The sequence below is a fragment of the Camelina sativa genome, chromosome 17 (genome assembly GCF_030686135.1).
Source record: "Camelina sativa cultivar CO46 ecotype springtype chromosome 17, ASM3068613v1".
In the NCBI taxonomy this organism is placed as follows: Eukaryota; Viridiplantae; Streptophyta; class Magnoliopsida; order Brassicales; family Brassicaceae; genus Camelina; species Camelina sativa.
The window spans coordinates 37250034-37322122 of NC_141896.1; the positions used below are offsets into that span (position 1 = coordinate 37250034).

General features: G+C 39.5%; 2 protein-coding genes, 3 non-coding genes and 1 pseudogene across 5 annotated transcripts; 3 read left to right on the forward strand and 3 right to left on the reverse strand.

The window, feature by feature from the left end:
• Window positions 1–3927: 3927 nt before the first annotated feature.
• Window positions 3928–4034, reverse strand: LOC147924825 (small nucleolar RNA R71). Its single transcript, XR_015587869.1, has one exon. It is a non-coding gene; the product is annotated as a small nucleolar RNA R71 (small nucleolar RNA).
• A 20411-nt stretch (window positions 4035–24445) lies between these two features.
• Window positions 24446–25108, forward strand: LOC104759959 (ubiquitin-conjugating enzyme E2-16 kDa pseudogene; annotated as a pseudogene).
• Window positions 25109–35648: 10540 nt separating this feature from the next.
• On the reverse strand, window positions 35649–37128 carry LOC147924826 (uncharacterized). Its single transcript, XM_087496979.1, has one exon. It carries the CDS (start codon window positions 36978–36980, stop codon window positions 35649–35651), a length of 1332 nt encoding a protein of 443 aa, XP_087353105.1. The 5' UTR covers window positions 36981–37128.
• A 2861-nt stretch (window positions 37129–39989) lies between these two features.
• Window positions 39990–43976, reverse strand: LOC147924827 (uncharacterized). Its single transcript, XM_087496980.1, has 2 exons — window positions 40179–43976; window positions 39990–40094 (listed from the first exon to the last, which is right to left on the reverse strand). The coding sequence occupies exons 1-2, from the start codon at window positions 43974–43976 to the stop codon at window positions 39990–39992; spliced, it is 3903 nt and encodes a 1300-aa protein (XP_087353106.1).
• LOC147924828 (small nucleolar RNA R71) lies at window positions 43324–43427 on the forward strand. Its single transcript, XR_015587903.1, has one exon. It is a non-coding gene; the product is annotated as a small nucleolar RNA R71 (small nucleolar RNA).
• Window positions 43977–64221: 20245 nt separating the features above from the next.
• Window positions 64222–64328, forward strand: LOC147924829 (small nucleolar RNA R71). The gene has a single exon (XR_015587855.1). It is a non-coding gene; the product is annotated as a small nucleolar RNA R71 (small nucleolar RNA).
• Window positions 64329–72089: the final 7761 nt, after the last annotated feature.

Below are 72089 nucleotides of genomic sequence, written 5' to 3' on the forward strand. Positions count from 1 at the left end.
ACATGTAAATTAGAGAGTTATCAGTGACCATACATCGTCTTGAAAGTTGTCTTCCTGACGTCCAGGTCATCTATCGAAATCTGATTGTAACGCAACGCCAAGTAAATCTTGGAGAACCAAGTAGCACCTCTAAACAACAACTCATCAATCCGAGGAAGATGATACTTGTTCTTCATAGTGACTCGGTTTAGACCCCGATAATCTATACATAAACGGAAACTTCTGTCCTTCTTCTTAACAGCAACACTGGCACTTCCCACACTGACGTGCTAGAACTAATGAATCCCTTGTCAACCAAATCCTCTAGTTGCTTCTTCAAATTTACTGGACAGATAATCAAGTACGCCGGCATGAACTCACCAGGCTTCTGAATATCAACACCCCTTGAGCAACCAAGAACCTCTACTAACTTGCCTCTATGGGAACTTCCACAAGATAACTTGTTTTGAAATAGCTTTACCGCTCGACAATTTTCCATAATAAATCATCAATATGAGTGTAATAAAATAAACAAGTACCATATGTTGGAATAATCTGATTCACCGCATCAACCGCTATGCAAGCCGCCAACTCAAGACACTTGACTTACTTCTCCCAAGCAAGCTTACCAAATCCATGAACCTATCAACTCTGTCCATCTCCAATGAAATTAACCCACCATCGTCACAACGATTATTTTATCCCGCCATGAACGCTTCTCGTAACTTTGTACCTAAAATTCAAGCTAGTTTCCCTTCCCGACTCATACCTATTGCAGTTCTCTTTCCTGGGACTCCAACACCACCGGCCACACAATCTTGGTGCATCAGCCATACATTCACGACTGCACCGGTCATAAAATCTTGGCCCCACAAGCCAACACAACCGAAACCCGAGATTAAACCACCATCAATCTTCCGAGATCTACATTTAGTCGTTATGCTTATACTCACGTTCTAGACATTACTTCCTCCTAACTCATCCACTCTTAGGTTGCAACCTTCGAGGCATACCGATCTCATTCTCAGACCACCATCTTTGAATCATACCAATGTTATTTAAACCCAGACTGGACCAGTCCAACTCGACCCAGTAGGTATTTTGGTCCGAGTTACCTCTAAAACGGAAAAAATAAAAACCCACAAAGAACCAGAAAAACCTACTAAAAACCCGTGAACCACTGGGTCGGACGAGTGGGTCGGTCTCAAATTAAAATATTTTATTCTCCGCACACTTCAAACTCAAACCAAATTAAAATATATATATATATTTTGTAGGAAACCACAAGAAAGCACCACGATTAATTTTATTCAAAAAACGAAAATGAAAGTTACAAACGAACTATGCAGGGACACAAAGTTTCAACACACTCCGGTACAAGACTGATGTTCATATAATTTACCATGTTTTCCCTTAGTTTATTCACATCTTTTGCATCTTTTTCTATCCATTTTCACCATTATTGCATAGCTTTAGGACTAATCATGCATTAGAGTATAGTTGCATTGCATTTGCATCTTTTCATGCATAATCAGGTGATTTTGGAGCTCAAGGAGCATGGAAACAATCCTGAGGAGAAGTGAAGCAATCTTGAAGGGAAAGCAAGAGAGTTAAGGCTGAAGAACCAAGCTCCGGAGTCCAGCTCGACCAAGCACTCGACCGAGTGGGGAGATGGACTCGACAGAGTGGAGGATGCACGAGAGAAGCCAGTTCAACCATGCACTCGACCGAGCACAGGGTCGAGTTGACCGAGCCGTTGACTGTTTTGTCTTTTAGCATTTTTAGGGCTTCCACCTCCTCTACTATAAAAGGGCTTGTACCTGCAGCCACCAAAAAAGCCAGCTTTTAGAATAGTCAAAACCTAGTTTTTACCCCTTTTGGGATTATTCCTTTTGCACTTTTCTTTTTATTTTTAGATCTTGTACTTTCTTAAAGAGAAAAGCTAAATTCCTCAATATTGTTTGTTTCATAACTTTCTTAATATTGAGAATTTGAGTTTGATTCCTTCTCCAATATTGTAGATCTTTGTTTCATCTTTCTAATGATGCAATTTTCGTATTATTCTGGGTTTATGATTTTGATGTTCATCATGTATTCTTGTGAGTAGTGGCTTAGGATCTTGAGGATGGGTTAGGCTGAGTTGATCTTGTGGTTTGTTTGATTTGGTCAAGCTTGATTGTTGTAGATCTCTTCTGGGCTAGATGATCTTAGTGCTTATCCTATATCTGAGAGGGTAGGATTTGATTTCAAGCTTTTTAGCATCACACCAATGTTTAAGAAGCATAGATAAGGCTAGATCTAGAGCTTACCATTAGGCTTGCTAAGAGACTAGAGGTCTTGTTTGGTTTGAGATGTATTGCTTAATGCCTGCTTGTGTAGATTCTTTACTTTGTGAGAACAAGTCTAGAAGATGCTCAGGTTTGATTGTTTCTTGACCATGAGAGTGGGAGAAACTTGTCTTAGATTCATATGCGTAGAGATTAGCTCAAAGCTTGCTTAAGATTTGTGGACCAAGTTAGATAACCACAATGATCAGTTCAGCCCATGAATCCCTCATTAAGTCCTTCCTTGTTTATTGATTTTACAGTCTTAATCTTGTTGCTTGCTTGTAGTTTGATTCGTCTTTGCATTACTCTGTTTTTATTGCATTGCTCTGTTTCTGCGTTTAGTCCAGCTCGACCACCCACTCGACCTACACTCGGTCGAGTGCTTGCTCGAGTGCTTCCCCAGAACTTTGTGTTTATGATTTGTGATTGTCCTGTCTTTCATTCTAGTTGCATTTCTATTTCACTTACTTAGTGTCCTGTTCATTAATTGTCTTGCATTAGTTCATTAGCATAGTTTCTACTTCTGTTAGTTGCATCATTACTGTTATAATTATCCTGTTTCATTTGCATTTAGTCCCTTGTTCTTATAGTTTACTTTCTGCACTTTACATTTTCATCATAGGATTGTTAGTGACAAACATCCTTTTATATTGGCTTGACTTAGGCATAATATACACATCCTTAGTGATCACAATACTCAGATTGGATTGACACCCTTATACTGCAACTGCATAAGGGGAATTGAAACACCCATCCATCCATTCATTCATCATTGCATTCACCACACATTCATCATCACCACACCCAAATATTCATGTTTCAATTTGGCGCCGTTGCCTATCTGAGTTTGTTTTGTGTCATTTAGGATCATAAAAGTCTAAGATTAAGTTCGTTTATAACCTTGAATCTTCTGTTGCTGGGTTGAAGTTGAATTTGAGGTACCACTCGACCAGTCACTCGACCACCACTCGACCGAGTTGTGATGGAGCACTTGCTCGAGCCAGACCCCGGATCTCTATAACCATCAGTTTCCAGTCGACTTGACCACCCACTTGAGCCTGTGCTCAGTCGTGTGCATGTGAAAAATCGTTTGTGTTTGTTGATGCACACAAGGTCTAAAGGAAAAGACCATCTCCATAGGGCTATTGATACCATCCACAAGTTGACCAAGAGTTTGGGAACTAAGCAAAGGAGAGTTGTTCAGGAACAACAAGAGGTTATAGTAGCTATGGATCAGCAGGATCAGGTTCAGAGACCAAGGAATATTGGTGCTGGAGATGCACCCAACACTCACAACCAAAGAGCTGGAATTGTGCCTCCAACTGTTGCCAACAACAACTTTGAGATGAAGAGTGGATTGATCTCAATGATTCAGGCAAATAAATTCCATGGGTTGCCAATGGAGGATCCACTTGATCACCTTGATGAGTTTGATAGGATCTGCAGCCTAACAAGGATTAATGGTGTGAGTGAGGATGGTTTTAAGCTGAGGTTGTTCCCTTTCTCACTTGGGGACAAGGCTCATTTATGGGAAAAGACTCTCCCTACTGGTGCAATTACTACTTGGGATGCATGCAAGAAGGCTTTCTTAGCCAAGTTCTTCTCTAATGCTAGGACAGCAAGGCTGAGGAATGAGATCTCTGGATTTGCTCAAAGGAGTAATGAAAGCTTTTGTGAAGCTTGGGAGAGATTCATGGGCTTCCAAACTCAATGTCCTCACCATGTTTTCAGTGTGGAGTCTTTGTTGAGCACATTGTATAGAGGAGTGCTTCCCAAATTCAGAATGCTTCTTGATACAGCCTCCAATGGAAACTTCCTTAACAAGAATGTGGAAGAGGGCTGGGAGTTAGTTGAGAATCTAGCACAGTCTGATGGGAACTACAATGAGGACTATGACAGAACCATAAGGTCATCATCAACTGATCAAGAGGACAAGTACAAGAAGGATCTGAAAATGGTGAACGAAAAGCTTGAGAAGATCTTGCTACGCCAGCAAAAGTCTATTCACTTTATTAGTGAAGAAGAGCCTCCAGTTCAAGAGGGAGAGAATGAGTTTGCTGAGTTGTGCTATATGCAAAACCAGGGAGGATTCAAAGGCTACAACCAAGGAGGGTTCAAGAACAACAACCTCTCTTATAGGAGTACCAATGTAGCTAATCCTCAAGACCAAGTCTACTGATTTTCATATATTTTACCATGTTTTCCCTTAGTTTATTCACATCTTTTGCATCTTTTGTTAGCCATTTTCACCATTATTGTGTAGCTTTAGGACTAATCATGCATTAGAGTTTAGTTGCATTGCATTTGCATCTTTTCATGCATAAACAGGTGATTTTGGAACTTAAGGAGCATGGAAGCAATGCTGAGGAGAAGTGAAGCAATCATGAAGGGAAAGCAAGGGAGTTAAGGCTGAAGAACCAAGGTCCAGAGTCCAACTCGACCACACACTCGACCAGACACTCGACCGTGTGCAAGACCTAGGCTCAAAATCAAGAAGAAATATGGTTTGAGTGTTAAGGGTGAGGTTATCAAGGATCAACTTCACAGTGACCAAGAGGTTCCAGGGAGGATTTCATCACCTCCTTGGTATCTAGATCAAGTCTAAGAAGGAAATCAAAGTCAAGCTTAGTGACTTTAAACAAGCTCACTAGGGAGGAAGTCCCTAAGGTTTCCTTTGTAAATAGAAAGAATTACTCAAATGTTATCCAAAAGTTGGTTTATTACTCAAATCTATAAATCTTTTGTAAATTACTAGAATGTTTAGGGCCCAGGGTGTAATTACAATTTACCCCTTGGGTTTAGTTTCTCGAATTTGAGTAAAAAATTTAAAAAAAAATACACATCAGCAAATTAAAATACACATCAGATATGATTTAACATGTCATTAAGCAGCTTTTTTTAGATCCACAGTTTATATCAAAGAGAGGGAAAGTGAATAGGTTTAACTGTTCACAAACCGCGAAAAAAAAAATATCGAAACTCTCGTCGTCTCTCGTCGTCGGCGATACTCTGTCATTGTCCACTCTCTTGCCGTCAATCTCCCGCCGTCATCTCTCACCGTCTTTACTCGTTCTCTCTATCTTCGTCGTCCCACTCTCTATCTTCGTCGTCGCTCTCTCTTCGTCTTTTCGTCTTCTTCGTCTTCGTCTATCCGGTATGTGTCGACTGTTTAGTTTCGAGTTTTCCGGCTGAATGTGGGTTTTTTCGATGATTTACGGCTGATCGTCGCCGTTGTTAATGATGGCTGATTTGTTAGATCTATTCGATTCGATGTCTGATTTACTTTTTGTTTTATGTTGCGGCTCAGTTATTTTAGGGTTACGGCTGATTTGTTTGATTTTTTCGATTCGATGGCTGATTTACTGTTTGTTTTATTTTGCGGCTGAATTACGGCTGAGTTGTGACTGAGATATTTTGTGCTTTAGATCTGAGTTATGTGTTTGTGGCTGAGTTATGTTATGCTTTGTGTATGAGTTTGTTTTATGTTATGGCTGAGTTTTTTTTATGTTATGGCTGATTTATGTTATGATTTACTTATGAACTATAACAGATGTCGATGGTGATTTTTTCTGAAGAACAAGCAAGAGATTACCCCCCCCCCCAAGACTATACTCTAAAATAGAGTCTAGAGATATAAACACCAATTTCAGGATGAAAGAATTCCCTCAGATTAGGGAATCAATAGGACTGGATGCGTGGGATGAAACGAAGAAAGTACCAATTGGAATAATCTCTAAGCTAGTTGATAGCCAATTCGTCTGGTCTGGTAAGGTTGTTCATTTCCTACTATGTAACCAGTTAAGGGTACATAAGAAGGAGCTTTGGTTTGTGGTCGGCGGTCAACCTATCAGGTTTGGGTTGAATGAATTTCATTATCTGACGGGGTTAAACATAGACCTAATGCCTACTGAACGGTTTGAACTTGAAGAGGAACACAAATATTTCTTCAGACTTTTGAAAGTGCCTGGTGGGGCAGGTCCAACGCTACTTGAACTCAGGGAAGCATTAAAAGTGTGTCGGGGATGGGTTAACCTTGATCATCGTAAATGGTTGGGGCTGTTGCTTATTCAACACATTGGACTTTATGGTTTGCATCATAACTCTAGAATTCCATATGAAAGTGCCAAAAGAGTTTTTGATGATGAAGCAATGAAGACGTATCCGTGGGTTGGTCAGCATTTAAAGCTCTTGTTGATTCCATAAAGATGCTGAACCCTACGGGAAAGTCGTACACCCTCAGTGGGTTTACACCCGTGTTACAGGCTTGGGCGTATGAGTCCATTAAATGCTTTGGAGAACGGTTTGGGAATGCATCAGCTGAAGATGGTGGCATACCGATGCTTTAGTGGGGTGGAAACCGTACACGTTCATCGCTGGAAACCGCAATTGCTGAAGAGATCAAAGCGCTTGGTGAGGTAAGGTTTATATCTGGTTGAGTGATTGTTTAGTAATGGATGAGTTATGATTTAGTTATGGCTGAGTTATTGTTTAGTAACGGCTGAGTTATGTTTTAGTAATGGCTGATTTATGCTTTAGTTTTGGCTGAGTTATGTTTTAGTAATGACTGATTTATGCTTTAGTCTTGTCTGAGTTAAAACTTACTGATGGGTTTCATAATCTCTTATGTTACAGCTGCGTGTGATTAATATGGTTATGAAGGAAAATGGCTGCGAGCTATTTCATTCGTGGCCAGAACAAGAAGACGACCCAGCAGTTGATCGCCTTATCCAAGACATACATGAGGATAAGTTTGTTAAAGGTTTTTGGGATGTTAAGGGGAGCGATAAGAAGAAAAAGAAAAAGAAAGCTGAAGCAGTTGTTGAGTCTGAATCTCCTCCTGCAAAGAAGCGGAAAGTCCAGAAGATGAAAGTTTCCAACAGTCAGGAAAGTAGTGAAGGAGTTGTACAGGAGAGGAAGAAGAAAGGAAAAAAGGTAAGTGAGGAGGAAGATGTTGGGGAAGATGGGTCGGTTAGAACTATCGAAGATGAGTCGGTTAGTACTATCTACGAATTGATCTCTAAGTTATACACAAGGTTTGACACCGTTGATAGGAACATTGAAAATGTATCGGCGAATCTGGAGAAGAAGATGGATGAAAGGATTGAAACCAGGCTTGGATCTTTTGAGACGGACCTCAAACAGATGAAAGAGCTCGTGCTTCCAAAGAGCACGACTAACCAGACTTTAATTATGGGACAGGAACTAAATAACCTTGGACATGGACAGGAACTTCAGACATCAAAAGGTCCACCAAAAGTTTCGGTAATGTCTGTTTTATCTTTGTTATATGGCTGATTTTTCAGAATGTTTAGGCTGAGTTATTATAATTTTAATTGTCTTCGCTATGATATACAGGAAAAGTACTATTTGACTTATCCTAAGAAGTCTCCAGATGCTAAGAAGTCTCCAGCTGCTAAGAAACCAGCTGATACGAAAACAGGGCCTTCCACAAGGAGAAATGCCAAAGAGTTAGAGGCGTCAGAGAAGCCCAAAGAGTTAGAGGCGGCAGAGAAGGTAATGTCTGATTTATCTTTGTTTTATGGCTGATTTTTTAGAATGTTTAGGCTGAGTTATCATAATGTCTGATTTATCTTTTTTTATGGTTGATTTTTCATAATGTTTAGGCTGAGTTATTATAATTTTAATATACAGGAAAAGAACTATTTGACTTCTCCAGATGCTAAGAAGTCTCCAGCTACTAAGAGACCAGCTGATACGAAAACACGGCCTTCCACGAGGAGAAATGCCAAAGAGTTAGAGGCGTCAGAGAAGGCCAAAGAGTTAGAGGCGGCAGAGAAGGTAATGTCTGATTTATCTTTGTTTTATGGCTGATTTTTTAGAATGTTTAGGCTGAGTTATCATAATGTCTGGTTTATCTTTGTTTTAAGGCTGATTTTTCAGAATGTTTAGGCTGAGTTATTATAATTTTAATATACAGGAAAAGAACAATTTGACTTCTCCAGATGCTAAGAAGTCTCCAGCTACTAAGAGACCAGCCGATACGAAAACATGGCCTTCCACGAGGAGAAATGTCAAAGAGTTAGAGGCGTCAGAGAAGGCCAAAGAGTTAGAGGCGGCAGAGAAGGCCAAAGAAGTAGCTGGGTTAAAGAAGCCCAAAGAAGTAGCTGCGGCAAAGCAGGCCAAAGAAGTAGCTGCGGCTGGAGGTAGAGGTGGAGGTAGAGGTAGAGGTAGAGGTAGAGGTAGAGCTACGCCTAAAAATCCTACTGCTGCTGTTGTTGCTGCTGGTGTTAAGCCGTTGAAATTTGTACTACCTGGAGAAGCTGATTCAGAAGATGGTGCAGAAGCTGGTTCAGAAGCTGGTGCAGAAGCTGGCTCAGAAGCTGGTGCAGAAGATATTACAGACGAGTATTTTGCTGAAGCCAACTCACTTGAACCTGAATCTGAGGATGATGAGGAGGAAAAGATTAGGCTTGATAGAATTAAAGCTTTAAGGCTGGAGAGTGTTAAGCTGTCAGCGGATGGGAGTGCATTGAATACACAACAAGATCATCCAAGCTGGATTTCCCCTAATATTGGAGACAACGGACTGACGTGCATGAGGAAGAACTGTTCACTTGGACCTGGAATATATGATCCTCTGGCACCTGTTGATCCAGTCAAGTTGCAGAAACTTTTGGAGTACCTAAAGAAAGCCGAGTATGACCCTTTAGACCCTTTTGCTTAACAAGTTAATAACAGCTTGTTAACATTATATTAACTTGTGTTTATTTGTTTGTTAGGAATATCCCGTTAGGCAAAGGCGGAATGGAAATTGAATTTTATAGGGTGCTAATCACCGAACGAAAGGACTGGCCAGTGCCAGTGAGGTCAGAAGATTATGATAAATATGGGTGGCTTACTGATGAAGTAAGTTTATCTTAATGTCTTAGTTATTGTTAGTATTGTCTGACTTATATTACATTATGGCTGCGTTGTTGTTTACTTGTAACACCCGCAAACCAATTTTTGGTATTTTGGTAAGGGTGTCAATCGACACCTTCTAGTGAGGCATCGATCGACACCAGTTATGGCCGGTTTGGTCGGTTCAATTTTAACTGTCCGGTTTGCGTGGTTGGTTTAGGAAATCCCTAAATCGAGTGTAAAAGAGGTGAAACGACCAAGGGTCGTGTTTTGGGGTTATTTGGCCGCTTTTAGAGAAAAAGAAAGAGAGAAAAGTGTTCTTGAGTTTTTAGGAAGAGATTGAGAGATTCCTTGCTGTTCTTGGGAGATCCAAGGCTGGGAAGGTGCTAGAAGCTTGCTAGGAGTGAGTGAATTCGTCCTTGTTGGTCAGAATCTTCTTGAAAGAGGTGAGTGCATGACCATGGCTTATCTAAGCTAAGATCTCTAGATTCTATGTGATTTGGTGCTTATGTGGTTGTTTCTTTGAGTTCCCTATGGTATTTTCGTCGCTGTTGTGGCTGGGTTTGGCTTCTGGGAGTGCAAGGAGTGGATTGGAGAAGATTGGAGGCGAGATTCGGAGTTTCTGATCGAGGGAAATCGCTGCTCGGCATCGGTGTCGGTCGACACCAGTTGGGGTGTCGGTCGACACCAACGCGAGGACGGCTCGGGACTTCGGCGAGTGTCGATCGATGCCATGTAGAGGTGTCGGTCGACACAAACTAGGGTTTTCGGGAGTGTCGGGCAGGGTGTCGGTCGACACCAGTTTGGTGTCGGTCGACACCAGTTTGGTGTCGGTCGACACCAGATAGTCAGTGTCGATCGACACCATCTGGTGTCGGTCGACACCCCTTGTTCAGTTACGATGGATGTTGCATGCTATGTATATTGTCTGGTTTGTTTTATTGATTGTTGTTTGTGGCATGTAGAGATCTTATTGCTTGTGTGTATAGCCCAGTAGATGGGAGGATTGCCTCACTGAGTGTTTATCAAATACTCATGCATCTCAATTTGTGTTTGTGGTGCAGGTAAAGGCAAATTGTGTAGCGTGGAATCATGGCGATGAGGAGGAGGATGATCTAGGGTCTCGTTTGTGTGGTGTTGGTTATATTATTTATGTTGGAACCTTGGTTAGAGTTGTGATAGGTTGCTGGATAGATTGGATAGGAATGTTATTGTATTGATGATGTATCGTTTCTGTATTATTGGTATGTTTCCGCTGTGCATATTGGTTGTTATTGGTTTAATGAGGAAATGGTGGTTTGGGTGGTTCAATTAAGTAGTATGGGATGCTTAATTATATGTTGTACTTATTATTAAAAAGAAAAAAAAAGGGTCGGTCGTTCCATACTCAGTTTTCTGTTGTACAGCACTTGGCCGCGTTTATGAGAGTCCTTAGGTGTAGGTACAAACGAGATCCCTTCCCATTCCACAACAAATGCATTGCGTTTATAGACCCGTGGTTCACCAGTGAAATGGTTCACCATCATTATCCGATGTTCAAGTCTGGACCCAAGTTTTTTACAATGACTGGCAATTGTTATGAAGAATTAGTTAAAGGTTTGATTCCATCAGATGAACTAACTAATTTGAAGTGGATAGAAGATGTGGATCACCTGTATATTGCTACACAAACTGCAGGCGATCACTGGGTGGCGCTGCACGTGGATCTCAACAGAAGGCATATTGATTGTTATGATAGCACCGTGGGACAAGTAACCGGAGAGAGTGAGCTTAGAATGCTGAATGCTTGTAGGGCGTTTACGCGGATGATTCCAGCAATGATGAACGCGAACGTTCCTCACGAAATTCGTACACCTACTTACAAACAGTTTACCTTCAGTAGGGGGACAGTCTCCAAGGTCCCGCAAAACGTACAGGTTGGTGACTGTGGCGTGTATGCTTTAAAGTTTATAGAATGTCTAGCGCTTGGTGTGTCTTTCGATGGAATCTGTGATCAAAACATCCAGGGTATACATGTTAAAATGGCAGCAGAAATCTTCGATGAGTCACCTGATTTTATGAATCCGTTCACGTAAAAAAACATTTGTATTTCTTTAGGTAGGTAGGACTTGCACTTGGATATGTAAAAAAACCTTTGGATTTCTTTTGGTAGGAATTGTACTTGGATATGTAAAAAAATATTTGGATTTCTTTTGGTAGGAATTGTACTTGGATATTGGAAAATTTTGGATTTCTTTTGGTAGGAATTGTACTTGGATAAGAAAGTCCTTTGTTTAGTATCTTTTCAATGTTACGGCTGAGTTATGTACTTAACACGGCTGAGTTATAATTAAATATTAAATAAAGATATATGGTATGGCTGAGTTATATATTTCGAACGGCTGAGTTATCTACTTCGTACGGATGAGTGATTTATGGCTGAGTTATGTACTTGGTACGGCTTCGTTTCGTCTTTCGTGCCGTGCCTCGATATTACTAAAAGTGTTGTTAGGGAAGCCCAAACAATAATTCTGTGCCTGCTCAGATCCACACACGTAATCAATTTATAAAGTTAGATTTTTCACATTATATTATACAAAATAATTAAAAAATTGAACTCAAAATTTGAATAAAAAATCTTAAAATTCCGACAAAGTGACTAAGTGATGGCTGAGTTATTGACTTACACGGCTGACTTATAAAATATTTGTAAATTTACATTATTATAACTCAACATTTAAATGTAAAATTGAATTATGAATATTACAATTATTATAACCAATAAAAAGTAATAATTATAGAGAAAGATTGATTTTTACACATCCTCACCAAGGATGTGTAAAACATACAACACATGACGTTTAGGGGTTAGGGTTAGGGTTAGGGTTGGGGTTTAGGGTTTGAGATGTAGGGTTCAGATTATTTGATTTTTGGATTTGGTTCTAATGTGTTTTAATGTGTATGGTTTAAGGTGGTAATATGGATATAATAATATTATTACCATTTGAATATTTTTTTAAAAATAAAAAAATCAAATAAAATTTTTGGTTATTTCCGGTTATGGGTCGGTTATATTAATATCTAACAATAAATAACCCAAAATATATTGTAATTAAGTAGATTAGCCTAATATAACCGAAATTAAGCCGAAAATATCTGAAATTAATTAAACATACCAATTCAAAAATATCAAATTGGAAATTTTATTTTGTCGGTCGGTTCGGTTTAGTCGGATATTTAGTCATTCTAATAAATAACCCAAAATATATTGTAATTAAGTAGATTAGCCTAATATAACCGAAATTAAGCCGAATATATCTGAAATTAACCAAACATGCCAATTCAAAAATATCAAGTTGGAAAATTTATTTTATCGGTCGGTTTGGTTTAGTCGGTTATTTAGTCATTCTAATTTGAGGGTTGGCTGAGATATTGTTTATGACGGCTGAGTTATAATTAATCATGACTGAGTTATAAGTAATCATGACTGAGTTATTAAAATAGATTGATAAAACACCACAACATAGAAAGTTCATATTAAAATAGATTGACTAATCTCACAGATACTTGTTCAAGCTCTCAAACTTCTTCTCCAGCGCGTCATATTTCTTTTCCAAATACAAGATCATTTCTTCTTGAATCTCGATGCGCTTCTTGGATGCATCCAAGTCCTGCTTCATCTCATTCTTCTCCTCCTGAATAACCCTAAACTCTTCGCGCACTGCATCAGTCCACCACTTCCTGAAACCGCAGCCTTGACCGGGACCCTTACAAATAGTACATAATTCATATTAGACTTAAAAAAAAAGTCAGAAACAGAACACAAAACTCAAAAATAAGAGTACAAAAATCTTTACATCTGTGATGTCATACGGACAACTGAAATAACGTTCTCTTCTCCTGGTACGATCATTAGAAGTGGCAACGAGAAGCACCGCACCGCAATTACACCCAATTGGAACGCCCTTGTCTCGCCTCCGGATTTCGCCGTACCTCATTTCCATATTTATTTCATTACGATTCAGCTCCTACAGTTCCACAAACACAATATTAAGATAATGCTTTGAGATTTCAGATAGTCCAGAGATCTACCTCAGCTAGTGCTTCAGAAGCAGTTTTCTCATCAGCCCTGGAGTTGCCGCCGTAGATATCTCTATTTGCCATCATCTTGACTCGATCTCGATTACTGAAGCAATAAATCACAACAAATCCCTTAATTTATACTAAAACAATATATCGAACGACGTCGTTTGACAGTAATATACTTGACGGCTGAGTTGTGTTCTTTACACGAATGACTTAGGATAGTCAGTTAAATTAACAACTTTGTTATGGCTGACTTATGCAACGGCCATAATAATGGTGTTACGGCTGAGTTATCCGACGGCCACCCTATTAATTTATTATATACCCGCTCGGGAATGCAAAAAAGGTTGGTTGTTGGGAAGACGCAAACAATAATTATGTTTCTTGTTATCATCCATACGTTTAATAAAAATATTTTAAACGATTTATTATTAAAAATAAATTCAAAAATTTGAATTCAAATTTTTTATGTATTTTTATTTATTATTAAAAAGGGGCCAGTAATTTGACTAAGTAGTGGCTGGGTTATTGACTTAAACGGCTGAGTTATGAGATATTTGTAAAATAAGGTTATTATAACTCAAAATTAAAATTTAGACTGGCAAAATAAATATTACTATTATTATAACCAATAAAAATAATAATTATAGACAAAAAGAGTGATTTTTACACATTCTGATCAAAATGTGTCAAACATACCAAAACATGTCGTTTAGGGGTTAGGGTTAGGGTTAGGGTTTAGGGTTTAGGGTTTAGATGAGGTAACATTATTTGTTTTTAATATAACAGTTTGGTTTTGGATATAATGTGTTTGGATTAAGGTGGTAATATGGATATACTAATATGAGTATCATTTTGAAATTAATTTTTAAATTTTTTTTTAAAAAATTTAGAAATTAATTTTTGGTTATTTCCGGTTATGGGTCGGTTAGATGAATATATAACCATAAATAACCATAAATAACCCAAAATATATTATAATTAAGTAGATTAGCATAATATAACCGTAATAAGCCGAATATAAGAAAACTAGGCAAACATACCAATACAAAAATACCAAATTGGGAAAAATTATTTTTCGGTTCGGTTCGGTTTAGTCGGTAATTTAATCATTCTAATTTGAGGGTTGGCTGAGATACCGTTTATGACTGCTGAGTTATCTTTCCAGAATCGACAGTTACAATGAGAGGGAAAGTGAACGGTTTCTAAACCGCGGCAAAAAAACTCTCTGTCCCTATCGTCGGTGAAATCTAACCCTAATTCCGCCGGCGATAATCTGTCTTTTTCTACTCTCCCGCCGTCATCTCTCGCCGTCCTCGTTCGATATCCTCATTCGCTCTTTCTTCTCTTCATCGTCGCTGTCTTGTTCGTTTCCGTCTAAGCTGTCTCGTCTTCGAGTTCCGGTATGTGTCTTCCTATTTATTTTTTGAGTTACGGGTGATTGTCGCCGTCTTTGATGGCTGAGTTTGGACTGAGTTATCTTATGCTTTACGACTGAGTTATGTATTTATGGCGGAGTTATAATATGCATTGCGTTTGCCATATGTAATGGCTTATTTATTTCATGGTTTACTATCAAGTGGCTAAGGATATTTCTGAAGAACAAGCAAGGGATTACCCACCAAGACTTTGGCCAGAAATGAAGTCTATTCTACATACTAAACAAATTAACACCAATTTCACGATGTTAGAATTCCCTCAGATTAGGGAATCAATAGGACTGGATGCGTGGGATGAAAAGAAGAAAGTACCAATTGGAATAATCTCTAAGCTAGTTGATAGCCAATTCGTCTGGTCTGGTAAGGTTGTTCATTTCCTACTATGTAACCAGTTAAGGGTACATAAGAAGGAGCTTTGGTTTGTTGTCGGCGGTCAACCTATCAGGTTTGGGTTGAATGAATTTCATTATCTGACGGGGTTAAACATAGACCCAATGCCTACTCAACGGTTTGAACTTGAAGAGGAACACAAAGATTTCTTCAGACTTTTGAAAGTGCCTGGTGGGGCAGGTCCAACGCTACTTGAACTCAGGGAAGCATTAAAAGTGTGCCGGGGATGGGTTAACCTTGATCATCGTAAATGGTTGGAGCTGTTGCTTCTTCAACACATTGGACTTTATGGTTTGCATAATAACTCTAGAATTCAATATGAAAGTGCCAAAAGAGTTTTTGATGATGAAGCATTGAAGACGTATCCGTGGGGTCGGTCAGCATTTGAAGCTCTTGTTGATTCCATAAAGATGCTGAACCCTACAAGAAAGTCGTACACCCTCAGTGGGTTTACATCCGTGTTACAGGCTTGGGCGTATGAGTCCATCAAATGCTTTGGAGAACGGTTTGGGAATGCATCAGCTGAAGATGGTGGCATACCGATGCTTCAATGGGGTGAAAACCGTACACGTTCTACGATGGTATCGGTAATTGCTGAAGAGATCAAAGCGCTTGGTGAGGTAAAGTTTATATCTGGTTGAGTGATTGTTTAGTAATGGATGAGTTATGATTTAGTTATGGCTGATTTATATTTTAGTAACGGCTGAGTTATGTTTTAGTAATAGCTGATTTATGCTTCAGTGTTGGCTGAGTTATGGTTTAGTAATGATTGATTTATGCTTTGGTCTTGTCTGAGTTAAAACTTACTGATGGGTTTCATAATCTCTTATGTTACAGCTGCGTGTGATTAATATGGTTATGAAGGAAAATAGCTGCGAGTTATTTCATTCGTGGCGAGAACAAGAAGACGACCCAGCAGTTGATCGCCTTATCCAAGACATACATGAGGATAAGTTTGTTAAAGGTTTTTGGGATGTTGATTCTGACTCTCCTCCCGCAAAGAAGCAGAAAGTTGATTCTGACTTTCCTCCCGCAAAGAAGCAGAAAGTTGATTCTGACTTTCCTCCTGCAAAGAAGCAGAAAGTCAAGAAGGTGGTAGTTTCCAACAGTCAGGGTGGTGGATCTGGTGAAGGAGCTGAACAGAAGGTGGCAGTTTCCAACAGTCAGGGTTGTGGACCTTGGTGTCTAATTTAACCTCAAGGTTTGACACCTTGGAAAAAAACATTGGAGATAGAATAGAAGAGAGGATGAATGAAAGGTTTGAAACCAGTTGAGAGTGATCTCAAGCAGATGAAAGAGCACGTGCTTTCCTTGGGTGTTGGGCAAACTGGCCAAAACAATGTTGAAGAACTGTTGTCACAAAACACTTGTAAAAATTTCAAAATAAAGAACCTTGGGGATGAACTGTTGTTACCAAAAAGTCCACCAGTACCAGTAGTTCCAGGAAAAATGCACCAAAACTACTCTATCAACAGTCCTCCGGTAATGTCTGAATTATGTTAATGTTATGGCTGAGTTTCCAGATTGTTTAGGTTGAGTTATCATTATCTTTAATTGTCTTTGCTATCTTATACAGGTAGTTGGCCGTGGTTTGGCTGGGGTCAGTAGGAATCTGAATAAAGAGTTTGATAAAGATGAGTTTGATAAAGATGATCCTCTTAATTTCATTGAGAACTCTCCAGCTACTACGAAACCAATTCAACGGCCTAACACGAGGAGAAAATGCCAAAGTTGAGGCAGCCACTGAGAAGAAGACCAAAGAGTTGGCGGCAAAGAAGGCCAAAGATGAAGCGGCGGCTGCAAAGAAGGCCAAAGTTGAGGCGGCGGCTGCAAATAAGGCCAAAGTTGAGGCGGCGTCTGCGAAGAAGGTCAAAGAGTTGGCGGAAAAGAAGGCAAAAGATGAGGCGGCGGCTGCAAATAAGGTCAAAGAGTTGGCGGAAAAGAAGGATGGAAATAATCCGCCAAAGAGAAGAGTTAGAAAGACTACTAAGCCTAATCAAGTCATTCAATTGGAATCTGATTTGAATGAGGGAGTATCCGAACCTGGTGCAAACGCTGGTGCCGACGCTGCTGACACCAGTATATGTGATATGACAGCCAAGATTATGGCTGAAATCAATTTCCTTGAACCTGAATCTGAGGATGATGAGGAGGAAAAGATTAGGCTTGATAGAATCAAAGCTTTAAGACTGGAGAATGTTAAGCTGTCCCCGGATGGAAGTTCATTGAATAAACTACAAGCTACACAAGAGAGGACTTTTCCTTATATTGGGGACAACGGACTGACGTGCATGTGGAAGAACTGTTCACCTGGACCTGGAATATATGATCCTTTCGCACCTGTTGATCCGGTCAAGTTGCAGAAACTTTTGGAGTACCTAAAGAAAGCCGAGTATGACCCTTTATACCCTCGTTAATCACATCTTGTTAAACTTATATTAACCTGTTCTTATTTTTTTCTTAGGGGTACACCATTAGGCAAGTCAACATCAAATATTGAATTCTATAGGACTCTCATCACCGAAAGATAGAACTGGCTGTCTGGTACATTTGGGTGGCTGTCTGATAAAGTAAGTTTAACTTGATGTCTGAGTTATTATGTTTACGGCTGAGATATTATACATAATGGCCGAGTTATTATATTTACGGCTGAGATATAATACATAATGGCTGAGTATTATGTTAACGGCTAAGATATAATCCATAGTGGCTGAGTTATTATGTTTATGGCTGCGTTATAATACATAGTGACAGTAGGTGGCAGTGGTTATTGTTTACGACTGACTTATATTACATTATGGCTTAGTTGTTGTTTACTAATCAGTTTTCTGTTTTACAGCACATGGACGCGTTTATGAGACTCCTCAGTATTAGGTACAAACGAGATCCCTTCCCATTCCACAACAAACGTGTTGCGTTTATAGACCCGTGGTTCACTAGATCGATGATTCGTGATTATACGATGTTCAATATGAAACCCAAGTTTTTTACAATGACTGGCAATTGTTGTGAAGAATTAGTTAAAAGTTTGTTACCACTAGATGAACCGACTAATTTGAAGTGGATAGAAGATGTGGATCACCTGTATATTATTCCACAAACTGGAGGCAATCACTGGGTGGCGTTGCACGTGGATCTCAACAGAAGGCATATTGATTGCTATGATAGCATCGTGGGACAAGTAACCGAAGAGAGTGAGATTAGAATGCTGAATGCTTGTAGGGTGTTTACGCGGATGATTCCAGCAATGATGAACGCGAACGTTCCTCACGAAATTCGTACACCTACTACCAGTCAGTTCGGTTTCAGGAGGAAGAGTGCCTCCAAGGTCCCTCAAAACGTACAGGTTGGTGACTGTGGCGTGTACGCTTTAAAGTTTATTGAATGTCTAGCGCTTGGTGTGTCTTTTGATGGAATCAGTGATCAAAATATCCAGGCTATACGGGTTAAAATGGCTGCAGAAATCTACGATGAGGCACCTGATTTTTTTGATTCAGATTAAATAATGCATTATGTCCTTCGTTTCATTTCTTTTGGAATTGTACTTGGATTTGTAAAACTTTGATTTGTCTATTTTCAAAGTTATGGCTGGTTTACGGTTAAGTTACGGCTGATTAACATACTTCACACGGCTGACTTATGAAATATTTGTAAATTCGAATTATCATAACTCAAAATTAAAATATAGAATGATAAAAGGAATATTACAATCACTATAAGCAATGAAAAGTAATAATTATAGACAAAGATCGATTTTTACACATTCTCACCAAGGATGTGTAAAACATACAACACATGACGTTTAGGGGTTAGGGTTAGGGTTAGGGTTAGGGTTAGAAATGTATGTTTCATATTTCCAACATTATGGGTTTTAATATAACAGTTTGGTTTTGGTTATATTGTGTTTGGTTTAAGGTGGTAATTTTTAAAAAAATTTTGAAATTACTCTTCGGTTATTTCCGGTTATGTGTCGGTTAGACGAATATATAACCATAAATAACCCAAACGTTTCAAAATTAGGTGGATTAACTTAATATAACCGATAGCAAGCCGAATATAACCATAATTAACCGAAAATAATGGAAAAAATAGTTTCCGGTTTTGTTCGGTTTGGTCGGTTATTTAGTCATTCTAATTTGGGGTTGGCTGAGTTATGGTAAAGTTATGGATGAGTTATCGTTTAGGGTCTTCTCAATAATATGAAGATATGAAAACGTATTCTTCTTTCTTTCTTGGGTCTTTTGTTCTGTCAGATTCCTAATAAGTATTAAAACGTCTGTCGATATTACCAAAACTGTTGTTAGGGAAGCGTGAAAAATCACTAATTCTGTGCCTGCTCAAATCCACACGCATAATAAATTCATAAAGTGAGCTTTTTATCACAAGATATTAATGCAAATAATTAAATAATTATTATTCGAATTTAGAATTTTATTTTTCTTAAAGTATTAAAACGTCTCTCGATATTATTAAAACGTTTCACGCATTTTTAAATTTTGTAAAAGTATTTGTCCGACAATTTAAAATTAAAATTATTATAACTCAAATTTAAAATTAAAATTATTATAACTCAAATTTAAATTTAAAATTATTATTCAAAGTGTTACGGTAAAGTGATGGCTGAGTTATTCTATATTGTGGTTGACTTATTGAACTTTATGATTGATTTATCATTCTGTGATGGCTGAGATATCGTAATAACGACTGATTCCCTTCCCTTATATTAATATGAAAGTATAACATAAACGAAATCAAAAAAAAAAAAAAACACAAAATCATAGTTCGTAGTTCATAGTTCATTAGTTCATGTAGAAGACAACACAAAAGTACAATGAAAAATCACTTTTTGAAACCGACGTCATCTGGGCCAAATTCTTCAAACAGATCGACCAAATCATTCCAAACTATGCTAGTCAGCATCTCGGGTTTATTGCCACCACTCGCCCATATCCTCTTGAGAGCACGCACTTGGGATCTGAATAACGTTCTAGCCACCAAATTAAACTGCGTCCAGACCGTTAAAGTGTGCTTTGGATCCCATGTGTATTCACGCTTCAATTAAAGGAAAGAAACGATAAGAGTATAGAATAATATCAATATGGTGGTTTGTTTTAGTGATCTTACCGCGAGGAGGAGAAACCACCGTCTCTTAAAGTGGAAGGGAATCAAGCGGTACATCAGCCACGCATGGTGCCAGTTGTGTTGAAGTATTCCTCCAATCGCGATAGAGAGAACATGAAGGAACTTGAACCACGTAACAGTGGTTTTGTCAACCCAGGAACCCACACCAGGGTTTAGAACCGGAATATTATCCTGACCAGTGGCGCAAATGATCGCTTCGACATCTCTAAAAAACTGTCCATCGATGTGAGGAACAACTTCCATGTCGATAGGAAGATGTAACAAATAGACAGATCTGTGATTTAAGAGAAGATAAAGAGAAACAATAGAAACAAAGAAGAGATGAAAGAGATGAAAGAGAGTCAGACATATGAATGAGGAAAATATAAAGGAAAAACAATAGGAAAAACGAAAGGTCGCGTCTATTATTAGGTTAACTTATGGTTTCCCGCCAAAATATCGCATTAAGGCTGAGTTATAATATTTACGGAAAACGAAAGGACATATTATAACTGAGTTATAGAGAGTAATGGCTGGGTTATTACAAGAAAATTTTTGAAGGTAAATGAATGATATATATGATTTGACGGCTGAGTTATATTATTTACGGGAAAACGAAAGGTCATGTTACGACTGAGTTATAGTGAGTTATGGCTGAGTTATCAAAAGAGTAATGGCTGATTTACAGGAAAACAAAATTCATCTTCCAAATAACTTTCTTGTACTCTGGTCCAACCAAATAATATAATATTATTCCATCTCTGTATATATACAAGTATTCTCGTTACTTTAGTCTATTACTTCTCAACTACAAACTAGAATAAAATTATTTTTTACAACACTATGTCCGCTCGAGCACCCAAGATGCCGGATCTCCCCGACGATGTTTTCATAAAAATCATTTCCCTTGTTGCAGAAAATGCTGCAGAAGATCGATGGTCCTCACTTGGTTCTATTTTAAGGGCTGGTCATAGGGGGGAAAATGCAGTATACAGTAATGAAGTTCTAACGACAGCCGTCATATATTGCCTTTGTACTTATCCATCAGAAATCAACACATCCAATGCCCTTGATGGTGGCCTTCAAAGTGAAGGGCGGCACATGCCTTTCTTCGTCAAATGCATTGACGCCGGCAACCCCATTGCCATTTACGACGAAGGGCTAAGGGTTGTGGCTGAGGATAGAGATATCCAGCGTGGAATTGATATTCTCAGTCGTATTGTACCGGCCGATGCTTATGCCACCTTAGCATGTGGGGTACTAAGTATTTGTCAAGGAAATGAGGTTATGGCCGTCCATTACCTCCAGCTGTTTGATGCAAATCATTATCCTCTGATTTCTTCGGATGCCATAGTGACCGGTAATGATTTTATGTTGGAATTATCTTGTTATAAGACGGCCCGGAAATACTCATACACAGCCTCCCTTCGCTATCCTGACAGCCCGCCACTCCCTTCACCTGCTTGTGCTGTGATGTGTTATATAGATAACGGTCTCCATCTTCTCAACGATTATCAAATAATGTGCAAAAACTGTTACCTTTGGTGGTTGTCCCTCAAAGTCGCTGAGATCCTTTAGGGTTTCTAGCAGTGAATTCCAGTTTTACCTTATCAACTCGTAACTCTATATTCTTTTTATTTTAAAATAATTATTTTCCATTTCTTAGGCGAGTATCTTTTTCATGTATTAAAGGTCCCTACACTATTTTATCGGCTGAGTTATGGTATTTAATGGAAAACGAAAAGTCTCGTCGACTCATATAACGGCTGAGTTATATTGATTTATAAATCCGTAATGGCTGAGATATTGTACCAATTATAAATCCGTAATGTAGGATTTTTATAGACTTATAGTGATTTTTACACGTTCTATTATTTGGTTAACTTATGGTTTCCCGCCAAAAAATCGCTTTATGACTGAGTTATAATATTTACGGTATAACGAAAGGTCATCTGATAGCTGAGTTATATTGAGTCATGGCTGAGTTATCACTAGAAACAATCTGATATATATGACTTTCCGGCTGAGTTATAATATTTACGAGAAAACGAGAGGTCTCGTCGACTCATATAACGGCTGAGTTATATTGATTTATAAATCTGTAATGGCTGAGATATTGTACCAATTATAAATCCGTAATGTAGGATTTTTATAGACTTATAGTGATTTTTACACGTTCTATTATTTGGTTAACTTATGGTTTCCCGCCAAAATATCGCTTTACGACTGAGTTATAATATTTACGGTATAACGAAAGGTCATGTGATAGCTGAGTTATATTGAGTCATGGCTGAGTTATTACTAGGAAAAATGTGATATATATGACTTTACGGCTGAGTTATAATATTTACGGGAAAACAAGAGGTCTCGTCGACTCATATAACGGCTGAGTTATATTGATTTATACATCCGTAATGGCTGAGATATTGTACCAATTATAAATCCGTAATGTAGGATTTTTATAGACTTATAGTGATTTTTACACGTTCTATTATTTGGTTAACTTATGGTTTTCCGCCTATTTTTAGGTTAACTTATTGTTTCCCGGCAGTGGAATCAATGGGGGTTGCGTTCCAAGTTTTAGTATAAATAGGGAAAGGGTTGGAAATGTTAAGAGCATTCCAAACTAGAACGAAACAAGCAAAGATGCCAGTGACTACCCGATCTGCATGGTTGAAACGGGCCCGAGAACTGACAGTCGTTGGAACTAGCGGTTTCGATCCGAATTCGTCGGATAATGCCCCCCCTCAAGAGTCTCCGTCTCGATCCCGTTACTTTAATCCTTTGCAAAGGGAACTCCGGATGTACCGAGCTCGCCGCAAGAGACTTGGCGCTTATATTAAAGCATTTCGTCTTAAATTCGAGCAAGTCTTTCGGCTCTGCCGATTGGAAGGGACTATCCGAGTCCTAGATGAGCTCATCGCCGAAGGTTTTTTTCTGGCGAAGTGGCGCATGACTCGTCTACTTGCTGAGCATGCCTCTTGCGTAGAACAAGTCTTTCGTATGGTAGTGCCCAACTTACCCGAAGGTGATTACGAACCTTTGGGAAATTCTGACTTCCCGCACAACACGGAAGTCTGGGCTTACCGAGCTTGCCTGGAGAGGCTGAGGCGGTACATCAACCACTTGGAGTCAACGGACCATTTCTTCCGCGAAAGCCATGACGTAGAAGGTCCATGTGCCTTCTTGGAGGAGATGGTGTCCAAGGGCTCCGAAGTGCCGATGGAAAGGCTTGAATCCTTAAGGCGGGATTGTCAGATCTAGCGATCTAAACTGAGCAAGCTGGTGGTGGAAGAACCGTTGGAGTCCGATCTATACGGTCCGCTCCCATCCTGAGACTTCAGGACCGTCCAGAATGCTAGAGACGATAGCCTTCCCATGGGAACTAGTTCGCTAATATGATGCTTGTCGCATTTTTTTTTTTTTTTTTTTTTTTTTTTTTTTGGCGAATTGCAGAACTGAATGTAATTAATTGCAGAACTAAATGTAATCAATTCGAATTTAATGCTCTGTGTATGTGAGACTTGATGGCTGAGTTATAATATTTACGGGATAACGTAAGGCCATGTGACGGCTGATTTATATTGATTTATAGCTGAGTGATCACAAGTAACAATTTGAAAGTAAATGAGTAATATATATGACTTGACGCTGAGTTATAATATTTACGGGAAAACGAAAGGTCATGTGACGGCTGAGTAATGGCTGAGTTATCACAAGAAACAATATGAAAGTAAATGAGTGATATATATGACTTGACGGCTGAGTTATAATATTTACGGGAAAACGAAAGGTCATGTGACGGCTGAGTTATAGCGGCCTATAACGTTATGGCTGAGTTATATATTTCGAACGGCTGAGTTATCTACTTCGTACGGATGTGTGAGTTATGGCTGAGTTATATGACTTGACGGCTGAGTTATAATATTCACGGGAAAACGAAAGGTCATGTGACGGCTGAGTTATAGCGCCCTATAACGTTATGGCTGAGTTATAGCCATCAGAGGCTTGTAAAACCGTAATTGATTGAAGGCGTAATACGCGAAGCATCGCTTTAGTTCGGTTATAATTACACATTGAAGGGGTAAGAATTATGTATTTATGAAGCCGAAGGGGTACTTTTTGTAAACCAAAGCGACGCTTCGCGTATTATAAATAGTTTTTGCTCTCCACTTACACATCAAACCTTTGTCTCACGAAAACTCCTAAATCATCTCTCAGATCCGAAAAATCTGTATACCTTCTTCCTTCAATCCGTCAGAAATGGCCAGTCGTCCTCCTTCAAACTATATAAGGACTGATTTGAAATATCTGAACAGGAATCTTTCGCCAAACGTCACAGCAGGTAAACACATACATCTTCAGATTAGATTTTTTTTACTGTTAAGGATAAAAGAGATTGAGTGTTTGCCTTTTTATTAGTAACTGTTGATGACGACATTTTCCGTTGGGAGGCCACTCTAATCGGACCAGTGAACACCCCTTATGAAGGGGGAGTGTTTAAAATGAGGCTTAGTTTTCCACCTGATTACCCAAGAAGTCCCCCCAAGGTATCTATTTTTTATTATACTCCTTTTTATTTTAGCAAGCATGTTTATTAGGACTCCTCTTTTTGCAGCAACTAAATAGTTTTTTAAATAAAATTTCTTGATAATACAGGTTGTTTTCATCACAAGAATTTGCCACCCAAATGTATCAGATAGTGGAGGCATTTACCTAAAAGTTTTGAGGACCGACGGTTGGATTCCCACTGCCTTGCCGATTGTTACGCTTTTCAAGGGATTAGTGGAGAAGTTGATTGAACCAGAAATTTATGATGAGGAACAGACCATTGAATATCTTGCCAACCTCTACAAATCTGATAGGAGAAGGTTTGAAGCAATGGCTAGAGAGATGACAATTCAATACGCTGGGAGTGGAAACTGACATAATAGTTCAAATCTATTTTAAGAACCCTTGAATAATTGATCTTGTATTTGTTCTTTTTAATTAAATATTTCAGTCTCTGCTGTTATAAACTCCATTTTAAAAAATATTTTTATTCAGAGATACAAATTGTTTTAAAACATTAGAAACAACTTGTAAAGCTTTTAAAAAATCAAACCAAATTGATATATATCATTATTATAAACAATTTGTTAAACCTTTTAAAAGTTCTAAAAACCAGATATACTCTTGTAAATGAATGATATATATAACTTGACGGCTGAGTTATAATATTTATGTGACGGCTGAGTTATAGTGAGTTGTGGCTGAGGTACCATAAGAAATAATTTGAAAGTAAATGAACGATATATATGACTTGACGGCTGAGTTATAATATTTACGGGAAAACGAAAGGTCATGTGACGGATGAGTTATAGTGAGTTATGGCTGAGTTATCACAAGAAATAATTTGAAAGTAAATGAGTGATATAAATGACTTGACGGCTGAGTTATAATATTTACGGGAAAAAAAAAAGTCATGTGATGGCTGAGTTATAGTAAAAGAGATTGATAAAACACCACTAACAACAACATTAGTTTGCTTGAATCCATAACCATTAACAACAACATTATGGAAACATAATCCCATCATACACTATCTCATCCTGCTATCTTAAATAGACCAAACATGATCATATAACCAAAAACTATCACATCTATTATCACCTTCATCCTTGCTTTCAATTCTGATTTTGCATCTTCAACCCTCTGAAATAGCTCTTTCTCAAGCTCCATTTTTAGTTTTACAGTTTGAACAGAGAAAGACTCTACCTCATCCAACAGTGCCTCATCGACCCACTTGAAGACGTGGTCATCATTCATAAGCTATCAAGGTGATGGAGACAACAATTTGAACAAGAACAGATTCAAATAAACCAACAAGAACAGATTCAACATAACCATGAACAGACTCTACCTTCTTTGCAGCTACATACCCACAACGGAAGTATCGTCGACAAGGATTTGACTCCGATTTCGAATTTTTGGCCACGATTGCTTCTCCACACCAACATCTCTTAGGTACGCCAACAACTGTACCTCGTCCTCTCTCTTGGATATTTGATGCACAACTCGAATCTCCAGATACATTGCTCATGATTTACGAGAATTTGATTTTTTAGGGTTTACGCATTCGACATTTGGGGATTTTAGTTTTTAAGAAGAAGAACATCACTTATGGTTTCCCGCCAAAATATCGCTTATGGTTTCCCGCCAAAATATCGCTTTACGGCTGAGTTATAACCATTACTGGAACACGAAAGGCCACATAACGGCTGAGTTATAACCATTATTGGAACACGAAGGCCACGTAACGGCTGAGTTATAGTGACTTATGGCTGAGTTATCACAAGAAACAATTTGAAAGTAAATGAATGATAAATATGATTTGACGGATGAGTTATCATATTTACGGGAATTCAAAATGTGGCATCAATTCATGTTACGGCTGAGTTATAGTGAGTATGGCTGAGTTACCTCAAGAAACTTTATGAAAATAAATGGCTGACGGAAAGTCTCGACGATTCATGTGACGACTGATTTATAAATCTTTAGTGGCTGATTTATCATAATACCGGCTGAGTTATATTAATATGAAACATTACAAAAAGAAACAAAAATAAAACAAGTTCAGGGTTCATAAAGAAGACGACGCTTTGACATTACAATGGAATTCACTTCTAAAAACCGATGAAGAGGAGGAGGAACCATGAGCTTTTAGTTAATCCCAATCAAGAGGAGGAGGAGGAACCATACACTGGTCGGCATCGAACTCCGCAATCTCTCTCATCTCCTCTAACTTCTTGTGCTCTGTCTCTAAGTCGACAAGTTCTCCAGCAAAGATTTGATTCAGTTGGTTTAGTTGAGCGTCGATTAGTTGCACTTGATGCACGAGGACGGTCTTCTCTTCCTTCTTCTTCATATGCTCATCCATCATACGCAAAATTTCTGTGTAGCGACGCTTTGACTCCGCCTCGACCGCGTCTCTTGTCTGAGAAAAGGCTTCAGACACGGCCAATAGTGATTCCTCTTCCCACTCGTACTCTGGGACTCTTGCTGGCGATAATGCTTTGTCTGCCTTGCGTTTTTGACGTCTACAGGAACCCTCTCCGTCCATAGCTCGGCTATCAAAATAAAAACAACCGTCACCAACTGATAGGTGCAATGATCGGAAAATATGCAATAGATTGAGAGGGGATGGAGAGGAGACTTACGTATGCAATGATCGAAGGATATATTGATATTGGTTGTAGAGGAGATTTGTAGGTGCAATATATTGTGAGCGGAGAAGAAGGAAACGATACAATGAGTAAGAAACCGAAACGATACAATGAATTAAGAGAATATAAAGGAAAAACAATAGGTTAACTTATGGAAAAACGAAAGGTCACGTCGATTATTAGGTTAACTTATGGTTTCCCGCCAAAATATTGCTTTACGGATGAGTTATAGTTTTACGGATTCATGTGATGGCTGAGTTATAACTATTTGAAGAAATGAACTTTGTTTCTAATGATAACTCAGCCATAATTCTCATCAATTCATGTATTGACTGAGTTATAGTAAGTAATGGCTGAATTATCAGTAGGAATAATCTGAAAAGGTCTCGTCGATGCGTCTATTACAGGAATAACTTATTGTTTCCCGCCACAATATTGCTTACCAATAAAATTACGTTAACTTGCAATAATTTTATTGTTTAGTTTCCCGGCAAAATATTGCTTTACGGCTGTGTTATAGTTTTACAGGAAAGCGAAAGGTCACGTCGATTCATGTTATGGCTGAGTTATAATTTTAATTTATGGTTTCCCGCCAAAATATTGCTTAACCCTAAAATTATTTGTCTATTTATTACCTATCAACTACAAATAGAACCAAGTGATTGAGTTATAATATTCCCGTTTTTAGTCTATTACCTCTCAACTACAAACTAGAATAAAATTATTTTTTACAACACTATGTCCGCTATAGCACCCAAGATGCCGGATCTCCCCGACGACGTTTTCATCAAAATCGTTTTCCTTGTTGCAGAAAATGCTGCAGAATATGGTGGATGGACTGCACTTGGTTCTATTTTAAGGGCTGGTCGTAGGGGGAAAAATGCATTATACAGTAAAGAAGTTCTAAAGACAACTGCTATCCTTGCCTTTGTACTGATCCCTCATCAGAGATCAACACATCCAATGCCCCTGATGGTGGCCTACAAAATGAAGGGCGGCACATGCCTTTCTTCGTCAGATGCTTTGAGGCTGACAACCCCATTGCCATTTACTTCGAAGGGCTAAGGGTTGTTGCAGAGGATAGAGATATCCAGCGTGGGATTGATATTCTCAGTCTTATTGTACCGGCCAATCCTTATGTCACCTTAGCATGTGGGGTACTAATTATTTGTCAAGGGAATGAGGCTATGGCCGTCCAATACCTCCAGCTGTTGGATGCAAATCATTATCCTCTTTTGTCTTCGGATACCATGATAACCGGTAATTATTTTCTGGATGATTTATCTCGTTATAATACGGCCCCAACAACTCATACTCAGCCACTCATCGCTATCCTGACATCCCGCCACTCCCTTCACCCGCTTGTGCTGTGATGTGTTGTTTGAATTATGGTTTCCATTCTCTCCGCTACGGAGACTATGAAATCATGTGCGACAAGTGTTACCTTCTGTGGTTGTCCCTCAAAGTCTCTGAGATCCTTTAGGGTTTCTAGCAGTGATTTTTAGTTTTACCATATCAATTCGTGACTCTAATTTCTGTTTATTTTAAATTCAGTATTTTCCATTAGTTTCCCATCTTTTTCATGTATTAAACGTCCCTTTTTTCTTCGCCTAATTCTATGTATCCACTTTTCATGCTTCCACATTTTTGTAGCTACTCTCACTTTGAGACTGACTTATAGTTTTACGAGAACACGAAAGGTCACGTCGATTCATGTGATGGATGAGTTATAGTAAATAACGGATGAGTTATCAAAATGAACAATCTATATGGCTGAGTTATCAAAAGAAATGTTTTTTTAATTATTAAGTTAACTTGCCAAAATATTGCTTAACGGCTGAGTTATAGCTTTACGGGAAAACGAAAGATATAGTCAATTCATGTCATGGTTGAGTTATAGTGAGTTATGACTGAGTTATCAAAAGAAACAATATCAAAACAAACGACTGATTTATACGACTGATTATATGGCTGAGTTATATTTTCTGACGGCTGAGTTATGAAAACAAAAGACGCGTTTCATTAAATGTGTTGCACGGTCTTTTATAGTTATTCTCGGGACACAGCGGAAATTTTGCTGCAGTCTGATTGGTGGACTCAGCGGCTGTTACATCCCATGACTTTATACAAGTAGGGATGAAGGTTGGGGGAATAAATAACCTCCCACCAGCGTAAGAAATAGAAGGATGCCAGCAACAACTCGATCCGCATTGCTGAGACATGCCTGGGAAAGGATAGCCGCCGCATCCGACAATCCGGAGCCGGAAAATCCTATCCCACAGGAGGTAGGAGAGACGTCCCGATCTCGTGAGGTCGCTCCGAACTCAAATACTGTCGACCCTGGTGTGTCTCCCCTTCAGCTAGAACTCCGAGAGTACCGAGCTCGGCGAAAGAGGATGGGCGCGTATATTCGGGCGCTTCGGCTGAAACTTGACCAGCTCCATCGTTTTTACCGTTTAGAGGGAACCATTCTAGTCCTGGAAGACCTTATCATCGAAGGTTACTTCTTTGCTCACTGGCGAATGGTCCGTCTACTTGATGAGCACAAGGCGTGCAAAGAACTAGTCGATCAGATGGATGTACCCGATCTCCCGAAAGGCGATCGCGAACCCCTGGGGGAAACCGCCTTCCCGTTCGTGATTGATGTCTGGGCCTATCGAGCTTGCTTGACTAGGTTAATCCGATACGTCAATTTCCTGGAGTCGTTGGGTCAAGCCTTTCGCGAGCGCTATCTTCTTGAAGGCCCATGTGCCTTTATAGAGGACATGATGTCCAGAGGCTCCGGATTGCCAATCGAAAGGCTAGAGGCCTTACAACGGGTACGAGATTTCTGTCGAATTGCGGTGAACGAACTCGCAGTGGAGGAACCATTGGAGACTGACATATCTGGTCCAGCTCCCGTCCTGCGATTACAGGACCGTCCAGAACGCTAGAGGGTTGGGGGCGAAACTTATCGATCGGGCTCCCCCGACCAGAGATCTGCCGTTTAGGCGTTGTTATTACATATATATTTTTTTGTTGTTGTTTGGATGAAGTTTAATGGAAACTAATCAAAACGATTTTAGCGATTTTAGCGAAGTGTAATGTCCTGGCTAAGTTATAATATTTACGGCTGAGTTATAGCTTTTACGAAATATATAGTCTATTCATGTCATGACTGAGTTATCAAAGAAACAATATGAAAACAAACGACTGATTTATACGACTGATTTATACGAATGAGTTATATTTTATGACGGCTGAGTTATCGTGATCCGGGACGAAATGTCTCGTCGATTCATGTGATGGCTGAGTTATAATGAGTTATAGCTGAGTTATAGTGCGTTATGGCTGAGTTATAATACTTGATAGATGAGTAATAACACAAAATAAAGTTATAATAATACTTTGACAGATGAGTAATAACACAAAATAAACTATAGAGCACAACTTTTCGCATTTTGCCCAACTTGCTTACATCGCGAACATGCGTGTTGCTTCCTAGGGCGTTTATTTTCAGTGGCAACTTCCAAAGATGATTTAATCCTACGCTTCTTTGGTCTTCCTGGCTGGTTCACAACAATCGGAGGCAAGCACTTCTGATTATCCACAACTTCAGGAGCAGGGAATGATTCATCTGGAGGCATGATTGAACCAGCCCATCCGTTAACCAAATCGTCACTCCTAAATTTTGTATCGCACATGGATATACGAGACACATCCATATGCTCTGCAGCTGCGATTGCATGGATGCATGGTATTTTCTCGTGGTCGAAACGACAGCATGTGCAACTTTTTATTTCTAAATTTACAACATGCAAAGATGATCCATATTTCACTTCAACACGTACAGCATCAATCATTTGTACCTCCATAAGTCTTGCTCCGGTGACACGGTCCTATAAGGGAGTAGAACCCGGTTTAGGCTGAGTTATGAAAACAATTACGGCTGAGTTATTGAAACAACAATGGCTGAGTTATGACTGAGATAATGGTAATGGTAATGGCTGAGATAAGGAAACAATTACGGCTGAGATATGGTAACTGTTATGGCTGAGTTATCAACATTGACGACTGACTTATGTAAAATTACCTGTAACAGTTTCTCAACACCTCGAGTGAGCGTTGTTTGTTGCGATTTCGCATCCTCTCTCCGTTCATAAAACCATCTGGTCATCATATCCCGTATCGATTCTAGAAGTTGAACTATGGGAAGACTTCTAGCATTTGACAGTGCATGGTTCATTGATTCTGCAATATTCGTTGTCATTAAATTATACCTTTCACCCGGGAAATGAACACGCGCCCACATTCGGACACCAGCTCGTTGGAAGTATCCATGTAGTTCGGGATGACGTGCTTCAATCTCATTGAAAGCCTCATTAAAATCAGTTAGCCTAAAACACTTTGCCGCTTTTTTCACCAGAGGGAACAAATGTTTTCCTTTGAACTTCACCAAGATGTTCGTATACAAATGGTAATTGCAAATTCCACGTGAAGCCAACGGATACACTTGACCAATCGCTTTCCTTATTGACTTATGTCTGTCGGAGATTATCGCAAGATCCTTTTCGTCTGGAATGGCAACTTTGAGTTGTGTAAAGAACCAACGCCAAGACTCATGATGTAGTACTTTTTGTATCAATTATTTATCAATCCACAATTTGCAATCAATCAACACACCAAGAATACACAAAATGCTTAATCTATTCTAAATCAGATAAAAGTTCTTTTGTCTCCAACTTATCTAATTAAATGATTCAAATAAAAGAAACAATAAAATACAACTAAAGGCAAATAGAACACAACTAGCAAATATACTGAAAATCAAGAATTAACAAGAAAACCTTGGGCAAGGTAACTAACTTGGGAGATAGCTAATCAATCCTAGATGTCTAAGCTACAATCAAGAACAGTCCTATGGCTAGAACACAAATGCAAATCAATTCATTTCCATGATAGAGATCTTATGCTAGTGAAATGATAATCAACAATTTCCAAAGGTAATCACAGGACAAGCATGTATTAAGAACAAGTATACCACTAAGCACCCTAATCATCAATTTCCATTGGCTAGGAATGCAAAGCTCTTAAAAAGTTTGGCTCAGGAATTTCATCAAACACCTTGTGGGCATGGAAATCCTAAAATCTAGATTTAAGCTTGATCAAGGCTATCTAGCAATATTATCACTAATCAAGATAGGAAATGCATAAAATAAGCCCTAGACATCAAAGATCAACCATCTATCTCCCTAATCTACCAAGCCCAAAGTTCTCAAAAGATCTACTCACTAATCACCATGATCACACAAAGGAAAGAGGTTTGTCTTTGTGAAACCATAATAAAAGCTTGTAGATTAAGAGATTTGGAAGACTAATTACTATTAAAACTGGAAATCCAAACAAAGATTCAAAAAAACCAAATGTAGAAAAGCTTAAGAACCCTAGGTGGCTACTTAACAAAAGATAAGATAAGAGATCAGTCTCCTTAATAGGTTTAGAGTATTTATAGTAAAGGAGAAAAGAACCTAGGTCAACCCAGATAAAACTGGGTCAAACCCGGTTTTGATAATAAAACAAGTGAGGAGATGGCCCCAGCGGCCATGGTTTGGCCGCTGGTGCATGGCCGCTGATGCATCCGCTTGTCTCCTTGTTAACTCCATTGGCCATGGTTTGGCCGCTGGTGCATGGCCGCTGATGCATCCGCTTGTCTCCTTGTTAACTCCATCGGCCATGGTTCGGCTGCTGGTGCATGGCCGCTGATGCATCCGCTTGTCTCCTTTTTAACTCCATCGGCCATGGTTTGGCCGCTGGTGCATGGCCGCTGATGCATTCGCTCGCCTCCCTGTAAGCTCCATCGACCAGCTCTTGACCGCTGGTCCTTGGCCGCTGATGCACTCGCTCTACGCACGTCCTCTTCACTCGGCCACTGTTTGGCCGCTGGTCCTTGGCCGATGATGGGGATGTATGCTTCTTGATCCCTTGTCACTTCTCCAATTTCACTCCTATATGCTTCTTTGCACCAAAACAAGTCCAAATGCTCCAAAAGTGTTGAGATTACTCCAAGAACCTGAGAGATAATACACTAGATGCAAATGCTCCTAAAACAACCTAGAATGACATGATTATGCAACAAGATTATGCAAAAACAAGGCTTAAAACCCAACAAAAACACAAGATATCAACTCCCCCAAACTTATCTCTTGCTGGTCCTCAAGCAAGAACCAAACAAAAAAAATGAGAGAGAGAGGTTTAAAAATGGGACTCAGAACCTAAAAGCATGAGATAAAGGATTCAAACCAAAGTCCTTAGATGCAGTTCAATGGTGCTAAGATCAATCAAAGTCCTTACAAATATTTTTCTAAGCTTAACACAATGCACCACTCTAGTTCATCTTCTATCTATTGGCAAAGACTTGCAATCCTATTGAACATCTCTTTCACATTCATTAAAGTGTTTGGTGTGATCTTGCAAATGGAAAATAAATCAAGCTCAATTGGTTTAAGGGAAAGGCTTTTTATTAAGTGGTTGGATAATGGTGTTTTTGGGTGGTTAACTCTCAAACAAAGAGGAATGCTAGACAGTCATGAAATCTTTTTAAGATCAAGAATAATTTGGGCATACAAAGCTTAGCTCTTGATGTTCTACCCACCTAAAAGCTTTTCTACCCCCTTACTCTCATCTTCCTTATCTTTCTTTTAAACCCAAAAACTCAACCTTATTCAACTCAACCCCTTTTTCTTCTTTACTTATGGTCTTATTCCTTTATTTTTTTATTGAATCTCTAAGGCTATTCTTGCTTTAAACACTAGCTCATTTTCTTTCTTATTCATTCTATGCTATACTCCCAATTTTGTTTCATTTTCTTTACTCTTTTCAATTTGATTCTAGGAGACTATAGCAATACTTTCTATCCCTTTTCTTTGAGACTTAGAGCTTATAATTAACTTAACTTTAGAGACTTTTTTTTTTTTTTTTTTTCTTTTGACCAAGTAAACCTTTTATTTCCCTCTTTATTCTTTCTTGATCCCAGACTTGAACCCAAATCAACATTCTAACCACCTATTTCTTTTCAAAACCAGTCCTATTAGCTAGCTATAAGGATTCCAAGCCTAGCTAAAACAAGAACCAGTTCTTTGTCATTCTTAATACTCTCAAGATTTCACAACCTATAGCATTATAAAGAAGAGGCCTCACTCAACAAATCAATACAAGGCTTGAAAGAAAAGGCTGGGGTTCAAAGATATGGCAAGAGATTGGGTTAAACAAAATAGAGTGGCAGATAGGGATAGTTAACCCAAATGAAAGTTCCATGAGCTAGCATTCATAGTCCATATGCAAGATAATTTTAAGATCAAATTAAAGTCCAAATAATATAGAGATGCAGCAATGATCAAGCAAGCTTTACACCAGATGAAAATGCTTTCAAGTGACACAATGCTTCTAAGCTTAGATTCTTCATTTTTTCCAAAGATTAAAGAAGCACCAATGAACTATAAATGAGGGCTTTGGGTTCAATCCTAAAACTCAACCTTTACAAGGCAATTTCATCATCATCCCCAAATGCAAATGCATACTAAATGTTTCTAGACTCAACCCTAAACACAAGAATGAATATGCAAAGCTAAATGCATTTTTTTTTTTTTTTAATTTTTCAAAAATTTTTTGATTTTTCTCAAAACATAGCTATTAACAATGCATCAAACAAAACATGAAAATCAAAATAGAACACAATGTTAGATGGCTAGTCTCTCCCCCAAACTTAATTCACACAGTCTCTGTGTGAGAAAAGCTGAGAAAGAGATTAATAAGACCAAAAATAAAAAACGAAAATATGAACAAGACTCTTATGTACAAAGACTTGGAGTGTACCTCTAGTTCATGGAGAGATCAAGAGAGTATGAGGAGTTACTAGAGCATGGTTTTGGAGACTTCTCTGCTCTTCTCTTCTTCCTTTGTCTCCTCTCACATGATGAAGCTCTCTGTGGGTCATAGAAACCAAGGGCAGTACTAGCTTCACCATGGACTGAGTGTCTCTCCATTTCAACCTCAACCTCAGTTGCTTGTTCCTCTCTTGAATCCACAACAACTTCAGGGTTTGAATTTGTGGCATTTGCAATTTCAAGCTTTGCTTCCACATGTTTCAATCTCTTTGAAAGGCTTGTCATACCCTTGACTAATTTCTTGATGTTCTTCCCTTGCCACTTAGCCAAACGCTGGAGAAGGTTGATATGGGAGTGTGCTTCTCTAAGAGACTTGTTTGCTGTGGTTTCCTCAAATGGCTAGAAATCATACCTAGCACTACCATAAACTGGGCTAGGAGGAGCTGCTTGATGTGTGTCCTCTGCTTGCTCTTCCCTTGAAGTCTTTATTGGACCTACTGGCCCATCATCCTTAAAGGAGTACAGGAACTCATCTTCGATCTGGCCATACATACCATGCTCCATATAAAGGGTAGTGACATCCTTTTGAGGAAGCAAGAGCCTCTTCTTTTCCATGCTTTTGAAAATGTGGCCAATGTAGACATAGGAACCCTTCTTAGTTTGGCCATCTAGATAAGCAGTCTTCTTGAGATAGACTGGATCAAGCTTTGCAATGTCAAGGTCAAACTCACCAAGCTCAACTCCTTTTGCTTGCAAAATGGGAGTGACAAGTCCACCCATACTTAGAACAGGGGTTTTGTCTTTTGTTGTCCAAACCCAGCTTTGGTAATGAAGCATTTGGTGAAGAAAAACAGCAGCAACACAAGTGTTTTCAGCATTGGACAATGGAGGATTCCTTTCTTCATTGGCTCTTATGAAAGGTTGTAGCCCTGCTAGAAGACAGCCAAGTTCATTGGCTAGAACTCCTCCAGCTTCTCTTCTTGCAAAAAGAGTGTGAGAGAGAACCTTGTGAGCATATCTCACTGTAGGATGATGGATGCCTGAGTTCTTAACTAGACCAGCTTTGTACTTTCCCATACCAATACCTTTCCAAAAAGAATCAAACTCCTTAGGGTCAATGTTGTACTCTAGCCTTGTTCCTGGTTGAAAACCATATATAGCTCCCAACTCTCCAAAGGTCATCTTGTAGTGCTTCCCTTGAATTTTAAACTCAAAATGCCCAAGGTCATTTTTCTCCTTCACCATCTCATCTTCATAATAAGTCACTGACAAAGAAGCAAGGAACTCTCTTGTTGGCTCAACATAGGTGGGAAAATCCATATTGAAGAATTGTCCTAATCCCAAAGTTGTGAAGATAGTTTGCATGTCTTCAAGGAGGCCAACATTATGAAGGAATTCATGATCTGGATATCTAGTTGGAGCAAACTTGATTTTCTTAAGGTGCTTCATGAGTTGGGAATAGGTAGGTTTCTTCTTCATTGGTTTAATCTGCTTTTCTTTGGCAGCTGGAGGTGGTGGAGACTCAAACTCACTCTCACTCATATCCCTTTCCGCTGAATCATTAACCTCCATCACAAGCTCCTTACTCTTGATCTTGATTGCTAGAGCCTTTTGTTTACCAAGTGAGGACTTAGGTTGAGTTGCTGTCTTCTTCTTCTTATCAACAACCTTTACCACAACCTCCTTGGCTTTAGTTTGTTTCTCTCCATGTCTCAAGTTGGTTCTAGCCATTGTTCCTATTAAAAATACAAAAACACATGAGAAATATTAGTAAGGCTCACTACGAGCCACAAGTTGAATCAACAACTAGCAAGTGCCTAGTATTTAAAAGATAAATCAATATAATTAAACCAATGAGAAAAGTGGAACAATTTAGATACAAATTTCTCAATCTAACTCAAAATTACTTCTAAAAAAAAACTCAATAAACCACTAAACATGATCAATTGGCCCCCAAAATTTCTAGTCTCTTCCAAGTTGCTTAATTGAACAATAAACAAGGTAAATAAACAACAAATTTTAAATTTCCCCAAAATTTTTATTTTTAAGAATTCTCAAGAACCCTAATTTCTCAAAAATCTAAAATTTCGAAAATAAACACCAAACAAAGTCATTCAAATGAAATTGTCACAAGATAACATCAATATCTAGCTAAACAACTCAAAATCAATGCATAAATGACTTGGTCGGTTCTAGCAAAATTTTTGGCTCGAACTTGAATAAGAGAAGAAAGGGGAAATTGAATGCCTTACCTTGCTGTTGATGAGGAGCGAATAGGAACTAGTAGGATGGGTTAGAAGTGATTAAAAGAAACAAGACCAACACACCAAGAAATTTTGAAATCGGTTGAGAAAAGAGAAAGATACAAAGATTTTAGTGCTCTAAAGGTTTTTTAGGAACTTGAAATCGACAAAGAGAGAAGATGGGAGAGAGTTGTCGGGTTTAAGGAGGCTGAGGGAAGGAAGAAACCGGCCAGAATTGAGTTGAAAAAATTGAAAATCAAACCGGTTTACTAGGATTGGACCGCATTGAACCGAAAAGGGGAAGAAGACTTACCTTGGTCCGTGCCAGCGGCCGGCGTTTGGTCGATGGCCTAGGCCACTGGTACACTCGCCAACAATCCTCAATGCTTCATTGGCCATGGTTCGGCCGATCGCCCTGCCCGCTGGTGTACTCGCTCAAAGGTCCGCGGATTAAACATCAATGCTTCATCGGCCACGGTTTGGCCGATGCCCAAGAGCGATGACACATTCGCTCCAAGCTTCGACTTCTCACGCGGCCAGCTCTCGGCCGATGACCCTTCCCGATGACACACTCGCTCAAAGGCTTCGACTTCTCATGCGGCCAGGCCTTGGCCGCTGGTCCAAGACCGATGACACTCTCGGGCAGCACTTAGCCAATTCAGTTGGCTCTAAACTCCATCTGTTGAAGATCCAAATACACACAAGCCTCCAAACTTTCCAAATCTCAAAATTTAAAACACAAAGCCTTAAACACACATACTAAAAAAATAAAAATAAATAAAAGGTATGTACAAAAGGATACCATGGGAATGCCTCCCAAGTGCGCTTGTTTTACGTCTCTAAGCTTGACGTTACCGCACCGCTTAGGCGTCTTGAGGTTCTGAGAGAGAAATAGTTATTCCCTCCTCAATGAAGTCATTTGCCAAGTAGCTCTTCAACCTCTGTCCATTAACCACAAACTATTTTCCAGCCTTGTTCAGCAACACAAAGGCTCCATAAGGTCTAACCTCCTTGATCTTGAATGGTCCAGACCAGCGGGACTTGAGCTTTCCCGGGAATAGTTTCAACCGGGAATTGAACAGCAACACCAAATCTCCTTCCTTGAAAACCCTTGGAAGAATTCTCTTGTCATGGAATGCTTTTGTCCTCTCCTTGTAGATCTTTGAACTCTCATAGGCTTCAAGGTGGATCTCCTCTAACTCATTCAATTGTATCAGGCGTTTCTCATGAGCACTCTTGATATCAAAGTTAAGAAGCTTAACTGCCCACATTGCTTTATACTCTAACTCAACTGGCAGATGACAAGACTTTCCATAGAGAAGGTTGAATGGAGTTGTTCCAATTGGTGTCTTGTAAGCAGTTCTATATGCGCATAGAGCATCATCTAACTTCTTTACCCAATCTTTCCTTGTGATACCAACTGTTTTCTCAAGAATTGACTTGATTTCCCTGTTTGAAATCTCAACCTGACCACTAGTTTGGGGATGGTAAGGTGTAGCAACCTTATGCTTCACTCCATGCTTCTTGAGAAGACTCTCAAAGACTTTGTTAACAAAGTGTTTTCCTCCATCACTAATGACCACTCTTGGAATACCAAACCTTGGAAAAATGATTGTCTTGAATAGCTTCAACACAACCTTTGCATCATTGGTAGGACAGGCTATGGCTTCCACCCATTTAGAGACATAATCAACAGCCACCAGTATGTAGTTATTACCATATGAAGAAGGAAATGGTCCCATGAAGTCAATACCCCATACATCAAACACTTCAACTTCTAATATAGGAGTTTGTGGCATTTCATTTCCCCTGCTGATGTTTCCTTTTCTTTGACATGAATCACACTTGGAGATGATCTCTTGGGTGTCCTTGAACATAGTTGGCCACCACAAACCAGCTTGAAGAATTTTGGTGACTGTCTTAAATGTAGCAAAATGACCTCCATAGGCTGCCCCATGACAAAGTTCTACTAAACCTTCTATCTCTTCTCTGGCAACACATCTTCTATAAATCTTGTCCTTACAAAGAGTGTAAAGGTAAGGTGCATCCCAATAGTAGTTGTTTATGTCCCTGAAGAATTTTTTTCTATCATACCCAACCAGATTTGGTGGCTCAATCCCACAAGCAAGATAGTTTACATCATCAGCATACCAAGGGCCATTCTCTTCCAACCTCATGACCTCTCCAAGCTTTTTCCAGGTCTCATTGGTCTTGTCAAGTAGTTGAATTGCCATTATCTGCTCTTCAGGAAGTGCATCATTGATTGGAATCTCATTGTCAATCCTTAATCTAGATAGATGATCAGCTACTCCATTCTCAATACCCTTCTTGTCTTTAATCTCCAAATCAAACTCTTGAAGTAGCAGTATCCATCTCAACAGCCTTGGTTTAGCATCCTTCTTTGCCAAAAGATGTTTCAATGCTGCATGATCAGTGTGAACAACCACTTTTGAACCCACCAAGTATTGTCTAAACTTCTCAAATGCAAAGACAATAGCTAGGAGCTCTTTTTCTGTTGTAGCATACTTGACTTGAGCTTCATCCAATGTTCTACTTGCATAGTATATGACATGAAGCTGCTTATCTTTTCTTTGACCAAGCACTGCTCCAACTGCATAGTCACTAGCATCACACATGATTTCAAATGGCAAATTCCAATCTGGGGTTGAACTATTGGGGCACTAACCAACTCTTCTTTTATCTTCTTGAATGCTTGAAGACACTCCTCATTAAACTCAAATTCAACTTCCTTACACAGCAACCTTGTAAGAGGTCTAGCAATCTTTGAAAAGTCTTTAATGAACCTTCTGTAGAATCCAGCATGGCCCAGAAAACTTCTTATCCCCTTGACTGAATTTGATGGTGCTAGATTGGTCATCACATCAATCTTAGCTTTGTCAACTTCAATGCCCTTCTCAGAAATCTTATGACCCAACACAATTCCTTCTTTCACCATGAAGTGACACTTCTCCCAATTCAAGACCAGATTTGTCTCCTCACACCTCTTTAAGACCCTGCACAAGTTAGAAAGACAACCAGAAAAAGAATCTCCATAGACAGAGAAGTCATCCATGAAAACCTCCACAACATCCTCAATTAGATCAGAAAAAATTGACATCATGCATCTTTGGAAAGTAGCTGGAGCATTACACAGTCCAAATGGCATCCTTCTATAAGCAAAAGTACCATAAGGACATGTGAAAGTAGTCTTTTCCTGATCATTGGGGTGTATGGGGATTTGAAAGAAACCAGAATAACCATCAAGAAAACAATAATGAGTATGACTAGCAAGCCTCTCTAACATTTGATCAATAAATGGTAAAGGAAAATGATCTTTTCTAGAAGCAGCATTGAGTTTCCTATAATCTATACACATTCTATGACCAGTTATAGTCCTAGTAGGAATTAGCTCATCTTTATCATTCTTAACAACTGTAACTCCTCCTTTCTTTGGCACCACATGTACAGGTGAAACCCATGTACTATCTGATATAGGATATATGATGCCAGCATCAAGGAGTTTAAGAATCTCTTTCCTCACCACATCTCTTAAATTAGGGTTTAACCTTCTTTGTGGTTCAATGGAAGTCACTGATTCATCATCTAAATGAATTCTATTCATGCAAAGAGTTTCTGAAATTCCTTTAATGTCATCAAGTGAATAACCAATAGCTCTCCTATACTTTTTTAATTCATTTAGAAGAGTAAGAGTTTCTTGTTCACTAAGTTTCTCATTGATAATGACAGGGTAAGTAGAGTTTTTACCTAGGAAAGCATACCTTAGCCCCTTAGGGAGTGGTTTGAGTTCAATCTTAGGTGCCTTAAGCTCACTCCAATCTCCATTTGAGTCTACCTCAACTGAACACACCAATTGCTCCTTTAACTCAAGGAAGCTTCCATCATCATTAGAAGGCTTGTGATAGTCAAGAATCTTTTCATATCCTTCACTATCCTCCTTAAGTAACCCAAACTCTCCTTGCTTAACTGTCAAAGTGCTTTGGAGCTCATCCTCTATGGCCAATTCCTCCAAAAGCTCATCAGCTAAAGCTTCCATTTTCTCAATATAGAACACTTGACCGCCAATTGTAGGCTTCCTCATCACTTGGTTGATGTCAAAAGTCAAAGCTTCCTTTCCCAAATTCAACTGTATCTTCCCACCTTTCACATCAATCATTGTTCCTGCTGTTCTTAAGAATGGTCTTCCTAAGATGAGTGGATCCTTTGGTTCTTCATCCATTTCAAGAACAACAAAGTCAGTTGGGATTTCAAAATGACCAATCATCACTGGTAGATCTTCAAGTACTCCAACTGGTGTTCTAACTGACCTATCAGCTAGGACAAGGGTGATCATACACTTCTTGTAGTGTGTGAAACCTAATCTCTTTGCAACTGAGAGAGGCATCAAGCCCACACTAGACCCCAGATCACATAAACAATGGCTAAAAGATAGAGGTCCCAAAGTGCAAGGGAGAGTGAAGCTGCCAGGATCTTCAAGCTTCTTTGCTACTACCTTGTTTTGAATGATAGCACTACACTCATGAGTCAAGATAACCATTCCTTGGAGAGCTTTCTTCTTTTCCAAAACTGCATCCTTGAGGAACTTCCTGTAAGAGGGGTTCAACAAGAATGCATCAATGATAGGCATTGTGATAGCAACATCCTTCATTTGTGCATCAAACATGGCTCTATACTTGTCCACTTGTTGCTTCTTGATCCTTCCAGGAAACGGCAGCTTTGGTTCATAAGGTGGAGGCACAAACAGAGTTTCTTTGGTAATACCTTTACTTTTCTTGGAAATTTCATCAATGGTCTTGTCTTGCTTAGGCTCCTCAACCACTTTACTCTTCCCTTTGTCAACCACAACTTGTTCAGCTTCTTTGTCTTTACCCAAGTCTTTCAATATCAACTGATCTTCATCCTCAATCTCGACCACTACCTCCCCTTCTTTAGGCTCAATGTCCCTATTGAGCTCATTAGTTTGTAGTTGCCTACCACTTCTCAACATGATTGCATTGATGAACTCTTTGGGGTTTGGTTCAGGTTTCCCTGGTAAGGAACCCATTTGTCTTGTTGATGATGAAGAAGCTTGTCCTTGGACTTGTGTTTGCAGCCTCTCAATCTTAGCATTTAACTCACCATAGACATTTTCAACCTTGTGGTGCATTGCTTTCATTTGTGTAGCAAGTTCAACTGCACCTCTCCCTTGTCCGTCTAGGAGTTGTCTAAGTAAAGCATTTGTGTCATCTGCTTGACCTTGAGGATTGGGTGCATTCACTTGTTGCTGAGGGTGAGAATAAGTCTGAGGCTTGGCTTGGTAGTTTCCTTGAGGTTTTGGCTGATAGTTGGGTTGAGAAGGAAAACCAGGTGGTTTTTGTGGTGGATAAGACTGATCTTGTGGGTTCTCCACATTTGTGCTGCGGTAAGAGAGGTTAGGGTGTTGGCGGTAGTTGGGATTGAATTTGTTATATCCTTGGCCACCCACATAGTTGACTTCCTCTTGACCTTCAACACAAACCTCCATGCCTTCCTGATAAAGTTCACATTCATTGACAAAATGAACTTGCTTTTGATTGGCCATAAGCATCTTGTCCATCTTGTCATTCAATGCTTTGATCTCCTTTTTGTGCTGCTCATTCAGATCAGAGTAATCTCTTGAGGTTCTATCATAATCTTCCCCATAGTTGCCATCACTTTGAGCAAGATACTCCACTAAAGTCATACCAACATCAACATCTTGGCCAAGGAAGTTGCCATTACTTGCTGTGTCAAGCAACATTCTGATTGTTGGTAGCACCCCTCTGTATAATGTGCTAAGAAGAGACTCCTTGGAGAAACCATGATGAGGACATTGCATAGTATAGCCTTTGAATCTCTCCCATGCCTCACAGAAACTCTCATTTCCCTTCTGAGCAAAGCTTGATACATTTCTCAACCTTGCTGTTCTTGTAGTTGAGAAAAACTTGGAGAGGAAAGCTCTCTTGCACTGATCCCAAGAGGTGATTGATCCCACTGGTAGGTTCTTCTCCCAAGTCCTAGCTCTATCTCCAAGAGAAAACGGAAATAGGCGGAGTTTGAATGCATCATCAGAGATACCATTGATTTTTACTGTCCCCCACATCATATCAAACTGATCCAAGTGATCAAGAGGGTCTTCCATAGGCAGACCATGGAACTTTGAGCTCTGCACCATGTTAATAAGACTGGACTTGATCTCATAGTTGTTATTCTCAACAGCAGGTGCTCTAATTCCTTGGCGGTTCCCATGAATGTTTGGTTGATCAAAAGCTCCAATGACTCTTGGTTGTCTTGGAGGGTGGATAGGAGCTTGGTTTTCATTGTACTGATCATTTCCATTATGACCAGCAGCAAGAGGCGGATTATTGTCCATGGCTTGGCGGGCTAAACGGCGGTTCTCTCTTTCAAGTCGGGGTACGTCGTCAACAGGCTGAAACAAGTGTGCTAGGCCGTGGCTTCTCAAGTTCATACACCCTGAAAATCAAAGACAAACCACCAATGCAACCCAAGTAACAAACAGTGCAAAGTAAATGAATAGTCTCAAGCAAAGTTGAAATCCTAATGGTCAATTAGAATGCAAACGGGCAACGGCGCCAAATTGATGTAGTACTTTTTGTATCAATTATTTATCAATCCACAATTTGCAATCAATCAACACACCAAGAATACACAAAATGCTTAATCTATTCTAAATCAGATAAAAGTTCTTTTGTCTCCAACTTATCTAATTAAATGATTCAAATAAAAGAAACAAGAAAATACAACTAAAGGCAAATAGAACACAACTAGCAAATATACTGAAAATCAAGAATTAACAAGAGAACCTTGGGCAAGGTAACTGACTTGGGAGATAGCTAATCAATCCTAGATGTCTAAGCTACAATCAAGAACAGTCCTATGGCTAGAACACAAATGCAAATCAATTCATTTCCATGATAGAGATCCTATGCTAGTCAAATGATAATCAACAATTTCCAAAGGTAATCACAGGACAAGCATGCATTAAGAACAAGTTCAAATACCACTAAGCACCCTAATCATCAATTTCCATTGGCTAGGAATGCAAAGCTCTTAAAAAGTTTGGCTCAGGAATTTCATCAAACACCTTGTGGGCATGGAAATCCTAAAATCTAGATTTAAGCTTGATCAAGGCTATCTAGCAATATTATCACTAATCAAGATAGGAAACGCATAAAATAAGCCCTAGGCATCAAAGATCAACCATCTATCTCCCTAATCTACCAAGCCCAAAGTTCTTAAAAGATCTACTCACTAATCACCATGATCACACAAAGAAAAGAGGTTTGTCTTTGTGAAACCATAATAAAAGCTTGTAGATTAAGAGATTTGAAAGACTAATTATTATTAAAACTGGAAATCCAAACAAAGATTCAACAAAACCAAATGTAGAAAAGCTTAAGAACCCTAGGTGGCTACTTAACAAAAGATAAGATAAGAGATCAGTCTCCTTAATAGGTTTAGAGTATTTATAGTAAAGGAGAAAAGAACCTAGGTCAACCCAAAACAAACTGGGTCAAACCCGGTTTTGATAATAAAACAAGTGAGGAGATGGCCCCAGCGGCCTTGGTTTGGCCGCTGGTGCATGGCCGCTGATGCATCCGCTTGTCTCCTTGTTAACTCCATCGGCCATGGTTTGGCCGCTGGTGCATGGCCGCTGATGCATTCGCTCGCCTGCCTGTAAGCTTCATCGGCCAGCTCTTGACCGCTGGTCCTTGGCCACTGATGCACTCGCTCTACGCACGTCCTCTTCACTCGGCCACTGTTTGGCCGCTGGTCCTTGGCCGATGATGGGGATGTATGCTTCTTGATCCCTTGTCACTTCTCCAATTTCACTCCTATATGCTTCTTTGCACCAAAACAAGTCCAAATGCTCCAAAAGTGTTGAGATTACTCCAAGAACCTGAGAGATAATACACTAGATGCAAATGCTCCTAAAAGAACCTAGAATGACATGATTATGCAACAAGATTATGCAAAAACAAGGCTTAAAACCCAACAAAAACACAAGATATCAACTCATCATTTTCAGTGTCAACAACAGCGAAAGCTAATGGGAAAATTTGAAAGTTACCATCCTGAGCTAGGGCTGTTAGAAGTGTCCCCTTGTAACTACCATGGAGAAACGTTCCGTCGACAACAACAACTTTGCGCATGAAAGCAAACCCAGCAATACTCGCACCAAAAGCAATAAAAACATATTTGAATCTATCTTCATCACCTATTTGAAGACGTGTGACTGTACCCGGATTTTCCCTTTTTAACTTGAATATGTAAGAAGGCAACTCGCTAAAACTTACCTCAGGAGTTCCCTGATCGATCTGCCTTGCATTCAGCAGCGTTCGATATGCCTTCCAATAACCCATCTGTCGACACCAACAAATTAATAAATCAGCCATAATATATAAATAACTCAGCCGATACATTCGAATAAGTCAGCCTTAAATAATCAATAAATGAGCCGTAAAATGTAAATAACTCAGCCTATACATACCTATAACTCAGCCATTGTTATCAATAAGTAACTCAGCCTATACATACCTATAACTCAACCATTATTATCAATAAGTCAGTCGAAACATAGTAATTACCTTTAGACTAAATTGCTTATTGAAAATGACTCCGACACTTTTAGGTTTAACATCCGGACCAAGATCACCAAGATAATCCCTGTAAAGACCTGCCAGTACATCAGCTGTTGATTGACGGCATCTAGTAGAACGTTCTGTCACAGAACATGTGTGTTCCAAATCGTATACACGAACATGAAAATCCGGGTCATCCCCTTGTACAGATGCACGAACTCTCCAAAGACATCCTTTAACCCAACACCTAAAAACTACTTGTTTCGGATTTGAGACTGGTACATTAAAATCAAATCGATCCCTAACCGAAATAAGTTTCACGTGATTCCTGAACTGCTTTTTGCTACTGTATCGTTGTCCTACAACAATTTTTAGCGTTGACACCTCCAACCTAATAGCCTCCGGATTCATCTTCGATCCGGCAAAGTTATCATCCCTATGAGCTTTCTTCTGAGGAGGCGGAGTAGGTGGGTCTTCCACTGTACTCTGAGGCTCGCCCAATACAAAAAACTTCTCATCATCAGATGACTCACCATCGGAGTCGTCGAAAATATGAAATGCTATGGTATGTACAATGGTAAGGTGATAGTGTTACCTCAAGGATTGGAGAAGAAACTGTCCACATCCTTCTGCATGCTATCAAAGGTGTAGCTGGGGTCTTGCTGGTGACTGGAGGAAGGTGATTGGGGTAGCTCGACGATACCAATCGACCTTGACTCGGTCGAGTGAGTGTCCGAGTGGGGGGGTCGAGCTGGACCGCGAGTCTCTAAATCTTGAGTCTGGTACTGGTGGAACTGCTGGTATAGTGCTGGATCCATGAAGAATTGGGGTGGGAAGGGAGGGTAACCTGGATAGCCTGGATAAGCAGCTGGAGGTGGGAAGCCAAATGGTGGTCTTGGCTGGAACTCGGACGAGTGGCTCCAAGGTGCTCGGTTGAGTGGGTGCTCGAGTGACCCGTTCGAGTGCCTCGAAAACTGTTGTTCTCGGGTACTTGAACTCCTCTTCCTCTGATTTGGCTCATACATTGAAGCCCTAGCTGGTTCCATAGGGTTTGCAACTCTAGATAGTGCTCTAGTTGAGCTGCTCCTCCACAAAGGGCTTGATGGAGTTGGTGAAGAGTTTCCACTCTTCAAGTCAGCAATCTCCTTCTTTAAACCCTTGATCGATTTAGCCATGTTGCTCACCTTCTTCTTAAGCTTATCAAACCTCTTTCCATTCCACTTGTTCCATCTTTGCAACAATGTTAACCTCTTGCTATGCTCTATCACTCCTCTACTATCCCTTGGGTTGGGCTCATAGTCCTCAAAGTAGAACTGCTTCTCTCCATCAACCATCTCTACATCACCAGCTGCATCAACTCTAGGCTGACCTACTCCATCAAACATGTACTCATCAGCTGGCCAAAAGTCAATATTGGCTCCTTCTTGAATGGTAGTTAGCTCCTTGTTTGGTAGGATCACTTGTTTCTTCCCAACTGTTGGCAGCTCAAAGTTAAAGATATGGTTTCCTTGATGCATTTCCTTGGCTAGGATGAGTGTAGAGGTTAAGTAGCTGGAGTCAATCCACCTTGGTGAGACCCTTTCTCCCTTAAGTGGGATGTTGGCAGCTTGAAGAATTGGAGTAATGATGCCTCCAATGGTTAGTGCTCCTCTTGAACCCTTGTTCTCAAGCTTGCCTACCCAACTTCTCAAGTATATCATATGGTCTATGAGCACCATTGCAAGATCAGTCTCCACAGTGCTCCCAAGAATGATGGTGCAATTCCTTGCTTGTAAGAGGACTCCATTGAGAGCCAAGTCAATCATCTTAAGGTCTCCCTCATTGATGTTCCCAGTTTCCTTCCTAGCAAAGAAGGTGTTGGCAAGAGCTTTGTGGAAGTACCTCAGGACTGGTCTCCTTATCCTTGAGCTCTTGGAATTGGAGGATGAATAGAACTTGTTGTCCCCAATGGTTTCCCACACAGCATACAACTCTTCTCTTAGAACCATCAAACTCCTATTGCTCCCAACCTCAAAACCAAAGACATTAGCCAACTTCTTCATTGAGAGCTCATACTTCTTTCCTTTGATTGTGAAAGAAATGTGACCAGCTCCAAACTCAGCATCCTTCCTCACATATGTGTGCAGCTTGACAGTGGCTAGGAACTCACAGCTTTCCTCTCTATAGCCGTCCATACAAAGCCCCATGAACTTGGTAAGGTTGCTCTTCTCAAAGAGACACTCCACATCCTCATCAATGGCTAGCTTCTCAATCATTTCCTTGTGTGGATATCTAGTCCCCAAGAACTCCATTCTCATGAAGGCATCATAAAACTGCTTCTTTGACAATCCACAAGACTCAGCTTCTCCATCATCCATCAACTCTTCTTCTTCACTTTCTTCTTCCTCACTCTCACTTTCATTCTCCTCTTGTTCAACCTCAACAGCTGGCCTCTTCCCTTTGGCCCTTGCTCTCCTAATAAACTCATGGAGAGTTGTCTGCCTTTCTTCCTCACTTTCAGTTCTCTCTGGATCCTCCTCAACAACTTGGTTTCTGGAACTCGCAGGTTGGCTCGGTTGGCCACTCGGACGGCCACTCGATCGAGTGCATGCTCGAGTGGGGCGTCGAGTGGTCCTTCCAGCATCTTCTCTTGATTCTAAACCAACATCATGACGATCCTTGGAGCTTGCAGCTGCTTGTTTGGACTTCTTAGTGATCTTGGAAGACATTTTTGAACAAAAACTGAGAGGAATAGACTCAAAGCTTAAAGTTAATAGGTTAGTGACCCAAAAACTAGAAAGAACTAAGCTTTGAGCAAAAGATGAACTTGAGAGAGATTTTAAGACTTGAATTTAGATGTTTTGAGCAAATGATAGCATGTGAGAAGTGTAGACTCGTGCAAGGACTATATAAAGAAGCTAAGGGGACAAGGAAACAAGGGTGGAGCGTCCATACCATTCAAATTTGAAATGGGAATCTTTGACCTGCTTTTTGGCTGCCACTCGACCCCACACTCGACCAGCACGTGGTCGAGCTCCTTGACCAAATTTGAAATTTCAAAATTTTTCTCCTTGTTCTTCCCTCCACTTGACCGTTCCAACGATTTAAAGGTCAAATGGGCCTTGCTTATTCTCCAGCTCGGTCGAGTGGGTCTCGCGGGCTGGTCGAGTGGGCTTGCGAGTCTCCTTCTCCAAGTTCAAATCTCTCCTTACCCAGCTACATTCTCACTAAAAAGCCTGTCCAACAAAGACATAAAAGAAAACATATCAAAACTACTAAGAAATTAAAGCATATTTACAAGGGTGAATTACTCAAATGTTACTAATCTTAGGTAATATTACCAGAATCTACAAAAAACTTTTTTATTACTAGAATGTTTCGGGTATTTTCAAAATACCCAGCGTGCCCCTGTTTTATGTTACCGGAAAAAACGTTATTACAAAAATGCCATTGCCACGTCAGACGCCACGTCAGAAATCGCTGACGTGTAACCATAACTCATCCGTAACGCATTACAAAGTATGTTACGGCTGAGTTATAGGTATGTTGTGGCTGAGTTATCAGAAAAACATTTGAGTAAGAGCGGACGGCTGACTTATGAAAATCTGGCTGAGTTATGCTCATAAGTCAGACAAGGGTTACGGCTGACTTATCAAATCTGGCTGAGTTATGAGCATAACTCAGCCGTAGTTACGGCTGAGTTTTCATCCGATGGTTGAGTTGTCAAAATTTTGGCTGAGTTATCGCTACGACACGGTTGAGTTGTCAAACTTTTGACTGAGTTATCACAACGACACGGCTGAGTTACCATTTTCTGACTGGCTGAGTTATTAGAAACGGCTGACTTATGAGATGTTGTTACGGCTGAGTTATGGTAAAAAAACTATAACTCAGCCGTCATAGGCTGACTTATCGACAAGTCAGCCGTCAAACGGCTGACTTACTAGCAAAAGATTAATTACTAGAATGTTTTTCAGTTACGGCTGACTTATCAAACGATACGGCTGAGTTACATATTTTCAGTTCATGAAGCGGCTGAGTTTGGCAGCAATTTTTTTTGCTTTTTAATTACTGTAATGTTTTTCATGTTGTGGTTGAGTTTTAGTTAGGCTGAGTTATGGTATTGTTTGATGGCTGACTTGCCACGTCGGACGCAGCATCCATGTCAGCATTCCATGTCATCATCTTTTTTCTCCGGAAATACGAAACGTTGTTCGACTCTGGTTCTTCAACTGGTTAATAAGTGAAATATTTACCTTCTTATTCACCTTGTTCTTCTACTTCTTCTTCACTTTCTTCTTCACACCTTGTTCTTCTACTTTTGTTCTTCTCCACCTTGTTCTTCATTATATTTCATGGATCCAGTGCCGGTACTAGTTGTGTCTGGTAATTGGATAAAGACACAGAGATATGTATTTAACTCCGACGAGAGAGGGTGTATAGTTGTGCAGATAGATGGAGGCACAACACAAGACAAGCTTGTTAAGCTTGTTCTTGAAGACTACGGATTGGACTCGTTTAGACATGAGCTAAAGCTGAGCTACATGTTCTCGAACAGGGCAATGAAACATATGGCGCATGATACTCCACCAGTTTTTGTCTCCAATGATCGACAGTTGCAATGTTTTTTGGGGCTATGGAAAACCGATCAGCTACGTCTCTGTGCAGAGTTTTTGGCGAAAGAGGCTACAGAAACTAGTGGAGCTAGAGGAAATATGATTCGGTGAAGCAGAGACTCGAAAGCAGAATCTACATACGAAGTGTGCGGTGGGGGATTTGAAGGCACTTGTTTTGATTATGGTAAGATCGTTGACCAAGAAAACGAAGAAGAAGCTGTCGAACAGGCATCTGAGGAAGAAGAAGATGATGAATTTTAACTCTTGAATCCTCAAACAAATTTCTTTCACACAAGGGACTGTGTGATTTAAGTTTGGGGGAGGGTTTGAGATAGCATTTGACATTGTGTTTTGTTTTCTTATTTCAAATTTTTAGCATCATCATGTTAGTATTTGCATATCATCTAAGGCATAGAAAAACCCTAAAAATTTGAAAAATTTTTGCAAAAAAATCTTTATAAAAAAAAGAGTGTTCATGTAGTTTGCATTGCATATTCAAGTATTTTGTTTAGCATATAGGACTGTTTGCATTAGGGATCTATAATGAGTTTGACCTTGTTAGCTTGCTAGATTCACCAAACTAGGATCAATGCCCAAGTTAATAGTACTTTGATGCTAGTTGAGTGGTTAGAAGCATAAGATTGAACCAAGCATTGAATTCTTGCATTGCATTTGGTCTAAATTGAAGCATGTTGTGATTTGATGCCATTTCCTATCTATAAGAACCTAATATTGACTGTTAATTATCAATGTATGCATTGCTTTAAACTCATGGATACCATATACATATTTGCATCATCTTTCTCCTTTTGCCACTCTTGTTGATCCAAGTAGCTGATTTCACTTTTAAATCAGTTTCCCTACCCCTAAACCAAACCTTCTTTCAAGCCTTGTTTATTCTTGTGTGTGTGAGGCCTATTTTTGGGATTGAGCTTGGTAGAAAGTGTTAGGTTTGAACTGACAAGAGTAAAGCCTTGTGTAGTTCTAGTTTGCAATTTTCAAACAAGATAGGACTAGGTGGTTCACTTGTTGGGTTTGGGACTTGGCAGTTATGAAAAGAAAGAAAAGAGGAAAAAGAGAAAGAGGAAAAGGGTAGAGTCTTTAAAAGGAGATTGAGTTCAAGTAAAAGCTAAAGTCTAGTGAAAGGATGGGAAGTAAAAATTGTTATCTAAGATGGTTCTAGTTAAAGAAGAGAAAAGAAAGAAAAGAAAAGTCTAGCAAAATGCTTGTATGTCTTAAGAATAAGATAAGAAGAGAACCATAGCAAATCAGTAAGATCCCCCATCCCACTAGAAAGTTCAAATAAGGAACATCTCCTAAGACTTGAAAACCTAAAGAGAAAAGGGTGAAAGAGATAAGAAGAAGTTCAAAGGGTAGCACTAGGATCATTTTGGTTTAGATTGATAGGATAAATACTTTGGGTACCTTTGGGTAGATAAGGTTTGTTCTTGTATGTGTCTAAGTGTTCTTACCTTTAGCATTCTTCTAAAGCTCAATCCATTTTATGAGAGAACCTTGTTATTATGAAACCCTTCTCTAAAAGAGGGACCATCATTGTCTCTAACCCTTTTATTACCAAGCCAAATGAGTTTAAGCATTGCATAGAATTGATTCATGTTCTTGATTAATGAATGTTAAAGGAAATGGTTGATTTGAATGCATGTGGATAACCAAGGCTCAAATCAGTAAAGGTTGTGATTACTTGTCTAAAATCTTTAAGTACAGCTCATTCACCTTGCATCTTAGTACTAGTAACTTGGACATTGATTCTAGCTGGTCTATAGGCAAGCTTTAGGAGCTGAGATCCCACCTTTAAACCTCATCTACCTTCTTATGTCTTGTTTATTTGCTTGAGGGCAAGCAAAGACTAAGTTTGGGGGTGTTGATGTTCATATAATTTACCATGTTTTCCCTTAGTTTATTCACATCTTTTGCATCTTTTTCTATCCATTTTCACCATTATTGCATAGCTTTATGACTAATCATGCATTAGAGTATAGTTGCATTGCATTTGCATCTTTTCATGCATAATCAGGTGATTTTGGAGCTCAAGGAGCATGGAAACAATCCTGAGGAGAAGTGAAGCAATCTTGAAGGGAAAGCAAGAGAGTTAAGGCTGGAGAACCAAGCTCCGGAGTCCAACTCGACCAAGCACTCGACCGAGTGGGGAGATGGACTCAACCGAGTGGAGGATGCACGAGAGAAGCCAGCTCGACCATGCACTCGACCGAGCACAGGGTCGATTTGACCGAGCCGTTGACTGTTTTGTCTTTTAGCATTTTTAGGGCTTCCACCTCCTCTACTATAAAAGGGCTTGTACCTGCAGCCACCAAAAAAGCCAGCTTTTAGAATAGTCAAAACCTAGTTTTTACCCCTTTTGGGATTATTCCTTTTCACTTTTCTTTTTATTTTTAGATCTTGTACTTTCTTAAGGAGAAAAGCTAAATTCCTCAATATTGTTTGTTTCATAACTTTCTTAATATTGAGAATTTGAGTTTGATTCCTTCTCCAATATTGTAGATCTTTGTTTCATCTTTCTAATGATGCAATTTTCGTATTTTTCTGGGTTTATGATTTTGATGTTCATCATGTGTTCTTGTGAGTAGTGGCTTAGGATCTTGAGGATGGGTTAGGCTGAGTTGATCTTGTGGTTTGTTTGATTTGGTCAAGCTTGATTGTTGTAGATCTCTTCTAGGCTAGATGATCTTAGTGCTGATCCTATATCTGAGAGGGTAGGATTTGATTTCAAGCTTTTTAGCATCACACCAATGTTTAAGAAGCATAGATAAGGCTAGATCTAGAGCTTACCATTAGGCTTGCTAAGAGATTAGAGGTCTTGTTTGGTTTGAGATGTATTGCTTAATGCCTGCTTGTGTAGATTCTTTACTTTGTGAGAACAAGTCTAGAAGATGATCAGGTTTGATTGTTTCTTGACCATGAAAGTGGGAGAAACTTGTCTTAGATTCATATGTCTAGAGATTAGCTCAAAGCTTGCTTGAGATTTGTTGACCAAGTTAGATAACCACAATGATCAGTTCAGCCCATGAATCCCTCCTCAAGTCCTTCCTTGTTTATTGATTTTACAGTCTTAATCTTGTTGCTTGCTTGTAGTTTGATTCGTCTTTGCATTACTCTGTTTTTATTGCATTGCTCTGTTTCTGCGTTTAGTCCAGCTCGACCACCCACTCGACCTACACTCGGTCGAGTGCTTGCTCGAGTGCTTCCCCAGAACTTTTTGTTTATGATTTGTGATTGTCCTGTCTTTCATTCTAGTTGCATTTCTATTGCACTTACTTAGTGTCTTATTCATTACTTGTCTTGCATTAGTTCATTAGCATAGTTTCTACTTCTGTTAGTTGCATCATTACTGTTATAATCATCCTGTTTCATTTTCATTTAGTCCATAGTTCTTATAGTTTACTTTCTACACTTTACATTTTCATCATAGGATTGTTAGTGACAAACATCCTTTTATATTGGCTTGACTTAGGCATAATATACACATCCTTAGTGATCACAATACTCAGATTGGATTGACACCCCTTATACTGCAACTGCATAAGGGGAATTGAAACACCCATCCATCCATTCATTCATCATTGCATTCACCACACATTCATCATCACCACACCCAAATATTCATGTTTCAAAGACTAAAAGCATGAAAACCCAAAGGTAAAGTAAAAGCATAAGTTGCTAATCCATCCGCGAGGCGGTTAGCTTCTCTATACACATGTGAAACACGAACATTCCAGTCTTTCAATAAAAAGCCATGGCACAACCGCACCAGGAAGGAGAAGGGATGCGTACCACTGATTCCTGTCCTAAGAAAACTCACCACCTGCTCCGAATCCACCTCTATTTCCAGCCTCCCATGCAAGATAGATACCATAATAAACACCCCATAACTCAGCCAAAGGGGCAGAACAACGACCAGTCGACGGATATTTTAAAAAACACCACCACACCATTCTCCAAGCTCATTTCGGATCACTTCTGCTGCAGTTGCTGGCCCTGGGTTTCAATGAGAAGCCCCGTCCGTGTTCACTTTGTACCTTCCACTCCGAGGGCACAACTATCTAATCATTTCTTCCCTGCGCTCGACCGGTTTACTCTTGCTCACCACATTTGCAGCGATAACCTCCTTTGCAGCATCCTTAAGAAATTACACATGATCCCTCCATAGCCTGTTATTACCAAAAATATTACCACACCTCCATTTCCATGCCCACCAAATGGCCATGGCAAATTGTGTGGACCAATCTTGATTGTTGCTATCGGTCCCTCCGCCTAAGTTCTAATACAACCATTCCAACAAAGACAACTCGAAAAACACTCTCTTTTTTCTCACCGGAAAAATTTGCAGCCAGACACAAGATATAGCTGGACAGTCTCTAAGAACATGTAAAATAGTCTCCACACCTCCCCTACATACCGAACACGTATTCGAATCACTCAAATGGCGATGATACCTCTCTGTATTTGTCATAAGTATTTGTCTCTCAACAATCCAGACAAAGTAACGCATGCCTTTTGGAACCCTGAGACTCCAAACTTTTGAATAAAAGGAGCCCATATTCTGAGTCAGAACCGCCTCCCTTGTTAGCAAATCATACGTAGATCTAACCGTGAACATTATCCAGAACTACCGCTGCCAGCTCTAATTGAAGATTCTTAGAGATATAAGGCGCAATCCTCTCCATGATAAACCCTACACCTTCACGCCAGAAGTCACAGGCTCGTACCATGTCATAGCCTGCTGGGAGCCCGCATGTTACCAAGTCCACTAAAAGTCTACTATTTAACCACTTAGATGTCCAAGACAATAAATATTGTTATTTATAAAAGAATACCTTATTTGTTTTATCTAATGATTTAAAAGTTTAAATTTTAGTCGTTTAATTCTTAACTATGTATGTTTTGTTCATATATTTATAAGAAAATAGAAGTAATATCCATAAAATGCAAAAAGACCAATAAACTAACTGACCTGTTGTTCAACTGGTCCGACCGGTTGACCCAGTGACCCAAAAGACTTCTGGTTCACCTTCTGGTCGGGTTTTAAAAATATTCAGTAATATCATCTCACTCTTGGACCACAATCCTTGAGATCTCTGTATCAAAGGAACTATTCATTCCCTCAGGAGAACACCAACCTCTCGGCCCCTCTCAGGGCCCACAGCTATTGGTATCCACGGAAATTACTAACTCCTCAGGAGGAACAAGCCTTAACATCTATAAACATCTCCTGACCATAAGTACTTCCCGTGATCCGATTATAACATTACAATGTCTTACCTGCCCACTCATAATTCCATTTAGGAATGTCCATGCACTCATCACTTATCAGCCTCTTCAGGCTTGGTACCTCCGAGGAAGAAACCCGTATGAAACTTGCTCTTTTGTGTGGTGATGAATGATGATATGGAATGAATGTGATGATGAATGATGAACAAATGGAAGCAAGGTGTTTCAATAACCCTTATGATGTTGTAGCATAAAGGATGTCAATCCATAATGAGTGTAATGCAAGCAAGCAGGATGTGAATACTTATTTAAGTCAAGCCAAATATGATGAATGATTTTAACTAACAATCTAATGATGATTATGAAATGCAGAATGTAAAGCTACTAAGACAGGATACTAAATGCAAAGTAAACATTAAAACAAAGCAGTAATGATACTAAACAGGAACATGAACTATACTAATGCAAGACAAGAAATGAAATAAGATCAAACAGAAATGAAATGAGTGCAACAGGAATGAAACTAGAATGAAACAAGAAATGAAACAGAAAGTTGCAAAACATAAACAACAAACTCTGGAATGAGCTCGAGCAAGCACTCGATCGGATGTGCGATCGAGTGGGAGGTCGAGTTGACAAACGATGAACAGAAACAGAGCAAACAATGAAAACAAGGCAAAACAAAATCAGATCAAATAGCAGGCAATTAACAATACTCAAACAGGGAAATCAATAAACAAAGAAAGGTCATAAGGATGGATTTATGGGCTGGACTCAAGCTTGGTTATCTAAACTGGTCAACAAACCTCAATCAACAATGAGCTATCTCTAGACAATGATCTTTTAATACATGTTAAACCGCTCTCATGACAATAACAATCAAGCTAAGATACTCTTAGACCTAGTTCTCACTAGCTATTACATATCAAAGCAGGCATTAAACAACCAGATCATCAATGTCAAAAATCATATTAAACATCTAATCTCTTAGCATGCTTCATGATAATCTCTAGTATTAGCCTTATCTAACAACTTAGACATTGGTGTGATGCTAAGAAGCTTAAGATCTACCCTTACCCTCTAAGTATAAGAATAGCATAGAGTGCATCTAACCTAGAAGAGATATTAAACAATCAATCTTGACCAATTTAAACAACCATAACCTATCCATCATACTCCTTCCTTAAGATCCTAAGCCACTTCTCACAATCACTAAACATGATGAACAAAATCATAAACCCAGAAATCAATGAAACTTGCATGATTAGAAAGATAAGATCGAGATCTATAATATTGATGAAGAAATCAAACTCAAATTCTTAATACTTAGAAAGTTATGGAACCAACAAGTATCAAAGATTTTTTAGAAAATACAAAAGTGGCTAGAAAATCTAAGCAAAAGAAAGTAAAAGTAGATAATTCCCAAAAGTGGCTCGGTCAACTCGACCAGGTGCTCGGTCGAGTGCTTCGTCGAGTTGCATCTTCTTCTGCTTCTTCCAGCCGGTCAAGTCCCTCTCCGCACACGGTCGAGTGTCTGGTCGAGTGTGGTGGTCGAGTGGACTTCCGGACTTGGTTCCTTCTGCTCTAACTCCTTGATCTTCTTCACTTGATAGCTCAAATCCTTCTCAGCATCCTTCCATGTTCCTTAGGATCCAAAATCACCTGCTTATGCAAGAAACTATGCAAATGCAATGCAATTCTACTCTAATGCATAAACAGTCCTAAAGCTACTCAATAATGGCTAAATGTGCTAATAAATCATGCAAAAAGATGTGAATAAACTAAGGTAAAACATGGTGAAATATATGAACATCAACACCCCCAAACTTAGTTTTTGCTTGCCCTCAATCAAATGAACAAGACATAAGTAGGAGAGTGAGGTTTGAAAGTGGGATCTCAGCTCCTAAAGCTTGCTAATAAACTAGCTAGAATCAATGTCCAAGTTACTAGTACTATGATGCAAGTTGAATGAGCTGTACTTAAAAATTTTAGACAAGCCTATCACAACCTTTACTGATTTGAGCCTTAGATATCCACATGCATTCAAATCAACCATTTCCTTTAACATTCATTAAACAAGAACATGAATCAACTTATGCAATGCTCTAAACTCATTTGGCTTGGTAATAAAAGTTTAGAAACAATGATGGTCTCTCTTTAGAGTGGGGCTTATCAATATCAAGGTTCTCTCATAAAAAATGGATTGAGCTTTAGAAGAAGGCTAAAGGTAAGAACACTTAGATACATACAAGAACAAAACCTTGTCTACCCAAAAGTAACCAAAGTGTTTGATCCTATCATTCTAAACCCAAATGATCCTAGTTCTACCCTTTGTTTTTGTCTTTTCTCAAATTCCCTTTTCTCTTTTCTTTTTAAGCCTTAGGAGAAGTTTCTTATTGAATCAACCAGTGGAATGGGGATTTCTTTCTTATTGCTATGGTTCCCTTTTCTTCTTAATTTTTAAGACATAAAAGCTTTTTGCTAGACTCTTCTTTTCTTTCTTACTTTTCTTTGACTAGAACCATCTTTAACAATCTCATACTTCCCATTCTTTCACTAGAGTTTACATTTACACATTCCTCTCCTAAAGACTATAACCTTTTCTTTCTCTTTTTCCTCTTTTCTTTTCTTTTTCAAAACAACCAAGTCCCAAACCCAACAATTAAACCACCTAGTCCTATCTAGTTTCAAAATTGCAAACTAGAACTACACAAGGCATTATTCTTGTCAGCTCAAACCTAACACTTTCTACCAAACTCAATCCCAAAAAGGCCTCACACACACAAGAATAAACATGGCTTGAAAGAAGGGTTGGTTAAGGGTAAGTGAAACTGATTCTTGATGAGGAAATCAGCTACTTGGATCAACAAGAGTGGTAAAAAGGAGAAAGATGATCCAAATATGTATATGGTATCCATGAGTTTAAAGCAATGCACAAATTGATAATTGAAAGTCAGTATTAGGTTCTTATAAATAGGAAATGGCATCAAATCACAACATGCTTCAATTTAGACCAAATGCAATGCAGGAATTCAAGGCTTGGTTCAATCTTATGTTTCTAACCACTCAACTAGCATCAAAGTACTATTAACTTGGGCATTGATCCTAGTTTAGTGAATATAAGCAAGCTAACAAGGCTAAACTCATCATATATATCCCTAATGCAAATATTAAACAGTCCTATATGAAACATGCTAAACATGCTAATATGTAATGCAAGCTACATGAACACTCTTTTTTTTGTAAAGATTTTTTTGCAAAAAATTTCAAATTTTTAGTTTTTTCTATGTCATAGATGAAATGCAACTACTAGCATGATTATGCTAAAAAGTTGAAATAAGAAAACAAAACACAACATCAAATACTATCTCATACCCTATCCCAAACTCAAATTACACAGTCCATTGTGTAAAAGAAATTTGTAAGAGGATTCAAAACTCAAAACAAAATAAAACTAGAGATGCAAAGGTATTTACAATGAAAATATGATGTTGGTACCTTATTGGTTGTGGAAGAAGTTGTCCACATCCTCATTCATGCTTTCATAAGTGTAGTTGGGGTCTTGTTGCTGACTTGGAGGTGGGGAAGGAGGCAACTCGACTATGGCCATCGAGTGACACTCGGTCGAGTGCCGGGTCGAGTGGGTCGGTCAATTTGGTGGTGGTGGGAAAAATTGTTTACCTTGTTGCTGGTAGTATTGCTGCAAGAGGGCAGGATCCATGAAGTATTGGGGTGGGTAGGGAGGGTAAGCTTGGCCATAGTGATAGCTTGGATAGCCTGCTGGAGCTGGAAACCCATAGGGAGGTCTGGGCAGGTACTCGGCCAAGTGCATTGGAGGTGCTCGGTCGAGTGGGTGCTCGAGTGTACCGGTCGAGTGCCGTGGAAACTGCTGTTATGGCCGACTTGAACCTCTCATCCTCTGAATTGCCTCATGCAGTGAGGCTATTGCTGGTTCCACTGGGTTTTCAGCTCTTGACAATGCTCTAGTTGAGCTACTCCTCCTCAAAGGGCTAGAAGGACTTGGTGATGAATTTCCACTCTTCAATATAGCAATCTCCTTCTTTAAGCCCTTGATGGACTTAGTCATCCTTCCCACCTTCTTCTTCAACTTGTCAAAATTGTTGCCATGCCACTTGTTCCACTTTTGTAGAAGTGTCAACCTATTGCTAGTCTCTCTCACTCCTCTATTATCCCTTGGATTTGGCTCATAATCTTCAAAGTAAAATTGTTCTTCCCCATCAGCCATCTCCACATCTTCAGCTTGATCTTCTCTTACAAGTTGATCAAACAAAAACTCAGCAGCTGACCAAAAGTCAATGTTTAGCCCTTCATTTATGGTGGTGAGAGCTTGATTGGGTAGAACAAGTTGAGTCTTCCCTAGTGTTGGAAGCTCAAAGTTGAAGAGGTGCTTCCCATGGTGCATCTCCTTGGCTAGAATGAGAGTGGAGGTGAGGTAGTTGGTGTCAATCCATCTTGGCTTGGCCTTCTCTCCCTTAAGTGGTACTTTGGCAGCTACTAGCATTGGAGTGATGATGCCTCCAATGGTTAGAAATCCAGTTGAGCCCCTCTTGTATAGCTTGCTCACCCAGCTTCTATAATAGATCGATCAATTGGTCAATGAGGACCATAGCAAGATCAGTCTCCACACTACTCCCAAGGATAATGGTCCCATTTCTTGCTTGAAGGATGATTCCATTGAGTGCTGCATCAATCATCTTAAGCTCTCCCTCACTCAAATTTCTAGTCTCTTTTCTAGTAAAGAATGTGTTTGCTAAGGCCTTGTGGAAGTACCTTAGGACTGGACTCCTTATCTTTGAGCTCTTGGACTTGAAGGATGGGTAGATGTTGCTATCTCCAATTGTTTCCCAAACAGAAAAGAGCTCTTCCCTTGGTATAACCATACTTCTCTCACTACCAACTTCAAATCCAAAGATGTTGGCTATCTTCTTAAATGAAAGCTCATATCTCTTTCCCTTGATGGTGAAGTCACAACACCCAGCTCCCAACTCTTTATCCATCCTTGGGTAGAAGTGAAACTTGATGATGGCTAAGAACTCACAGCTTTCTTCTCTATACCCTTCCATGCACAATCCCATGAATTTGCTTAGGTTGCACTTCTCAAAGAGAAACTCTACATCTTCAGCAATCCCCAGCTTCTCCATGGTCTCCTTGTGAGGATATCTTGTTCCTTGAAAGCTCATCCTCATGAAAGCTTCAAAGAGCTGTCTTGGAGTTATACCACCAGATTCTTGTTCTTCTTCTTGTTCTTCTTCGTCTTCATTCTCACTTTCAACCTCCTCTTGTTGCTCTTCAGCTGCTGGCCTCTTCCCTTTTGCCTTGTTTCTTCTTCTGTGCTCTTGAAGAGTGAATTCCATCTCTTCTTCACTCTCAGTTCGCTCAGGATCTTCCTCAATGGGTTGATGTTTCTTACTCGGCACGCCACTCGATCTCCTACTCGGACCAGCACTCAGTCATTTGCCTGCTCCAGTAGGTGGTCGAGTACTTCCACCAGCTTCTCTTCTTGATGCAATATGTGCATCACATTGATCCAAGGAGCGATCAGCAGCTTGTTGAGATGTTCTTGTAGACCTTGAAGACATTTTGAAAGAGAACTGAAAGGAATAGACTCAAAGCTCAAAGTTAAAAGGTTAGTAACCCAAAAACCAAAAGAACTAAGCTTGAGCAAGAAGATGAACTTGAGAGAGATTTTAAGCTAGATTTTGATTGTCTTAAGCAAATGAGAGAGCGTGAGGAGCTTCGAATCGAGTTTACCTCTATATAAAGAGGCTAAGGGGACAAAGAGACAAGGGTGGAGCGTTTTTGGCATTCAAATTTGAATTGGGAATCTTTGACTCACTTTTGCTGCCACTCAACCCCACCACTCGATCCCACGTGGTCGAGTGCTTGACCAATATTTGAATTTCGAACTCCTTTCTTCCTCCACTCGATCGTGCAAGACAAAACTAAACCGATTGGGCTTGAACTTCTATGCCACTCGACCGAGTACCTCTTGTGGGCTGGTCGAGTGGGCTTCCGAATGCACTTCTACAAGTCCAATTCTTCTCAAATCCATCTACACTCTCATAAAACAGCCTGCCCAACACAAACATAAAACAAAAAGATCAAAACTACAAGGAAAATTAAACATATGTACAATGATACCTTAGGGACTTCCTCCCTAGTGAGCTTGTTTAAAGTCACTAAGCTTGACTTTTGATGCCTTTTCGGGCTTGGTTTGGAGATCAAGGAGGTGATGAAATCCTCCCTGGTACAACTTGATCACTTTGGTGTTGCTTCTTGATCACTACCTCCTTAACATTTGAACCTTGTTTCTTCTAAATCTTGAGTCTTGGTCTTGCCTTCTTCAAATACCTCTTGTTGAGTTGCTCTTGAAGATCCTTCACTAGATCAGTCAACCTTTGAGCTTTTCAACTGATTTCTCATGAGAAAAGAGCTTAGCTTTTGGAGTTTCCACTTCACTTGAGACCTCATAATCACCTTTGTCCTTGATAGTAAAAGGTTAACCTTTGGTGGAGGGCAAGTTAGTTGGGTTGTTGATATCAAATTTCATGATCACACCCTCAGCTATGTTCAAAGTTATAAGCCCTTCCTTGACATCAATGACAGCTCCAGCAGTGACTAGAAATGTTCTTCCTAGGATAATAGGATCTTCTAGATCCTTATCCATTTCTATTACCACAAAATATGTAGGAATCCTAGCCTTGCCTATCTTGACTCTCCAGTTTACCAACCACCTCCTTGTTTGATCCATCAGCTAGACTTAAAAGTGAAGGTTGGTGGACTTGAATTCAGTATGTCCAAGCTTTTGTGCTATAGAGTAAGGTACCACACTGATAGATGCTCCCAAGTCACACAAGCATTTTTTGAAGTGTAGATAGCTGAAGGAGCAAGGCAGATTGAATGGACCTGGATCTTCAAGTTTAGTTGGTATGATACCTCCCTCAATCTCCTCAAGATCCTTCTTGTCTTGAATTTGAGCTTTCTGCTTTGACATCTCAAGTAGCATATCTTGATAGAGAAGATATGGAGCATACTGTTCCAAAGCAGGTCATCTCTCTTCTTCTTGGAATGCTATGACAACTTCTTCCTTCAAATCCATCACTTCCTTCCTTTCAATGACTTCCTCTTGTTGTAAAGCCATCACTTCCCTCTTTTCAATTATTTTCCTAAGTTCCTTCAGGTTTTGTGCCTTGAAACGTCCTGAGAATGGCAGAGGTGGTTTGTAAGCAGGAGGAATGTATCTAACAGGCTTGACAGCTTATGTGGCAACAACTCGATCGGTCACTCGATCAGGTACTCGATCGTGTGTGTGGTCGAGCACCTGGTCGAGTGCTTTGCCGACTTCAGTTTGCTGTGAGAAACCTTTACTCTGGGCTTCAATAAGTGACAAATCCTCCCCAGCTTGAACTTCACTGTCCTCAGTGACAGCTTCCTCATAGAGATGAATAGCTTTAGCAGTAAACTCCCTTGGGTTTTGAATAGCTTTTCTAGGAAGTTGATTAGGCTTCGGTGCTGAAGTAGAAGCAATGGTACTCTCCATGTACTTCACTCTAGAGTTCAGACTTTCAAACTTGATGTTGATATCATTGTACTGAGAAGTCAGCTTTTGGTTCAGCTCAGCAAACTGTTTTGCATCCTCAATCTTCCCATTTTCTTGCCCAATCAACATTTGTTGCATCATAGCTCTCAAATCTGGTTCTTGGCCTTATGAGGTCTGAACCCCTGGAGGGGGACACAATTGAGGCTGGAACCCTTGATGTTGTTGTTTGGGTGCATAGTTGTTTTGTTGTTGGGGCTGTTGAGGTGGATAGACTTGATCTTGAGGATTTGCTACATTGGTGCTTCTATAGGAGAGGTTGTTGTTTTGAATTGATTTTAGCCCTTGAACCCTCCTTGATTTTGCATATAGCAAATCTCAGCAAATTCTCTCTCCCCATCTTGAGCTGGAATCTCTTCTTCAGCAAGAAAGTGAATATTCTTTTGTTGGCTGAGTAGAATTCTATCTAGCTTCTCATTGACCACTTTCAAGTCCTTCTTGTACTTCTCCTCTTGATCATTGGAGACAAACCTTACTGTTCTGTCATAGTCTTCATTATAATTTCCATCTGATTGGGCTAGATTCTCTACCAATTCCTAGCCTTCTTCTACATTTTTGTTGAGGAAATTGCCATCGGAGGCTGTGTCCAAAAGCATCCTTATCTTGGGTAGAACTCCTCTGTATAAGATGCTGAGCAAAGACTCATTGCTGAATCCATGGTGTGGACATTGAGTTTGGAAGCCTTTGAATCTCTCCCATGCCTCCCAAAAGCTTTCATTGTTCTTTTGTGCAAAACCAGAAATCTCATTCCTCAACCTTGTAGTTCTAGCATTAGAGAAAAACTTAGCTAGGAAGGCCTTCTTACAAGCATCCCATGTAGTGATTGCACCAGTTGGAAGTGTCTTCTCCCCTAGATGGGCTTTGTCTCCAAGTGAGAAAGGAAACAACCTAAGTTTGAAGCCATCTTAACTAACACCATTGATCTTGGTGAGGCCACAAATCCTGTCAAACTTATCAAGATGGTCCAATGGGTCCTCCATTGGCAAACCCTGGAACTTATTTGCTTGAATCATAGAGATCAGACCACTTTTGATCTCATAATTGTTGTTGGAAACTGTAGGAGGCACAATACCAGCTCTCTGGTTGTGTGTATTTGGAGCATCTCCAGCACCAATGTGCCTTGGCCTTTGCTCTTGATTATTTTGTTGCTACATTAGCAACTGATTCTCTTGTTCTTGGAGGATTCTTGTCTCTGCTGTCTCAGGTCTCTTGGTAAGCGGTTGATGTGATCAAGGTACCTCTGAAGATTCTGATTTCCCTTGGTTCTTGTTTGCATCAACTGACTCGAACTGACACTCGGTCGAGCACTGGCTCGAGTTAAAAACCAAACTGACTGAGACGAGAAGACTAATTTAATCTGAGTTCTGACTCGATCAGGTACTCAATCGTGTAGACGGTCGAGTTGTAGCTCGAGTTGTATGTCGAGTTGGTACCTGAGATTCAAAACAACCAAGCAGATGAAGAATCTGAATCAGTAGTGATCAAAGGAGCAATAGAACTTAATCTTAGACTTGTATAAATCCTAAATGTCACAAACAAACACTCAAATGGCAACAGCGCCAAATAGAAACTTGCTCTTTTGTGTGGTGATGATGATGAATAATGATATGCAATGAATGTGATGATGAATGATGAACAAATGGAAGCAAGGTGTTTCAACAACCCTTATGATGTTGTAGCATCAAGGATGTCAATCCATAATGAGTGTGATGCAAGCAATCATGATGTGAATACTTATCAAAGTCAAGCCAAATATGAAGAATGATTTTAACTAACAACCTAATGATGATTATGAAATTCAGAATGTAAAGCTACTAAGACAGGATACTAAATGCAAAGTAAACAGTAAAACAAAGCAGTAATGATACTAAACAGGAACAGGAACTATACTAATGCAAGACAAGAAATGAAATAAGATCAAACAGAAATGAAATGAGTGCAACAGGAATGAAACTAGAATGAAACAGGAAATGAAACAGAAAGTTGCAAAACATAACCAACAAACTCTGGAATGAGCTCGAGCAAGCACTCGATCGGATGTTCGATCGAGTGGCAGGTCGAGTTGACAAACAAAGAACAAAAACAGAGCAAACAATGAAAACAGAGCAAAACAAAAGCAGATCAAACAGCAAGCAATTAACAATACTCAAATAGGGAAATCATTAAACAAAGAAAGGTCCTAATGATGGATTCTTGGGCTGGACTCAAGCTATGATTATCTAAACTGGTCAACAAACCTCAATCAACAATGAGCTATCTCTAGACAATGATCTTCTAATACATGTTAATCCACTCTCATGACAACAACAATCAAGCTAAGATACTCTTAGACCTAGTTCTCACTAGCTATTACATATCAAAGCAGGCATTAAACAACCAGATCATCAATGTCAAAAATCATATTAAACACCTAATCTCTTAGCATGCTTCATGATAATCTCTAGTATTAGCCTTATCTAACAACTTAGACATTGATGTGATGCTAAGAACCTTAAAATCTACCCTTACCCTCTCAGTATAAGAATAGCATAGAGTGCATCTAACCCAGAAGAGATATTAAACAATCAATCTTGACCAATTGAAACATGGTATTTTATGGGTGAATGTGATGTGATGATGAATGGTGTGTGTGAAAGTGTATGATGGTGGGTGTTTCAATTCCCCTTATGCAGTTGCAGTATAAGAGGTGTCAATCCAGTCTGAGTGCTTGTGAACAATCAAGATATGAATATGAATCTAAGTTAAGACAAATATGAAAGGATGTTTGTCACTAACAATCCTATGATGATAATGATAAAAAGCAGAAAATAAACTACAAGAACTAAGAACTAGATGCAAATAAAACAGAATGATTATGAACTAAGAACAGAAACAGAAACTGTAAACACTGAATATGAACTAATGCAAGGCAAGTAATGAACTGGATGCTAAGTGAATGCAATGGAAATCAAACAGGAATGAAACAAGACAAACATAAAACATAAACTAGAAATCTGGGGAACAGCTCGATCAGCACTCGACCGAGTGTAGGTCGAGTGGGTGGTCGAGTGGGACTAAAACGTGAAAACAGAGCAAGACAAGAAAAACAGAGCAATGCTAAATCAGATCAAACAACAAGCAAGCGGTGGTATTTAAACTAAGAATTCAATAAACAAAGAAGGTTCCTGAGGATGGATTCATGGGATGAACTGATCTTTGTGATAATCTAACTTGATCAACAAACCTCAATCAAACCTTGAGCTGACCTCTAGACATATTAATCTAAGACAAGTTTCTCCCACTCTCATGGTCAAGAAACAATCAAACCTATGCAATCCTAGACTTGCTCTCACAATGAAAAGAATCTACACAAGCAGGCATTAAGCAATACATCTCAAACCAAACAAGACCTCTAATCTCTTAGCAAGCCTAATGGTAAGCTCTAGATCTAGCCTTATCTATGCCTTTTAAACATTGGTGTGATGCTAAAAAGCTTGAGATCAGATCCTACCCTCTCAGATATAGGATCAGCATTAAGAACATCTAGCCTAGAAGAGATCTACAACAATCAAGCTTGATCAAATCAGATATACCACAAGATCAATCCATCCTAACCATCCTCAAGATCCTAATATGACTACTCACAGCTAATCATGATCAAACAAATCATAAACCCAGAAATTATTGAAACTTGCATTATTAGAAAGATAAAACAAATATCTACAATATTGATAAAGGAATGAAACTCAAATTCTCAATATTAAGAAAGTTATGGAACCAACAAATATTGAAGAATCTTATGAGTTTTCTTAAACAAGTACCAAATCTCAAAATAAAAAGCAAAAGGAATAAATCCTAAAAAGGTAAAAACTAGGTTTCTCAAAAGCTGGAATAGAATCTAGATAAAAACTTGGTTCTGGTGGCTGCAGTACAAGTCCTTATATAGTGGGGAAGGTGGAAGCCCTAAAAATAGGAAAAGTCAAAGTGGTCCACGGATCGGTCAACTCGACCAGTGCTCGGTCGAGTGACCGGTCGAGCTGGCTTCCCTTGTGCAACTCCACTCGGTCGAGTCCATCTCCCACTCGGTCGAGTGCTTGGTCGAGCTGGACTCCGGATCTTGGTTCTTCAGCCTTTAACTCCCTTGTTTCCTCCTCATGATTGCTTCACATCACTTCTCCATTACTTCCATGCTCCTCAAGCTCCAAAATCACCTGTTTATGCATGAAAAGATGCAAATGCTATGCAACTACACTCTAATGCATGATTAGTCCTAAAGCTACACAATAATGGTGAAAATGGATAGAAAAAGGTGCAAAAGATGTGAATAAACTAAGGGAAAACATGGTAAAATATATGAACATCAACACCCCCAAACTTAGTCTTTGCTTGCCCTCAAGCAAATAAACAAGACATAAGAAGGTAGATGAGGTTTAAAAATGGGATCATAACTCCTAAAGCTTGCAAATAGACCAGCTAGAATCAATGTCCAAGTTACTAGTACTAAGATGTAAGGTGAATAGCTATACTTAAAAACTTTAGACAAGCACATCACAACCTTTACTGATTTGAGCCTTAGATATTCACATGCATTCAAATCAACCATTTCCTTTAACATTCATTAATCAAGAACATGAATCAATTATATGCAATGCTTAAACTCATTTGGCTTGGTAATAGGGGGTTAGAGACAAATGATGGTCTCTTTTCAGAGTGGGGCTTGTCAATATCAAGGTTCTCTCATAAAAAATGGATTGAGCTTTAGAAGAATGCTAAAGGTAAGAACACTTAGACACATACAAGAACAAAACCTTGTCTACCCAAAGGTACCCAAAGTGTTTATTCCTAACAATCTAAACCCAAATGATCCTAGTGCTACCCTTTAACTTCTTCTTTTCTCTTTAACCCTTTTCTCTTTTGGTTTTCAAGTCTTAGGAGAGGTTTCCTATTTGATCTTTCTAGTGGAATGGGGGATTCTTATTGATTGCTATGGTTCTCTTTTCTTCTTATTCTTAAGACATTTAAGCTTTTTGCTAAACTGCTCTTTGCTTTCTTTTCTTTTTCTTTTAACTAGAACCATCTTAGATAACCATCTTCTTACTTCCCATCCTTTCACTAGACATTAGCTTTCACTTAAACACATCCCTCTCCTAAAGACTCTACCCTTTTTCTTTCTCTTTTCTTTCTTTTTCTTTTTATAACAGCCAAGTCCCAAACCCAACAAGTGAACCACCTAGTCCTATCTAGTTTGAAAAATGCAAACTAGAACTACACAAGGTCTTACTCTTGTCAGTTCAAACCTAACACTTTCTACCAAGCTCAATCCCAAAAAGGCCTCACACACACAAGAATAAACATGGCTTGAAAGAAAGGTTTGGTTAGGGGTAGGGAAACTGATTTAAAAGTGAAATCAGCTACTTGGATCAACAAGAGTGGTAAAAAGGAGAAAGATGATCCAAATATGTATATGGTATCCATGAGTTTAAAGCAATGCACACATTGATAATTACAAGTCAATATTAGATTCTTATAAGTAGGAAATGGAATCAAATCACAACATGCTTCAATTTAGACCAAATGCAATGCAGGAATTCAAGGCTTGGTTCAGTCTTATGCTTCTAACCACTCAACTAGCATCAAAGTACTATTAACTTGGGCATTGATCCTAGTCTAGTGAATAAAACAAGCTAACAAGGAAAAACTCAATATAGATCCCTAATGCAAACAGTCCTATATGCTAAACAAATCACTTTAAATATGCAATGCAAACTACATGAACACTCTTTTTATAAGGATTTTTGCAAAAAAATTTCAAATTTTTATGGTTTTTCTATGCCTTAGATGAAATGCAAGTACTATCATGATGATGATAAAAATTTGAAATAAGAAAACAAAACACAACATCAAATGCTATCTAGAACCCTCCCCCAAACTTAAATCACACAGTCCTCTGTGTGAAAGAAATTTGTAAGAGGATTCAAGACTTAGAAACAAACAAAACACAACATCAAATGCAATGATATAAACAATGGTAAGGTGATGATGGTACCTTAGGGATTGTAGAAGAAGTTGTCCACATCCATCTGCATGCTATCATAGGAGTAGTTGGGATCAGGCTGGTGGCTCGGAGAAGGACTTTGGGGCAGCTCGACTATGCCAATCGATCTTGACTCGGTCGAGTACGTGTCCGAGTGGGGGGGTCGAGCTGGGTTGCGAATCTCCAGAAATTGACTCTTCCTTTTCTATCCAGACTCCCTAGCTTCCCTGATCATGAAAATACTAAAGCAAAAATCAAAATACCAAAATTCTAGGCAATATATACAGAGATACCTTAGGGACTTCCTCCCTAGTGAGCTTGTTTAAAGTCACTAAGCTTGACTTTGATGCCTTTTCAGGCTTGAGTTGGAGACCAAGGAGGTGATGAAATCCTCCCTGGTTCTACTTGATAACACTTGTGTTCCTTCTTGATCTCTACCTCCTTAGCACTTGAATCATGTTTCTTTTTAACCTTGAGCTTTGGCCTTGCCTTCTTCCAAGAATTTTTGTTCAGCTTGACTTGGATATTCTTGACTAAAGCAGTCAGTTCTTGAACAGAATTCTTAAGCTTCTCCACTGAATCTTCTTGAAAGGTTAGCTTACCTCTTGAAGCAGTTTCCCCACTTGAGACCTCATGATCCTCCTTTCTTTTTATGGTGTAAGGTGGATCATATTTGGAAGGCAGATTAGTGGGATTGTTGATGTCAAACTTCATAGTGAAGTCTTCAGTTAGGTGGAGCTTGATAGTCCCCATCTTCACATCAATAACAGCCCCAACTGTAGCTAAGAATGGCCTTCCCAAGGTAAGAGGGTCTTTAGGCTCTTTTTCCATACTCATGATTGCAAAATCAGTTGGGATCCTTGCTTCTCCTATTTTGATAGGGAGATTTTTAATCACTCCAACCACATCCCTCTTGGATCCATCTGCTAGACTGACATAGTAGTTGCTGTCCTTGAAGTCCTCACACCCCAACTTCTCAGCCACTGAGTATGGCATCAAGCTCACTGAAGCTCCTAAATCACAAAGGCACTTATTGAAGTGCATGTAGCTGATGGAACATGGTAAGTTGAATGAGCCTGGATCTTCAAGCTTTGTTGCGACAATAGCTTTCCCAATCTCTTTCAAATCCTTCATATCTTGGTCATGAGCCCTCTTCTTTGACATCTCAAGTAAAAAATCCTGATAGAGAGGGTATGGAGCATACTGTTCCAAAGCAGGTCCTCTCTCTTCTTCTTGGTAAGCAATGATAGTCTCTTGTATAGCCATTACTTCCTTCAAGACTTTCACTTCCTCTTGTTGCAAAGCCATCACTTCCTCCTTCTCAATGACAACCTCCTGTTGTATGGCCATTCCATCCTTCTTTTCAATGACTGCTTCTTCCTTCAAAGCCATCACTTCCTTAATGACAACCTCTTCTTTCAAGGCTTTCTCCTTCTCTTGTTGCAAAGCTATCTTCTCCTTTTTCTCAATGATCTCCCTCAATTCCCTTATCTTTTGAGCCTTGAAACGTCCTGGGAATGGTAGAGGAGGTTTGTAAGCAGGAGGAATGTATCTAGCAGGCTTAACAGCTTCTGTGTCTGCAACTCGATCAGCCACTCGATCAGGTACTCGATCGTGTGTGTGGTCGAGCACCTGGTCGAGTGGTTTCTCTGCTTCAGTCTGCTCAGTAAAACCTTCACTCTGGGCTTCAATTAGTGACCAATCCTCCCCACCTTGAACCTCACTGTCCTCAGTGACATATTCCTCATGGAGATGGATAGCTTTAACAGTGATCTCCCTTGGGTATGGAATAGCTTGTTCAGGAAGTTGGTGTGGATTAGGAGCTGAAGTAGAAGAAATGGAGCTCTCCATGCACTGAAATGAAGAGGTCAGACTCTCAAGCTGGTTACGCAGGTCATGAGAATAAGAATCCAATGTTTGGTTCAGCTCTCCAAACTGCCTTGCTGACTCAATCTGCTGATTGGCTTGCCCAGTCAATAGTTGTTGCATCATAGCTCTTAAGTCAGGTTCTTGGGCTTGGTAGGGTTGAAACGCTGGAGGGTGACACCACTGAGGCTGGAAACTTTGTTGTTGGTGCATAGGTGCATAATGGAACTGACTGCCTTGAAACATGGTTACTGACTCAAACAGAGAACACAAACGATTTTTGCCAGGCAAACGACTGAGCACAGGCTCAAGTAGGAGGTCAAGTCGACTGGAAACTGATGGTTAAAGAGATCCGGGGTTTGACTCGAGCAAGTGCTCGACCACGACTCGGTCGAGCTGGGGGTCGAGTGACTGGTCGAGTGGTACCTGAAATGGAACTTCAACCCAAAACACAAGATTCAAGTGCAGAAACTTCACAAATGTATAAAAGAACTTAATCTTAGACTAATATGGATCCTAAATGTCACAAAAACTAACTCAAACAGGCAACGGCGCCAAATTGAAACATGGGTTTCATTTTGAATGTGATGTGATGATGAATGGTGTGTGTGAAAGTGTATGATGGTGGGTGTTTCAATTC

Coding starts and splice junctions, on each gene's coding strand:
- LOC147924826 (XM_087496979.1), bottom strand. CDS start 36,980: ATGGCTAGAACCAACTTGAGACATGGAGAGAAACAAACTAAAGCCAAG.
- LOC147924827 (XM_087496980.1), bottom strand. CDS start 43,976: ATGAACTTGAGAAGCCACGGCCTAGCACACTTGTTTCAGCCTGTTGAC. Junction 40,095..40,178: donor AGAAGATAAAAGAAGAGTTG/GTTAGTGCCCCA, acceptor CAGTTGGAGCAG/TGCTTGGTCAAAGAAAAGAT.